Source organism: Misgurnus anguillicaudatus, chromosome 18 (genome assembly GCF_027580225.2).
Source record: "Misgurnus anguillicaudatus chromosome 18, ASM2758022v2, whole genome shotgun sequence".
Classification (NCBI taxonomy): domain Eukaryota; kingdom Metazoa; phylum Chordata; class Actinopteri; order Cypriniformes; family Cobitidae; genus Misgurnus; species Misgurnus anguillicaudatus.
Window position 1 is genome coordinate 26780804 of NC_073354.2, and position 72089 is coordinate 26852892.

General features: G+C 37.2%; 2 protein-coding genes and 2 long non-coding RNA genes across 4 annotated transcripts in view; all 4 read right to left on the bottom strand.

Annotated features, from left to right (window-relative positions):
- Positions 1–16688: 16688 nt before the first annotated feature.
- Positions 16689–17608, bottom strand: LOC141350591 (uncharacterized). Its single transcript, XR_012358687.1, has 3 exons — positions 17144–17608; positions 16877–17064; positions 16689–16785 (listed from the first exon to the last, which is right to left on the bottom strand). It is a non-coding gene; the product is annotated as an uncharacterized lncRNA (long non-coding RNA).
- Positions 17609–23918: 6310 nt separating this feature from the next.
- Positions 23919–35006, bottom strand: LOC129429695 (adhesion G-protein coupled receptor F1-like). The gene is made up of 13 exons (XM_073856231.1): positions 34906–35006; positions 34048–34112; positions 33755–33891; positions 31859–32062; positions 31428–31631; positions 31182–31328; positions 30905–31080; positions 30649–30819; positions 26662–28017; positions 25818–25859; positions 25555–25611; positions 25387–25453; positions 23919–24901 (listed from the first exon to the last, which is right to left on the bottom strand). The coding sequence occupies exons 1-13, from the start codon at positions 34999–35001 to the stop codon at positions 24828–24830; spliced, it is 2796 nt and encodes a 931-aa protein (XP_073712332.1). The 5' UTR covers positions 35002–35006; the 3' UTR covers positions 23919–24827.
- Positions 35007–35253: 247 nt separating this feature from the next.
- On the bottom strand, positions 35254–42024 carry LOC141350592 (uncharacterized). Its single transcript, XR_012358689.1, has 3 exons — positions 41513–42024; positions 40298–40444; positions 35254–35309 (listed from the first exon to the last, which is right to left on the bottom strand). It is a non-coding gene; the product is annotated as an uncharacterized lncRNA (long non-coding RNA).
- Positions 42025–59011: 16987 nt separating this feature from the next.
- The window catches only part of LOC129429184 (adhesion G protein-coupled receptor F4), a 13647-nt gene continuing 569 nt past the window's right edge, over positions 59012–72089 (bottom strand). Inside the window, exons 3-17 of the mRNA XM_073856225.1 lie at positions 71711–71857; positions 70794–71027; positions 66928–67028; positions 66615–66679; positions 66375–66511; positions 66072–66275; positions 65652–65849; positions 63258–63401; positions 62974–63161; positions 62714–62884; positions 60121–61464; positions 59952–59993; positions 59746–59810; positions 59561–59613; positions 59012–59457 (exon numbers count right to left, since the gene is read on the bottom strand). Of these exons, the coding sequence (XP_073712326.1) occupies positions 59369–59457; positions 59561–59613; positions 59746–59810; positions 59952–59993; positions 60121–61464; positions 62714–62884; positions 62974–63161; positions 63258–63401; positions 65652–65849; positions 66072–66275; positions 66375–66511; positions 66615–66679; positions 66928–67028; positions 70794–71027; positions 71711–71857 (3182 nt within the window). The 3' untranslated portion in view covers positions 59012–59368. The remainder of the gene's footprint in view (positions 59458–59560; positions 59614–59745; positions 59811–59951; positions 59994–60120; positions 61465–62713; positions 62885–62973; positions 63162–63257; positions 63402–65651; positions 65850–66071; positions 66276–66374; positions 66512–66614; positions 66680–66927; positions 67029–70793; positions 71028–71710; positions 71858–72089) is intronic.

Here is a 72089-nt window from a genome sequence, read left to right on the forward strand (position 1 = left end):
TTCATTTCGTTCTCCGTGTCTGTCTCGTTATTAACAAAATAAAGTAGACTTTATAACAGAAAGCTTACAAATCTGTCATGATGTGTTGATACGGGTGGCGGAGAAGCACGTTTAATAACACGTGAGCCCTCACTGAGCCAGTGGCCAAATACGGCGCGCCGCGGACAAACCCGGAGATAAAAGGAAAAACTTAAATTCGTCTGCAATCTGCATTGCCAAACAATCAGAAATACATACAAATTAATGTTCATGTATATTTTACATTTAAGTCTGTAAAAGACAGTATAGATAAAGTCAAAAAGCATTAAATAAGTCTTAACCCTTTAGTGACACATTAAAAACAAACAAACATTCGAATAGCATTTTTTAAATTCGAATTATTATTTCCGATCGAATATTCGAATATCCGTGCCCATCCCTAGTATATATGCAGGCTGGGTAACTACCGCCAGCTGGAGCAAAGCAATCACACACACCTGCACTCAGTCAGATCATTAGCGATCAGACACGCACACACTCATGCTTCAGTCACACAGACAAACAAAACACAGAACGTCACGATAGACTTATCCTACCGTGACAGTACCCCTCCCCCAAGGTAGTCACCTGACGTTCTCGGGCTCCTTGACCTGTGATGGAAATCATCAATAAGGGCGTGATCCAATATGTCCCGGGCAGGGACCCAACTTCTCTCCTCCGTACTATAACCTTCCCAATCCACCAAGTACTGAAATCCGCGTCCCCTCCGTCTGGAGTCCAGAATACGATTTATCGAATAAGTTGGTTCCCCATCTACGAGACGAGGGGGGGAGGACCGGGACAGGCGGATTAAGACGAGATTTAAACACGGGTTTAATTTGTGACCAGTCACGGAAAGTAGGGACACAAGTCGGATCTGGGACATTTTGAGTTATTAACAGATCCTGAAAGTGTAGATTCTAAGCTTTCCAACGATGTGTAACACATGGAAATCTGATAAGAATTGGAGAAGTTGTGGCCATTTGAAGGTAGGCACTCCAAAATTCTTAATGCTGAGAAAACGGCTTTTAAAGTTTGTGCCTTTTCAGCCCTCTCAGCTGCTGGGAGGGACAATAGGTCTAATTTACATCTCATTGAGATAAGCCATACCCTCTGTAAAGCCCCCCCCCCATGTAAATTTTGACCAATACCTTTTACTTTTAATTCCCTGTAAAAGTTTGTGGTTAGACCTGGTTTAAGTCTGATTAAAAAAAAAACGTAAAAATATATAAAAAAAGTTTTGACTTATAATGCGCATTTAACGGCTACACATACTTCATAAGTGAGCTAAGTCATTAACATCAGTCAATTCAGCCATTATTCAAATTAATAGCAGATGCTCACATTGCCATCTAAAAGCTCATTATAGTAATGGGGGTAATCAAAACCAAGTCCTGACCAAACAATAACTTCGATGTTTGGCCATCGAAGCTACAGTCCTGAGCTATCTAATAACAATAGGGGTTTTGGCAATCGAAACCAACAGTCCTAAGTTAACAATAACTTTGGGTTTTGGCAATCGAAACCTGAGCTAGCTAATACGTGTTCTTACAATGAACAAAAAACAACAAACTTTAATGTTTATGGAAACTCACCCCATAAGAAACAGAAAACTATTCTTCCAGATCTTGTTCCCTCCAATGAAATAAGTTGTTCGGGCACACCTCTCTTTGTCGGTGTCTTTGTGGATGTTATCATTTCCGAAGTTTGCACTGTGATATCAATGATATCAGATTGAGCCTGTCAGAGTGCTGCTTACGCTGTTCCCTTGGGGGGCGGGTCCATAACTAAAGTATCAAAAGCCGCTGCATGTAAAAAAACACAGACAATGACGCCCCCCAGGCTAGAAATCTCGGGAAAAACAACCCGTTCTCAACAGCAAAATGTAGCACTGTATATGATATTACACTTTAATGAAACCAATCGCTCGTTCCTCCAAAAATTGAAAATATTGATAGACAAAACATGTAGCCAATGATATAACGTATTCAACAATGTCTGTGTGACTTTTTGTGTATGTGTTAGTCTTCGTGTTGTGATGCAAGAACTGACGTCAAAATACCGCGAGAGCGAGTCGAATTAAACTACTCCATAAGATTTCTTAAAGAGCTCTCGCGGTACTTTGACGTCATCCGACTGCGGCGCCGCATAAATTCAGTGACACGGAACCACAGTCACGTAACTTCACGCTCGAGCCGAAAGAGAAGACAATGCTGAATAAAGTTGTAATTCTTGCTATTTTTGGACCAAACTGTATTCTCGATGCTTTAACACATTCTTACTGACCCACTGATGTCACATGGACTACTTTGATGATGTTTATATTGCCTTTCTGGACATGGAAACTGTACATAGATTTTAAATGGAGGAGACATAAAGCTCTCGGACTAAATCTAACGTTAAAACATTCTAAACTGTGTTCCGAAGATGAACGGAGGTCTTTTGAGTTTAGAACGACATAAGGGTAAGTCATTACTTACATTATTTTTATTTTTGGGCAAACTATCCTTATTTAGTAATCACGCTGTTCCCTTTGCGGGCGGGAGTGAAAACCAAGCTGCTTATACAGTATGTAAATACAAACAGACAATGACGCCCCCCGCTGCACGCTAGAATCTCCGGAAAAACAAGCCTATTTCAACCGCAAAATTTACGCTTTTAAATATACAAAAACTGCTGTCTCAAACATGGAGAGGCTTCTTCGTGATCTCAACTAACAGATTCTGCAATAAAACGAAAATCACAAATTTTGAAAATAAACACTTTGTTGCTCATTATCTCGAAACTTGCGCTGCCGACTTGTGTCCCTAGTTTCCGTGACTGGTCACATTTTGGAAATGTGAAAAACCGGATGAATTCGTCTGTACACAGAAGAAAGATTAAGGCGGACTGTTACTGGGTTAATGATCTTAGCAACAGAAAATGGGCCAATAAATTTGGGAGTCAACTTATTCAAGACGGAACCCATCCGAATATTTTGAGTTGAAAGCCACACTTTTTGACCCACGGCGTAAACGGGAGGCTTCGACCGGTGGCGATCAGCCTTAGCCTTGGAGCCCTGTCTCGCTTGGAGTATAGCCTCACGGGCTCTACTCCAAGTGCGACGGCACCTCTGGACGAAAGCGTGTGCAGAGGGGACCGCGACCTCGGATTCCAGACTGGGAAATAAAGGTGGTTGGTACCCTAAGCTACACTTAAACGGAGATAGGCCCGTAGCTGACACTGGTAATGAATTGTGCGTGTACTCAATCATAGAGAGTTGTTGGCTCCAGGAGGAAGGATTCTTGGAAACCAAACATTGCAACACTCTTTCCACGTCCTGATTGGCTTGTTCGGTTTGACCATTGGTTTGGGGATGAAACCCTGAAGACAAACTAACCATAGCCCCTAGCAACCTGCAAAACTCTCGCCAAAATTTGGAAATGAATTGGGGACCCCTATCGGAGACCACGTCTGTCGGGAGGCCATGTAACCGGAATACGTGATCAATGATAGCGACCGCTGTCTCCTTGGCTGAAGGCAATTTGGGCAAAGGAATGAAATGTGCCGCCTTCGAGAATCGGTCCACTACGGTTAAAATCACCGTATTACCCTGGGAGGGTGGTTATAAAGTCTAGCGAAATGTGGGACCAGGGTCTCGAAGGGAAAGGCAGCGGTCTGAGTAACCCATCAGGAGGACGATTAGATGACTTACCCACAGCACAAACCGAACAAGCCAAATACAAAATCATGTGTGTCGCGAGCCATCCCTGGCCACCAGAATCGTTGCTTAACCAAAAATTTGGTTCGACTGACCCCTGGATGGCAAGCTACACTGGAATAATGGCTCCATTTCAGTACCTCTGATCTCAGTCCCTCTGGCACAAATAAACGGTTCGGTGGGCAACGAGCCGGGGGCGTTACCCCTTCTAAGGCTTTAGTCACCTTCGATTCAATCTCCCATGAGAGCGCGGAGATGAATAGAGTCTCTCTGATAAAATGGGCTTGGGAGTGGAAACACGATCGGAACGCTCAAAAATACGGGATAAAGCATCAGGTTTGGTGTTTTTAGAACCTGGACGGTAGGACAATGTGAAATTGAAACGACCGAAAAATAATGCCCACCGAGCCTGCCTAGAGTTCAAACGTTTGGCTGATTTGATGTATTCTAAGCTCTTGTGATCAGTGTAAACTATGAAAGGCATACCCGACACCTCTAGCCAATGACGCCATTCTTCCAGTGCTAGTTTAACTGCCAACAACTCCCGATTACTAATGTCATAATTACGTTCGGCAGGCGATAAGCGATGAGAATAAAACGCGCAGGGATGCCCCTTCCCTTTTGAAGATGTGCGTTGGGATAACACGGCTCCTACCCCCACATCTGATGCATCGACCTCCACTATGAACTGACGTTTACGATCAGGGGCCACGAGAATCTGGGCTGAAACGAAACAACCTTTCAGTTTGGAGAATGCAGCCTGAGCTGCATCCGACCACCTGAACACAGTCCTAGGGGAGGTCAAGGCGGTCAGAGGTGCGGCTAGTTGGCTGAAATTGCGAATAAAACGTCGGTAAAAATTGGCGAACCCCAGAAATCTCTGCAGGTCCTTGCAAGACTCTGGAGATGGCCAATCCACCACAGCCTTAACCTTCTCCGGATCCATACGGACACCCTCAGTCAAAATGATGTGCCCTAGAAAGGAAACAGACTGTGCATGAAATTCGCATTTCTCCGCCTTGACAAAAAGCCCATTCTCTAGCAATCTGAGAAGCACTCGTTGTACGTATTGCACATGTTCCTGGAGAGACGTCGAAAAAATCAGTATGTCATCCAGGTAGACATACAGAAACTGATCTACCATGTCTCGCAACACGTCATTAACGAGTGCTTGCAAAACTGCAGATGAGTTGGATAAACCGAAAGGCATCACGCAATACTCAAAATGGCCTCTAGGGTGTTAAATGCAGTTTTCCATTCATCCCCCTCCCTTATGCGGACCAAATTATAAGCATTACGTAAATCCAATTTTGTGAAGGAGGCTCCTTGCAACCTCTCGAAGGCTGAAGACATTAACGGCAAAGGATACGTATTCTTTACTGTAATGTTATTCAACCCCCGGTAATCAATACAAGGCCGCAAGGATCCATCCTTCTTGCTAACAAAAAAGAACCCCGCCCCCGCTGGAGAAGAGGAAGGATGAATGAACCCCGTTGCTAGAGAATCAGAAATATATTTCTCCATGGCCTCCATCTCAGGAACAGAAACAGAGTAAAGTTTGCCCTTAGGCGGAGACGTACCTGGCAGTAAATCTATCTCACAGTCATAGGGACGATGTGGAGGAAGAGAAGCGGCCTTAGACTTACTGAACACTCCCTTCAAGTCGTGGTACTCTGCGGGCACGTTAGTTAAGTCTATCGTCTCCTCCTGCAACACAGACGCAGAGACAGGTACACAAGCAGAGACAAGACAAGACTTATGACAATCTTCACTCCAACCAGTGATAGTATCCAGTTTCCAGTTGAAAGACGGGTTGTGTTTCAACAGCCAGGGATGTCCAAGTACCACGGGAGCCAGAGGGGAGACCGTCACGTAAAACTGTAAAGTCTCAGAGTGATTGCCAGAAACACATATGGTGACAGGGTCTGTGATATGCGTGATAACAGAAAGTTCACTTCTATTAAGTGCAAAAGGTGAAATGGGTTTGGAAAGTACAGTCAATGGAACTTTGAGCTTACGTGCGAAATGATGGTCGATTTAATTCCACTCGGCTCCCGAATCCAACAGTGCATCACAGGTGAGATGTGTCCTTTGCCACCGTAGCTTCACCGGGAGGAGGGTAGATGTTGCTGAGGTCTTTGTGGTGGAGATTCCACCTGAGAGTAGCCCCAGATTTACTCCCGAGCGTTGCCTTTTACCGGACACCGATGGAGTAGATTTCCAGCCTCCCCGCAGTAGAGGCAAAGACCCAGTGATCTGCGGCGAATCCTCTCCTCCCGGGAAAGCTGAGCTCGACCCACCTGCATGGGCTCCGGATCGGGCATGGAGGAACCGTCCACTTTCTCTCTCACGGGTGACGGTCTTTCCTGAAGACTGGGGAGCATAACCTCATCGTCGTAAGCTGGAATGTTTCTCAAACGGATGTCTGGTCGGATGGCTGCGTCGATCACACCGTTGAGAGATGATGGTAATTCGCCGTGTTGTAATTCGCGTTGAATGCGGCCGGTTAACCCATGCAGGAAAGTATCCCACTGCGCCTCTTCATTCCAGTGAGTGTCGGCTGCCAGCGTGCAAAATTCAATAGCGTAATCCGAGACTGAGCGATTACCCTGCCGGAGATCGGCCAACTTCCTTGCTGCATCTCTTCCCACCGCGGAGCGATCGAACACCCTCTTCATCATGGCGGAGAGAGCCTCGAATGTCTGAGTGCACGGGTCATGATTTTCCCACACCGCTGTTCCCCATAGCGCAGCGTTCCCGGTCAGCAGGGACAAAACAAAACCAACCTTGCTTTCCTCTGTCGTGTAGGTCTGAGGCTGGAGAAAGAAATGCAGAGCACATTGTGATAGAAATGGTCTACAGAACTCAGGATCATCTGCATATTTCTCAGGCGTGGATAACTTCGGTTCCTGATGGGAAATGCTCGCAGGTGGAGTGGGAGGAACAGTCAGTGCGGGTGGCACAGTGGGTAGCGGCAGCCTTTGGATCGCTTGGATGAGCTCGGACACTTTGTCTGTCATATCCTTCATCGCCCGGCTCAGTTCCTCAATCCTGTTGTCCTGTGTGGTGAAACGATGTATGGCTGCGGTGATGAATTAACTAAAATAAACATTAACTAAGCAGATTATGTCGTATATATTCTGTACTTTAATAGCATTTTTGTAATAATATATAGTAGAAAAAAAATCAGCTAAATCAGCAAATTTTTATCAGCATAATATTAGTAATTTTTGAACAATTATTGTATTTATTGTTCACTGGCAATGTCTATAAAAGGTTTTACTGGATGGATGCGTGATTACAGATAATGGGTGCACGTGCGCCACATACACTTTCAGCTCTTGTGCATGTATTGTGGTTTAAACAAATGAAGAGTTTCGATGCAAAATGAGATAAATCAATTTTTTAACATTTTTGACAAAACATGTTTATTATTATTTTATCATGTTATTATTTTGTTTTATGGTGCTACTTAGCTGTATTTTTTAAGTTATGAAGGTTTAAATCAAAAGAAACCAACTGCAGTTGAATTGAAATGAATTGGAATGCACAACAAAAATGAGATTTCCGAACAATTAAAAAAAAGGTGGTTATCTCGTTTTGCAACGAAACTCTTCAAATGTTTTGTAGAGATTTACTGCGTTTGTACCAGTTATAGCAAATCTCTAATTGCACAAATTATGCCGGCCTTCCTGGATTTCATAATAAACATTAAAAAGCCAGTCAAAACAGCACACTCGTGTCCCTTGCAATACTACCATTAGCTTTAGTGGCTCAGCGGAAGTCTTACACAAAGGAGCTCAAAGATGGCGGCACCCACATTTACGTCAAAAATTATTTGTTAAAATGAAAAAAAAAATGAAAATACAGCAAGAGCTGTTGTCATTAGCAATTCCTGGCAAAATTTGAAAAAACTATATTCTGAGGTGTGGCTAAAATAATCAAGAAAAAATGTGACAAAATGTGTGTTTGCTCATATTTCTATTTGAAAATATGTTGGTGGATCCCAGGAAAGATTACATCTATTTGAGTGGGTCACGAAATAAAAAAAGTTTGGGAACTTTCTGGGCTAGTTGCCTTACAACAAGGTAAACTGCCAGTGCTGTAATTAAACGATTTTTAGGCTAACTGGTTTTAGTATCTCTTGGTATGTTTGTGGTCTTATAGAGAATCTGTACAAGTGCACCCACCTCCCATCAAACATTATTATGTGTTATTGTCACAGGGTGACTATTATAGGGCGGAACCAAAAGTGGCGAAGATTGGTTCCGCCCGAAGATGGTTTCCGCCCAGACCGAATTCTTTGAAATTTTTTTGTTTTTTTGTTCGTGCAAGACGTCACACAGAATCAACACAGGCTTCTGCACGGGGAAAACCCAGTTTAACAAAAGCAGAAACTAATAATAGACATTTAACACTTCCTTATAAGAAGTAAGAAAGGTGTGACTTAACATAGGAATTGGAAATATTTTGAACCCTTTGACAGAACAGAGTTTTGCCAGAGAGCTCCAAGACATTTAACTAAACTCATTTCACCTTAACTTTGCAAAGAACACTGCTAAAGAGAATGTCCAGTTTTTTATTAAACTACCGACTATAGTTTGATAAACTTCCCACTGGAAGGGTTTCAGGACAAGCACGGCAGATACAACTCAAGCCATTTTTATTTTTATTCGACATACACGCATGTGACGTTTGTTGCTTAATCACAAGGTGCTATTAGTTGCTAGTTGCTAGGTTGTAAACCTAAAACAAAACACAAAACAAAACACCACAATAAACTAATGCACTAACACAACCATAAGATTTTAATTCTTAACCTTAATTATTGGAAATGACAGTTTACAGAGACTCACCTGCAAGCGTACCAGTCCTGGCTAAAAGCAAACCGAAACTGAAGCCAACGGTGGCGCCTGCGCACTCACTAATTATGCATATACAGGTACATAATAATCAACATATCTGTAACCTGTTATAAAATATATTAAACATAACATAAATGTTCCTGCATTTAAAATAGAAAGTAAAAATACCTATTTCTTAAAATACACAAGAACATAAAATAACAACACTTATAATACACAGTAAAAATACACCTGGTGGAAAGCTCTACAGAGAAAGAGACACAAATGAAAGCACAAAAACAGCTCTGCCGGGCTGGGAGGACCAACTAAGACCACAGTACATCCACATAGCTGGCCAGGCATCCACCCAGACCAGCTTGATCAGTTAAAAAGTGGTCAAAACCTCTGTAAAACCAGCCTGCTACACCAGGTAAAACCAGGCTGGGAGACTAGCTAAAATTATCCAACTTAGGCTACAAACCAAAATGTACAAACTGAAACTTGATTTGCAGGCCATAAACATGACAAATTAACACATGAGGGCTGTATGAAATTGACTCTGCTCAATGGCCAGTATAGTTTGAGATCTCTAAGGGGCCAGTCACACAAAAAGCGTTTATGGCAGTTGCAGGCACCTTTTTTGAATGATATTCTATGGGCAGGGCGCGTTTGCGCGCTGTTTATGCGCGCCGAGCGCCTTGCGGTTTTTTCCGCCTACACTGTAAAAAATCCAATTAATGAAATGTTGGACGGGCAAAAATATATAAGTTTAACCAATTTTTTGGTTTGAGCTAGTTGAGAAGACATATTATTTCAAGTCTAGATAAATCTGTGTTTAAAACATTAAATGAATGGTTATTTTCAAATCCAGGCAACATTCAGAATGGCTATGTTGACTGAACTAATTAAGACAAATCTGGTAAATATGTGGACTTATGACAGCTATGTTTCCTGACAACAAAATGCTCATAATATTACTGTTATTTGGTCACAAAATGTAATTGTAAGAGTTGTTCAGGCGTGAATGTATGTGCTTTAAGTTTAAATATGAGGTCGGTTAATAAAGATAGCGTCTATTTAAAAATGTGCTCGGACACTTTCGGACGGAGATGAGCTCCAGAAAATCACCGTCGCTCAAGCACTCACACCCCGCCCAGCGCAGCCTCTCCTCGGCAAGCCCATCAGAAATCGACGGCTGGCTCTGGTATCTCTGTGGCGTTTAAACGTGATTTAATTCATTTTAATTTCTCATACTAAATAATGAAAGGGTTATGTTTTAAATCATATTTTAGAATTGCACTTAATTGATATCGATGTTGAGTGATGTTTCATATCTTTTACATTTGTTATAACCGGACTGCATGCGAATTTGAACTTCAGAGCTGAAGGAGCGGGTGGAGAAATAGTCCCAATATCATAACAATCTTAAATAAAACTTCTAAATATACCCGTGTGTGTACCCGTGTGTGTACCCGTGTGCGCGCCGCGTGCGCGCGACCGCTCGCGCACGTGTGTGTATGTGCAGTATGTGCGTGAGTTTTTAATTTAAAATGTCTTAACTCGGAAGGATCTGGATCACAGGTCATTTCATCTGAGATCAATCCGCACGCAAACAGCTGGCATCACTCACTGTTTCCCACAACGACACAAGTCATCAGCCGTTTCCTCAAGTTCACGTCAGGTAAGTGTTTGTAAATAAATGTTAATTTTAGACTATATTAATTGGCAAAGACGCAAATACTCGACGTTTTTGTAAAGATATAAGTTATATAAGGGTCCAATGGGAAATGTTCCGCGGTGCAAAAATAAGTGCGATTAAAATGCGTTAAAAATGTTAACGCGTTATTTTTTGTGTAATTAATTAATCTTAATTAACGCGTTAAAGTCCCGGCCCTAGTTTTTTGTGCTATATTGTCATCTGTGTTGAATTTTTTAGTCAGCCCTTAGAAAAAGTAACCATGTCATGCCATGCTTTCTGGTATTTTGGAGATTAATTTAACTCTTATAAGAATGTAGGAAACTTTATATGTGGGTATACTGTATGTGTATTTACAAACCCTTTATACAAAACATCACATGTGCTGCTTCATTCTTTTGTGTCCGTTTTACAGAAAAATGCCAGCGTAAAGCTTTCAGTTTGTCATCCAGGAGTTTTTATTTTGTATATGAGAGATGACACAGCAACAGATGCAAGAAGAGGAGATGAAACGAAGAAGATGATGATGAGACGACAGGAGCCATGGATGTTGAAATCCGTCCGGAGGAGATGTCTTTAAATACACTGTTTGTGCACTGATATAAACTTTATATGTAAATAAAGTACCGCTATTATTACTATGACTGCTTGTCAGTTTATTGAAAATGATTGCTTAATAAGGATCACATCTGAAACACAGAAATGGTAAGATGCAACAAAATGGTAAATATAACCATCATTAACTTAACCACTGTAACATAGCTTTTAAATACTTGTGTATATTCAGAGTTGATTCTTAACGAGTACATTTTCTAATGATTTCTCAAACGTTTTGATTTTTGAGATGCAAGTAAAGTGATTTTCAGTCCTATTCAGCTATTCGAGGCAGTTCTTTATAGACAAAAGTATTTATTGATTGACACATTATTGAAATAGCTATTAGACAGTAACCTTCTGTTTCATGTGATGCTCAACTATTAACGTTTTCATGATTAAAGATATCACACCTCTTATAATGTGTAAGTATGTTTACATCGCCATAGAACTATAATTACAAACGTAACCTTACATATTTAGACACACGTGCATATTTTAAAATAAGATTATTTTACATAAATGTAAAACTAGGACTCGTTATATTCTTTAAAATATTGTGTATATCGTATAATGGCACATTAGGTAGATGAACGCTTTATTTGTAATTATCCTACTTCATAAAGCTTATTGATCTGATATTGTCTCGTCCTGAGATCGCTCGTGTGCAGCCAACATAAACTTCAAGAGTAACACCGCGGATGGAGCAAACATCTCTATCTTCTAATCTTGGCTTTCACCGTGCAAATGTCACAAGGTGACGATCTTTTCAGGGGCGGAACCAAAGTTAGGGAAGTTTGGTTCCGCCCGGAAGGTTTCCCACCGGGCCGCATTTGAGGACGGACCTTCTCACTTCCTGGTTTCCAGGGCAGCAAATCGGGGCTTTATGAGCCACAGGTGCGAGGAGTTAAGCGAGCGAAATGTGATTGGAGGTTGTGAGCGAGGGAGACAAATAAATAGCTCAGCAGGAACACAAAGGAGGGGCGGGCACGAGAAGGGATCGACGCGGGGAAAGCTCCTCTGCCTACGGCAGGAAGTAGATACGCACCTTTTGAAGAGCCCGCAGGCTCTATTGATCCGGGCTGCGCTTGGAGCGCGCGGAGAGAAGACAGGAGCCGCCAGGGGCGAAATAAAGGCGATACGTGGATGGAGTAAAGGAGCATCCCGAAGAGAGCAGTGTATTGTCGTGCTTAGTTCTGCAGTAAACGCTGGAGTAATAGGAAACCCTACGGGTGGAAGAAACATTGGTGTAGGTGACACATTTAGAGGAACAAAGGAGGAAGGAAACGTAACGGTTTTGCAACGTAAACAAAGGCGGACCGCTGTGAGTATTAACTCCTGTATTAATACGGAGTGGAAGACTAACCTGTGAATTTACCGAAGACCTCCAGGAGGAGGAGGGCGGCCCTACCCCTGATCCAGCGTGGTAGGTGGGCCGCAGGAACAGTTTGTCTCAGCAGCCACAGCAGCAGAATTAAATATCCAGGCCATATTGTCATCGCCCCCATCCAACCCAAGCGAAGTGGAGGACGTCGGGCGTCTCTTGTGTACACCTGTAGTGTGGTGGGTGAGTCCATGTATTTTGAAAACCTTTCACGTTGAAGTGGTGCTGTAGGTTGCTGTGCAAGTGCTGTGTGTCTTGTCAGACGTACCCCGCATCATCCAGTTCATTGAGGAAGAGACGGAGAGGCTAACGGTCCTAGGAAATATCATCTATCATACGCTGTGTGCGGTTTTGAGTGAGAAGTGACTGTGTGGGCCTCTGGAAGCCGCCCCCGTCTGTATATCGACAGATTTCGGAGAACGGCGGTGAAGATTTGGAAGCTGGCAGTATGTGTGAGTACAACGACGGGCCTTTTGTATTGATACCTTACCTGTGTATTTTACCTCGTTGCAGAGTTAGAGGCGAAGGAGCTCCGCCGCCCCGTGGTCTCTACCGCCCCTGTCCGGTATTCGATCGCCCTATGGGTAGTGAGGATAGGGCAGCGCTCGACCCGGTGAGACGGTGTGACATTTCGCCCCTCTGCCGACCAGCGAACTAGCCGAGAGGGTCTTGCCCCCGGCGCCTTCTGGGAAATCATCGCCCGTTTGACTTTCTGTGTAAGCCAGCCGTCGTAAGTCCGCCCCTGTTATATTGTCGACCAGAACACCGTACAGCGAGCTGTGGAAAAGCTACACTTACCAGGCACTGTAAACAGCGTAGAGGTGAGAGATAACCAAGCCAGAAATAACCGTGTCTTTGTGTCCCAGTTGCTGCCGGTGAAGAAAGAGTGAACGAGAGTGAACGTCAGGAGAACAAACTGTGGACAATTATACGTACCAAGAGCTGTAAACAGCGTAGAGGTGAGAAACAACCAAGCCAGAAATAACCGTGTCTTTGTGTCCCAGCTGCTGCCTGTGGAGAAAGAGAGAACGAGAGTGAACGTCAGGAGAACGAACTGTGGACAATTATACGTACCAAGAGCTGTAAACAGCGTAAAAGTGAGAAGGATCCCAAGCCCAAATTAACTGTGTCTCTGTGTTCAAGCCGCTACCTGTGGTTAAGGAGAACAGTAGCAAACACCAAAAGAATGAACTGTGTGAAGACTCAGCCTGTGGGGAAGGAAGAGAGCCCGAAGTGGCCGTTATTTTAAGTTCCCCTTTTTCCCTTCCCTATTTATTATTTTAAGTAAATTAAATAAAGTACATTTTAATATTATGCTTACCTTGTGTGTCTGGTCATTGGGGTGGCTTTGGGAACCTCCTCGAGGTGGAGAAAGGGGCGTTACCTTATTAACATCTGGGTCCACCCCTACCTGTGACACAAACAGCCGCCTCAGTTATGTTCTTTGTTTGTTGTATGATGATGCGATCTCACTCCCGTCTCCTGTCAGATTGAAGTGACTTCCTCACAGTAAAACTTGGAGTTGTGTGACGTTACATCCAGGTAGGCGTATTAAGGGCGGGGTTTTCTGAAGCGCTGCGGCGCTATTGGCTTGACAATGCAAACGCGTCGTGATTTTGGCTACACAGCTGGAGGTCTGAGGCTATTGGCTCCATGAGGCCCGTTTGAAGCCCTGGCTCGCACAGGCCCGATAGTGCAAAAGCGGCTATTGTATTTGAATCTCAGTGCTCTGTTATTGTGAAATGACAATCAATTGCTATCTGTGGTAAAATATAAATGACATTTTGACTAGCTATCCAGTATATGATGCAGATTGTAGTGCTCCTTATTAACTGAAATTGTTATTTTCAAAAGCTTTCATTCCAAAATATATTAATACATTTATTTATGTATTACAATATACATATGACATGCTAAAGCACATGAAATGTTTCTTAAATTATATTCTGTAAGGCTTATTGTACTTGTCAAAGGACTGATTGCTAGACATGTATTTAATGTTTTGAATCTTTTCTTTTGCAGAGAAAGCATGGTAGCCAACATTAAAAGGTATGTTGCTGTAACATCATCAAGGAAAAGAAACCTGGAAAGTGAGGAGGCTCCATTAACCTCCAGATAGTAAAAGAAAACTCATGTGAACCTGTGCTTAATTCAAGTTTTTACTACGATAAAATTATTTAACAAATAAATCTTGAAATGAGACTTACTGCTCTCAAATCCTGTTATTTCATTTGGTGCTAAAGGAACTTTTGGCTTTAAGGTTTTAGGCTTATGATAATTTTAATAGACATCAGTGTCTGATTAATTAATGTCCTTCTATTGGTGAGCCAAAAGAGTTTTTTTTTTACATAATTTGAGTTTTGTGACAAAATGATACGGCCATAATAAATCACAGTACTTTTGTACTTTAGTACATTTTGAGGTAAATACTTTTGTACTTTTATTCAAAGCAAAAATTTTAAATTTTAAGCAAGTACTTCTACTTTTACTTGAGTAATATTTTACACTGGGTATCTTTACTTTTATTCAAGTACATGATTTGTGTACTTCGTCCACCACTGTCAGTAATTCACTAAGATAAAGGGGGTCAAACCATTCAGTGATTTATAAACGAGTCGCATAATTTCAAAAACCACTCTAAAACAAACAGGTAACCAGTGTAGCGAGCGTAAAATAGGAGTTATGCTCCCTCTTTTTGACCCCGCACAAGAGTCGAGCCGCAGCATTTTGGATAAGGCTGTTATATAGGCTAAGGGAAGGTTATCAACTGGAACTGGTGACATGAGGATTGAAAAAGAGGTTGTGTGGTTGCATTCACATGTAACCATGTCATACATTAAAAGCTTGACTTTACATCCAGTGGAATCCCAATGGTCGAGATCAAAGTTCCAAAAGATTTTTCAATTATGTATTTTTAGTATGGAAAGCTAATGAAATGTGGTTAATTGTTTTATTAACCCTAACAACAACCACGTCTCCATTGATGTGGTTTTCTGATGTCTTGTTGTCATTATTAGAAGTATTTCGAGTTGGTAAAACATTGTCAAGCTTTGTAAAGACAATGATGGTTATTGGGGTCGATTCAACATTTGGTATCACAATCTGAGTAGTTGAGTTTGGCAGTAAAGACGATCCAATGAATGTGTCTTTAATTGTTGTTCTATTTAACTGAATGGAGGTTTCATTTATCACATAATTATCATCAGAGAGACAATCACTTATAGACTCAATAGCTTGCAGAAGTTCAGAGCTTTTGTTTTCTGTTTTGTTGCCATTGTTTAATTCTGTCCATGGTTTTTTAGATTTATCAGATACAATGATGTCCACTGTTTTAAGAAAATCCTGAAAATAAAAATCATGATTAGAACAATGATGACCAAAACAAACAAGTCAAAAAAGTATATGCAATACAAATGTGGCAGCCCAAGTATTCAATAGAATTTATCAAACAGATCTATTAATATCAGACATTTTGCTTAAGATAATAAGAATGTATAATGCACAATTTGACGGATGATGGAAAAAACAAATATACATTTAATACAATATATTTGCATATAAACCTGAATATAAACTTACCTTCATCACATGTTCACTAATGTTAATATTTTGTGAGATACCAGCAACTGTGTGAAGTATGCCAACAATTGTTTGGATAGTCGAAGCTAGGGATGCTCATATCAGTTAATTTTCCCAACCGACAACCGTAGCTTCTGAACCGAACATTAACCGTTAACTTATAAGATTTTAATATGAAATTGTCATTGAGTAAAAAAACAGTTGACGGTTGTCTGTGAACTAGTAAAAACAAAACATTTAGTTTGAACGTGCAAACAGCAGTGACAGATCAACAACAGAACCAGGATTCATACATTATCAGATATTCACGCAACATTAACTTATTAAAAATCACGCGATCAGTCCAGATGATTAATATCCAAAAAGGGCAGATTGTCTCAGTTTCATCTACCACAGTGGTCATTTCTAAAGCAGGACGCTTTTCAAAAAGTTTAGCTTTAGTCTTTCTCCGTTTGTGCAAAAAAAGAGATGTTTATCATGCAGGGTCAGAGGCCATCAGCAAACGTCTGTACGGATCGGTCCGGATGTGCGCGAGAAATCATTTGTATGCGTGTTTGGAAGCTGAATGGAGACGCGCGCGTGTCCGCGCAAGATGACGCGGTCCGTCTCGCGCGCGTCTCCGTTCAGCTTCCAAACACGCATACAAATGATTTCTGATACAAATAATTACTTTATCAGATCGTCAGGGCAGCAATAATTTGTGTCATTTACAGGACATTCACAAATTAAAGATAGAGAAGTGGCGAAATGTCTGTCATCTCATGACGAAACGCACCATGCATTAACAAATATTTTTTTCTTTTAACTGATAACGTTAATCGGTCATAAATTATTACCTTCGGTTAATGGTTAAACGGTCAATGTGAACATCCCTAGTCGAAGCTGATTGTGTTATTACATTACTATCTCACTGCAGTGTTACTGAGGTTTGTCATGAACACTGGGATATCATATCTTCCACAACTAAAACCTACATTACAAAATAAGAAGAAAATGCTAAAATACTAGACATTTTTATTAGACTTATTTGCATTTGTAAATCAATATAATTAATAGATTACCTTAGCTTTTCTTTCAAGGTCTTTGACAGCTTGAACAACACAATCTCTCTGTATAGGTATCCATTCTTTTGTGCCATTTGTCTTTTGACATTCATAAGTTATGTAGCCTTCCAGGTCTTTGCCACACAGGCCTATAACAGTGTCACCTATTTTTCCAACTCCAAGTATTTCATCTTGACACTCAAAATCTGGAAATTGCAAATATTAAGGTTTAGAAAAAACTGTTTAGTAATTTATTTATAACATAAACAGAGATTTAATGCTCACCGTTGACTGTCTGAACTTGGACTGTCTTCTTGCTATATGCAAATCTAAATAATTCTGGCATGTCCTTTAATTGGCATGTGAAGACTTTATCAGGCTCACAACTTGTGCTGAAGATTTTATATGGGAATGTAAAACAGCCAGGTTCTGATGATGCATAAAACAGGCAAATACAAAAGAATAATTAACACATACATGGGGTAAATTTGGTTTAAAGGATTCCAACAGTGAAAATTATTTTCCACAACTTTCCACAAATTATAATCAGATCATTATAACACACCTGACTCCCAACACAAGTAGGGCTGCAACTAACTAACAACATTACTATTTTTATGTAAACCCCAACAACAATTAAACAAATAGAAACTCACTTATATTAAAGGAAATTAAACCTTTATTAACCAGCATTCGTAAGTAAAAGTGAGCTTGCGTGTATTAACTTTATTAGGTACACGTGTCCAACTGCGCATTAATGCAAATCAGCCAATCACATGGCAGCAACTCAATGCATTTAAGCATGTAGACATGTTCAAGACGTTCTGCTGCAGTTCAAACTGAGCGTCAGAATGGTGAAGAAAGGTGATTTAAGTGACTTTAAAAGTGCCATGGTTGTTGGTGCCAGATGGGCTGGTCTGAGTATTTCAGAAACTATTGATCTACTGGGATTCTCACACACGACCATCTCAAGAGTTTACAGAGAATGGTCCGAAAAAGATAAAATATCCAGTGAGTAGCAGTTCTGTGGGCGCAAATGCCTTGTTGATGCCAAAGGTCAGAAAAGAATGGCCAGCCTGGTTCGAGCAAAATTGGACAATAGAAGTTGGAAAAACGTTGCCTGGTCTGCTGCGACATTCAGATGGTAGAGTCAGAATTTGGCATCAACAACATGAAAGCATGGATCCATCCTGTCTTGTATCAACGGTTCAAGCTGGTGGTGGTGGTGTAATGGTGTGGGGGATGTTTTCTTGGCACACTTTGGCTCCATTAGTACCAATTGAGCATCGTGTATTGTTTCTGACCATGTTCATCCCTTTATGACCACAGTGTACCCATCCTCTGATGGCTACTTCTAGCAAGATAATGCACCATGTCATAAAGCGCAAATAATCTCAGACTGGTTTCTTGAACATGACAATGAGTTCGCTTTACTCAAATGGCCTCCACAGTCACCAGATCTCAACCCAATGGAGCATCTTTGGGATATGGTGGAACGGGAGCTTCGTGCCCTGGATGTGCAGCCGACAAATCTGCAGCAACTGCGTGATGTTATGTCAAGATAGACCAAAATCTCTAAGGAATGTTTCCAGTACCTTGTTGAATCTTTGACACAAAGGATTAAAGCAGTTCTGAAGGCAAAAGTGGGTCCAATCCGGTACGAGTAAGGTATACCTAATAAAGTGGCCGGTGAGTGTATAAGCGCACAGCTCGGCTGTATGAAGAAAAAGGCTGTTGCTCAATATGTGTTCTTCAGCAATCTTGCGTCCTTGTGTTCTTGCTCTACGTCATCATTAACCATCGAAGTTCAATTCCAATTCTCAAGAACGCAAGTACAGAGGACGCATAAAAATACCCGGATGTGTTTTTGATATTGAGGATGCATCGAGTGCAGACTTGCGCGCCGAAATTGCGTTACGCCCCAGAAGTCATTGCGGCAAAGCAATGGCGGAGGTCAGAATATTAATTACGTCATGTTGCCGATGGGTCTCGGTTTCATGGACTTACAAACGTTTGCTGCATTGCTTCATTGTATGTTGCCGTTGTTAAAAGATTATATTCTGGCCAGCACAACTGTAACTCATTTATTTTATGATACCTGCATTAAATAAGTTATGAATGATGCATGACAAGTGTGTGTTAACCCAAATGAGGCTTAGGCTATTTATGCACATACTCCTTACACACGCGCGAGTGAGCGTTTTGCACACGCACACACACACGCACACACACGCACACACACACACACACACGCACACACGCACGCGCGCGCACGCACGCACGCACGCACACACACACACACACACACACCAAATTAATGTGTAATAATAAAAATATTAATGATAACACATGGTTGTATTTGTTAACCTTAACAAATGCATTAACATTTATTTGTCTTTGTAAATGTCAGTTAATGTCAATACAATTGTTCATTAGTTCATTGTGCATCAACTCATGTTAACAGTTACAACTTTTGATTTTATTACAGTAACATGAACTAAGACTGATAAATGCTGTAGTGTTGTTCATAGCTGATGTAACTAAGGCATAAACTAAACATAACAAAAATATCCTTATTGTAAAATGTTAAAATAATAATAATTATAACAATAATAATATGCAGATCATGCATATTGTTTGTATTATTAAGGCTTTTATGAGTATTATTATTATTATTATTATTATTATTATCTTATAAGACCGTTTCAGCAGTAACAACATAAACAAGCGGCTGCACGTAACTTCCGGTAAACTCCGCTAATAATAAATAACAACAAAGTCCTTTAAAAGTAGTTTATTTTTATAACAAGCAAAAAAAATAGATTACCTAGGAAACCAAAACATTTGTTATTTTCGACGAGGCATTTGTTCAAGAGATCAGTTTAGCAACTAGTCAGACCTTAAAAAAATGAAACCGGAAGTAAAGTTAGGATCCAGACGTGTATCACATGCGTCCGATGAAACCGTCTATAAAATTATAAAATCTCAACTGTCTGACTCCATTTTAGAAAAGGTTCATAAAGGAACCTTCACAACAGGCCAGGATCTAAAATGAACCCTTTGGCCACAAGAAAGGTTCTAAAAAGAACTGCTCAAATAACCAGGGGATATTATAGAACCCGTAAGTTCAACTTCGAACCTTTATAATTACTATAAGTTCATATTTGAACTTTTAAGTTCTTTTTTTTAACTTTAAAGGTTCAATGTCTTCTAAAAGTGTACTTCAGTAAAGGAATAACTACCCTTGTTTTTTATTGGCTTGATTATCATTTGTATAATCGTTTTACCTAAATAGTTAATTTGCCTAGACTGTTCATCTTTTAAATAACCATGTTTATTTTTTGTTTTGTAGTAAAATACAATAAAGGGACTAGTGTAATGCAGAAATTACCATAATGTTTTCCTTTTATCAAATCAAAGATTTAATAAGATGAATATACATCCACAATAATATATTTTATTTTTATTTATTTAAATTTGTTTGGAAATTTTAATGAACTTTCACTGTAACTTACTATTCCTTATGTTTATGGTAAATTATTAGGCAATTGATTGAACAAAACAAGAATACCTTGGCACCATTTCAGTAAACAAAATTCTAAACACCAAAACGGCATGCATTGTTGTTGTTGTGTTTCAGGAAACAATCATTTCTGGACGTAAAAGCACATACCATAAAAGGTAGGGAACAGATATGTTTCTTTGAGATACCAGTATGAATCTTTAATGTACTAATACGCACTCCTTAGGTACAGATGTGTAACGTTTGAAATGTTACTGCCCCAGTTACAGCTTTTGGACTGAGTGTACATCTGTGTTGTATTTCACTTCTTATTTTCTTATCTGTACATGTATTTACTACCTTCACTTGTTATTACAAATCACAACACTATACAAATCACAACACATAAAATGTTGGCATTATTTTGTCACTGGCTCCAGCATACTGCTCTCAATAATTCCCTTCCAGTCTTTGTGCTAAGCTAGCGGGGGCTGCGTCAGACAGAGTTACAGCACGCATGGAGACTTGAACAAGGGCAGTCACATGAAGGTATTGTTATGATTCAGTCATAACCATTCTCACTGGAAGTTCTGACCATTAACAAAAAACAAGTTTTATTTGGTTACTTGCAGTTGAATTTTTTCATGTTTTTTGTTGTTGTTAGGTTTGCACTTCACCACCATTGCAAAGTCTGCAGTCAGCAGGATCCGGTATTATGTATCCAGACCATATCATGGACCTGTTCCAGAGACAACAGCTATATCCCAGCAAAGACCATGATATCAATCAAGGCCTTGAAACAGATGTACTGCAAGACCCTGTCAATTAAACAGCCCTAAATTACAGATCCAAGAGGAGTACAGAGGTACGGAGGAGTTGACCTCCAAGTCCTTGAACAAGCATTGAGAATATTATGAAATGTACTTCCAAAATAATCGTATTATTATTTATCTTTATATAGTATTGCTATAGCTAGGGACACTCTTAACGGCTTGACGTGTACTTTTTTCTCAAACGGCACATAAAAAAATGTTTAGGGACACAATGAAAATGTATCAAGAGACATCTGCAAATCTTCATTTGTTCTCTTTTTATCAGCTCTCAAATATGGGTAGGTTTCTTCAAAAAATTCAAAATTTTTATAGATAGATAATTGCGTTTTTGTAAAGGACTTTTGATAGAGAACAGATTCAGATCGATGATCAAAACCTACATAGTTTGAACTGTTTGCCCTAAAGGGCTCATTATAGATGTGCGTAGGGTCTATGGCATAGTCGTGATCCCGTAGATTATGCATCGGTTTTCATTTATACTTTTCATACCCGCCCGTTTGAAAAAGACTGACCGGCTGCACCGCAAATCGCAAAGTAAGTAGAGATGTTTAAAGATCTTTAGGCAGAACATGGACAGAAATAAGCACAGGGCCATGATTGGACAAAATATAAGACTATCATTTAATGTGAAACTTAAGGGTCGGCAGATTGACAGCTGAGTGGTCTGGGCTAGGCTACTTTTAAATTCGTTTTGTTCATTTGCAAATTATTTAAGTGAAACACATTTCGTGTAGGCTTATTTATTTTATTTTTTTTTCACCAAAGAAATACGTAATCATGTTCTATTGATTTTAACTCTATTTGCGCACTAAACCCTTGGGGGAAATTATTTATAAATGAGTCAACAACGCAAATCAGGGAATGAACTTATTTCTCTATTTAAGACAGTCTGGCAGGGCGGTAATAGCGAGCGATACAGCAAACACCGAAAAGTTTATGGGATTAGATTTGGAAGTAAGATTATGATGAAAACAGCGGTCCTGGCTTTTTTTCTGTAAATTGGGCGCACGCGACATCATTACTGTTCGTGTTTATGTTTAAATAATTTTTCTTCATAAGAATTATGCTCTGGCTCGGACTCAATTGTAAGAGGCTCATTACCTGATGCCGTCTTTGGACCAGGGCTCATTTGACGGGAGGTTGATGTCAGAGCATTGGTTATGATATTCGGATGGACAGGCCTTAACTTAACATTCTTAACGAAAAAGTTGCCAATCGTTTTTTCCTCTTTTCTTATCATCCGTGGCACAGAGTATTGTACTTGTAGCCTAATCTCTAAATCCCCCCTTTAAAAAAAAGACAAAAAACATCCACTATGAAATGTCAGAAAAATATGGTCACAAGCTGTTACTGGGTCAGTAGATCAACCATGTTCTGAGTCTCCTATCCAGAAAGGCAAGAACCGGTACAGACGCCTGCACAAGACCTCCATTTGTTTTTATTTTTATGAAAGATTACACTATCCTTGCTATAAGAGGTCTTAAGGAAAACACTCAAAACTTGTGTGATGCTATTTTGTTAGCTTTAATTTCTTGTGGCTTGTTCTTAGTAATTTGCCTTTAAAGTTTTTCTTGAGACTAAAAAATCAGATTAACAGTGCCCTCTTCTGGCCAAATCACGACATTGCAAAAAAATTGAACGAAATGGTGACTTAGCCTGTGAATAATAATTTTTGACTTATTTTTATTCACAAAATCATCCAACATGAAAATCATTTTATGTAAGTATAAACTCAATATCTTTGGTGTTGGGCCAACAAACCTTTTTACAGTTTAATCTATATTGTAAAATTGCAATGCTTTCGTTACTCTGTTTGTGAAACACGCTATAAATACATTTAAATTGAATTAAATTAACATTAGAGGTTAAAATTAATAGGAAATCAGTGATTAAAATTAAACTTTATGGGGCAGTTTCCCGGACAGGGATTAGACTAGTCCTAGACTTTTAACACTTTTAAGAGCTCTCTAAACTGAAAACAACTTGCACTGACATATCTTAAAATACATCAGGGCCCTTTGTTTTACCTCAAAATGCACACAGGCAATGTTTTTAGTAAGGCATGTTTGTTAAAACTAGTTATATTTCCTAATTATACTAAGGCCTAGTCCTGGATTAAGCTAATCCTGGTCCGGGAAACCGCCCCTATGAGACGTTAGCCTGGATTTCACAGACAGCATTACACATATAAAAATTGTAGAGTAATATGATTAATTTATCCATGTATTGTGACAGTCACATACATTATATTTAGCTTAAAATCAAAGCTCTGCAAGTGAGCAAATTCAGGAATTAATATATTTTGTGTCTAATAGCATGGTGCAAAAGACAACACTAGGCACTAACAACATTAAATAATAAAAATAATAATAATAATAAAACAATAATAATAATAATAATTTAATAATAAATGTTGATTTAATTAATTATTTTGAATCTATTAATATTAATAGTATATATTAATATTATTATTCTTATAAAATAATAATGAAATAGTAATGAATAAAAAGTCTCATATCGTATTATGAGATTAGGAGCATCAAAGTTTGATCTCAATGATTAATTTTAATCTTTGACATGACCTTAGGCAGTCATTGTTAAAGATATCAAGGTTACATTTTCACACATTTTTTTTACATTATGTAAGAAGATTTAGCTGGGTTTCACAGACTGGATCACATTTTAGCTGGTATCTTAAAGGTTCGGTACTTATGAATGTTGATATTTCCTCAAGCACACTGACAGGTCTTCTATAAAGTATACAGATCTATAGTTTTAAATCGCTGTTTTAAGACTGTTTCAAACTATTGTTAAACAATAAGGTTATATGAAGAGACATGACACTATTAGTTAAGTGATAACATTAACATGCAAAACTTTATATTTTATTATATATTAAACTATATTTGAAGAACAAAGGGAAACAAATTAAGATGGACAACAAAATGGTAATGATTTTAACAAAATATAATTGGTATAGTTTATTCAAGTATCATAGATGCAGTAAAACATACCACCAATTTTCAATTTTCTTTCACACAATACATTACATTGTAACCCTATTTTAACTCATTCCCCGCCAGCCTTTCTTAAAAATTGCCCGCCAGCATTTATTATTGTTATTTTTTTATTTTCACAAAAGTTTCACAAAATGCCTTTCAGGAAAATTTTCTTCTAAAAATATATAGGCATACAAATATTTCAAATGAATGAACAGACCCTCTGCTTTCAAAAAAAAAACAAAAACAAAAAACAGGAAAAACCGTTTCATCCTATGTATATTTTTTCTCTGCTTATAAACTCTTAAAAATTGGTATTTTTCATCAATTATTTTTAACAAAAATCTGAAATAATTGCATTTGTGATAGAAATCAGATTCAGAACGATTATCAAAACATACACAGAGTATAAAATTAATAAATATATTTTTTTAATAAATTGGGTAATCTAGTGGATAAACGAGGTATTAAAGATAAGCATGAAACCTCATCAGGAACATGCAAATGTTCATGCAAATGTTTTCTCTTAATTGAGGAGATAACTCGTCAATGGCAGGGAAAGGAATTAAAGCAATTATTCCTGAAACTTTTGTAAGCCAAACTCAGTAACAGAACATCCAGTAGGATATAGCTTATTAACTTGATGAGACTCCTGTCTTGTTTACTGGTGGTGTTGAGAAATGTTTGGGATCAGATACGTGGTAAACATCTGAAAATGATAATTTATACTGTATGTTATTCACTCTATTACTATTATTTGTTGGCAGTACTGACAGTCTATTCAACCGTTTACCTAAATACAGTAATACAGGGATCACAATTTCACTATTGCAGTGACAAATGCTGTCACTCTCTTAAAAAAAACTTAACTTAGAATATCTAACCTTAATATATTATCAACAATGCGAATAATTAAGATTATGCAGCATAAACATTTCATTTTTCTCAGTATTTTTTATTTAAAAAATATGAAAAATTACAATGACCATGTGAACTATTATAGCATAGTATTTTAACAGAGTGTGTTAATTAATTTGTATTTAGGGGGTTAACATTAAACTTTACATCATGTTTTACAAACTATTTTTAAAAAATATATATATTTTATTTTTACTTTGATTTCAAATGTATATGTAAAATTGCAGTATAATCTTTGTAGTATATTCCTACACAGGTTTAAACATTTTTACTTACATTTACGCCGCATCCATCCAAAGCAACCCAGTTTGACTGCAGATGATGGTCCTGTAGAAGTAGTGCTCTGTAATTCAGAAATATTAGATATAAGATGTACTAATAATCGGCCAACATGAGAGAAAATATGACTAATATTGAGCTCATGAGTGACGCATTGCATTTTACCTTGGTACGGTCAGAACTAAGTTTTGATTTCAACTTTCCTGCCAATGACTTTCGGACCTGCAACCACAGACAATTTGTTTAATTCTTAAGAGTCTTTCTTTTTAGGAATAGGATTAACTTCATTAAAAGATAATACAACAAATGAAAAACTGTACATGTGATTAATATGATTTAGTACTTGAATCTAATACTAAAATAAATATTTGTGCCAATATTTTAGATTAAAGCCTATCATGGCATTTAAAAATAAACTTTCAATATACCTTGCTGTCCAGAAGTGTTCCAAACACTAAAACAAAGAAACCCTGTAGCAAAAGAAAATTGTTTTGAATTATGAAACATTATTAATGCATTATAATCAGTCCCTCCAAATTATGCGATCGCATGATTTAACATCGGTATTTATGCGCACTTTCACAGCATTAATTGCAGATTTGTCCACAAAATATGCAGGGCTTGCATGCTTTCGTAGCAAAAATCACATCTTAGCAGAAAGTTGAAAATGTTGCATTTACCCCACACAAGCGCAGCCATGTCTCTTTTTGCCATGGGAACGTTATGAAGTAACGAGATTATCTGAAGTGAACATCATTAAAAAGCTGCATTGTAAAAATACTTTGCTGCCTTAAAATTTTTTTGTTAAATCAACTCAGATCCACAAGTCACGTCAACAAAGATGAGTTGTCACAACTTATAAAATACAGCTGAGAAAAGTCAGCTTAATTTTATAAGTTATAACAACTCACCTGTAGTTATAACAACTCATCTCTAGTCAAGATAAATAATAGAAAGTTGAAATGACTTGTGGGTCCGAGTTGATTCAACAAAAAAAGTATTTTTTGCAGTGTGCAAAAGCTAAAAACAGTTTTTTGCAAGTTCCCGCAATTTTTGCAAGTTCACACAATTTCATCGCATAAAATTGCTTAATGTCCCTCATATTCCATCGCATTTTTAAGAAAACATGCTGCCCGAAACAATCACAAAAAAAAAAGAGTTTTTCTGGAAGGACTATATAATGGATAATACTTAAAACTGTATACACTTTACTTATAAAGGACACATACTGTAACTTTATAATAAAACATAAGCTGAAACAATAAATGTTACCTGAAATGAATTGAGGATGGCAAACACCACATGAAGGCCATACACATCTGACACCATGGTTCCCACTCCAAATCCCCATGTTAGGCCAAAAGTAGGAGTCAGAAAGGCCACACATCGGACAATGACAAGAAGGGCGTTTTTCTCATCTGTTTGAGTTGCAGCATTGTCATTTCTCCTAACTATTTTATATAAAACCACAATCAAAACCACAATCAAAACCATGAGGTTTAAGGCAACAATGGTCAGAGCTGGAATCACAAATGCCAGCAGGGCCTTAGATTCAGACCAGTTCAGCCAACATTCATCTCTCATCCAAATATATCTACCAGCTCCAGCTGTGGATGCGACAGTAATAACTGCTATGAGCAAAGGTGCACAATAGCCAACCATGAAGGCAATGAACATCATTTTAGCCCTTGACATCTGAGAAAAGACCATGGCAATGCGGTAAAGGAGAAAAAGGGCTGAAGTTAACATCCAGAAGAAAAGAGCCAGGTAAAAAAAGTGAATGAAGAAAACCGCTGCACTGCAGGGATTCACCGGTGTAGACTCTCCTGGTTTAGCAATTGCAGCTCCGATGATAAACCAGATGTCTGCGATCAGCAGCGACACAGCGATGTTAACTACAAAGACATGACGCATGTACGCAGTGTCATTTCCTGTCACTGACTTCCATACGATTATCTCAATAATGAGACATAAAACCAAGCTGGCCATTGAAATAGCTACACCAATGTATGTGATATAGGACAATGCTTTATCATCCCTATAATTCTTTGACATGAGCATTGAAAAAGAGGTTGTGTGGTTGCATTCACATGTAACTGTTTCATTGCCGGAGTGCTTGACTTTACATCCATCAGAATCCCATCGGTCCAGATCAAAGTTCCAAAAGACACATTGAGGATTTCCCAGTAGCTCATTCGTAATGTCAAAAGTAAGAGAAATATTATTAACCGTTTGGTTAACCTTTATCACAACCACGTCGCCAATGATCCGGTTTTTGAATGTACCGATGTCATTTTTAGAAGTATAACGAGTTGGTAGAACATTGTCAAGATTTGAGAAGATTATAAGAGTTACGAAGGTCGGTTCAGGAACGTCTGAAAACATGATCTGGGTAGTTGAGTTTGGTTGTTGTGAAGTTAAATTGAATGAGTTTTGAATTAAAGTTTTTTCCAGCTGAATGGAGGATTCATTTAAAGTAAAATTCACATCTGACAGACGATCGCTTGTTACCTCAATGGCAAACAAAAGTACAGTGCTGGTATTTGATGGTGTGTTCCCATTGTTTAATTCTCCCCATATGTTATTAGTTTGATTTGATACAATAACATCCACTGTTTTGAGATATGTCTGCAAATACAGAAAAATACAGTTAGTAAATCAGATTATGTATACTGCACTGATACATTGTCTGAAATAAAAAAAATTCACATTGCACACACCGTGCAAATATTATGTTTGTCTACAATTACAATGACTTTGAATTTATGAGTTTAAGGGGACATTTCACAAGACTTTTTAAAGATGTCAAATAAACCTTTGGTGTCCTCAGAGTACTTATAAGAAGTTCTAGCTCAAAATACCATATAGATAATTTATTATAGCATGTTAAAATTGACACTTTGTAGGTGTGAACAAAAATGTGCCATTTTGGGTGTGTCCTTTAAAATGCAAATGAGCTGATATCTGCACTAAATGTCAGTGCCGTGGTTGGATAGTGCAGATTAAGGGGCAGTATAATCCCCTTATGACATCACAAGGGGAGCCGAATTTCAATGACCTATGTTTCACATGCTTGGCCACAATAATTTACCAAAACTAAGTTACTGGGTTGATCTTTTTCACATTTTCTAGATTGATAAAAGCAATGGGGACCCAATTATAGCACTTAAACATGGAAAAGTCAGATTTTTATGATATGGCCCCTTTAAAGTGTTTTTTTACAGTACATGTACAGTAGAGAATAAAACTAAATTAATAGAGCAAACATAAAGGGCAGTTTCCTGGACAAAGATTTCCTAGTCCCAGACTAAAATGCATGTTTGAGCTGTCTTAATTTTAAAGCATCTTGCACTGACATGTCTTAACATATATAGCGGGAAATTGACACATCAGCATTTTTATCAGCAAGGGGATTTCCAAGTGGGCAACCGACACACAACCTCCACCAGACGCTGCCAGCAAACCAAATTGAATTCATACAAAGAAACCAGAACATTTAAGTATACAAGCTGAGTCACAACACACAAAGTGAAATGAAACAGGGAGTAAGTATTGAACACACTTTATTTAATACTTTGTAGAAACACCTTTGTTGGTGATTACAGCTTCTAGATGCCTCTTGTGAGAACAGTCATCTGCATTGCTCAGGAGTGATTCTGGCCCATTCTTCCACACAAATGGTCTTTACATCTTGAAGGTTCCTTCTTTTATGAACTTTGATCTTCAGTTCTCTAACTGGGCCATTCAAGCAATTGATTTTCTTTCTTTGGAACCACTTTATTGTTTCCTTGGGCTTGTGTTTGGGATCATTGTCTTGCTGAAATATCCACCCTCTTTTAATTTTTAGCTTTCTGGTAGATGGCAGCAGATTTTTATCCAAAATGTCCCAGTAGTTTCTCCAGTCTGCCAGTACCCCTTGCTGATAAGCAGCCCCAAACCATGATGCTTCCACCCCCAAACTTACCTGTTGGTATTGTGTTCTTGGGGTGGTGGGCAGTGCTATTTCTTCTCCAAACATTGTGTGTAGAATGACTGACAAACGTTCAAATTTACTTTCATATGGCCATACTATAGTCTTCCAATAATCCAAATGCTCTTTTGCAAAGGTAAACCGAGCCTCAACATGCTTTTTGTTCAGCAATGGAGTCTTGCGCGGTGAGCGTGCATGGATGCCATGGCGTTTCAGTGCATTGCTTATAGTTATCTTTGAAACAACAGCACGTGCTGATGCAAGGTCTTCTTGAAGTTCTGCCCGAGTGGTTCTTGGCTCTTGGAGAACTCTCCTGATTATTCTTTAGAGTCCTCGGACAGGGATCTTACGTGAAGCATCTGATTGTGGCCGGTTTATGGTGAAGTGATGCTATTTCCATTTCCGGATAATGGCCCCCACAGTGCTCATAGGAACATTCAGGATTCTGGAAATGCGCCTAGAACCATTCCCATCAGAATACTTTTCAATGATAAGATTACGAAAATCTTGAGAGAGTTCTTTGCTTTAACCCAATGGGAAGCCTTTATAGGCCATCAATTAGGCTAAAGCAGTGAATATCAATTCATACTGATGGGGGCAGGGTTTCTCTCACTTAATACTGACAGATTTCATGTGATCTCCTGGATTTCTGTGCCATTTTGCACCTTGTTCTCTTCATGTGTTCAATACTTAGTCCCTGTGTCATTTCACTTTTTTATTATGACTCAACTTGTATACTTAAATGTTTTGATTTCTTTGTATGAATTCAATATCCGGCCTGATGGCCACATCTGATGGAAATGTTTGTGTCAATAGCCCACCCAGAAATCCCCCCACTGATAAAAATGCCGATGTGTCAAATACGTATTTTCCCCGCTGTATCAGTGGCATTGTTTTGTCTCAAGATGCACACCGTTTTTTTGTTGTTGTTGTTGTTGTTAAAGACAGCCTGTCTTCACAAGAATTTATACATATTTTATGAGATGGCTAATTTGTATGAATGAGTTCGATGTTAATTGTGCAAAAACATATGATTATCATAAAAACAATAACAAAACCCCACCCCTAACCCTAATGTCACAGGGGTCCAGGGAAATCGTACAAAAATGTATGAATATAGTCGTACAAATTAGCCACCTCGTAAAATACATACGAACTGGCATGAGATAGCATTAGTAAAAACTGATTATAATTAAGTCCTGAAATAATCTAAATCCTGTCAGTAAAACCGCCCATATATGAATAAAAAAATACAGGTATTTGTAAATTGCAGAAGAAAAATCAATTACATTCATCACAGTCTTATCAATGGTCATGCTTGTTGAGATGATAGTCAATTGATGGAGCATATCAACAATTGCTTTGACATCCGAGGCAGACTGTGAAATGTCGATGCTGTTCTTCACAGTGGCATCACTGAGGCTTTTCAGAAACCCTGGAATTTTTTCCTCAGTCAAGACCTACATTACCATATTAAAAATGTGCATATATTATACATTTTAAAATGAAAAGTCTTCTTCTAACAAATACATAATTAATCAAGACCTGAACTTCACTTTGAAGGGATGCAAGAATAGGAAGTACACATTCGATCTGTATCATGCTCCAGCCACCTAATTGACATTGATAAGTTATGAAGCCTATCCTGCCATTTTCACACGGTCCATTTACTTTATCACCTATTTGTCCAATTCCAAGTGTTTCACTTGTACAGTCAATTCCTGGAGTTAAAAATATAATGTTTCTTGTTAATTCAGTAAACATCATCCGAAGCAACAATAACACAAGAGATGATCTGAAGACTAAGAAACTAAAAGCTTACTTTTGTCACTTGTTTTAATGGTGACGCTTTTCCTGCTGTAACTGTAACCTTGTAGCTCTTTCAGGTCTTTGAGTTGACATGTAAAGGTTTCCACACTCCCACAATTTATTTTCAGGAGTTTATGTTGTAATATGATGCAGTTAGTTTCTGGTTGGGTAAACAGAGAATACAATGATTGATAAGTGTTTTTATAATGTTTTGATAAGTAAGTAAAAAATATTTATATTGACTGTTTGCATGTACAACCTGAATTTTCCAGTTGATCACCATCAGGAATCCGGTCCCACTCAATACTGTAGAGCGCAGCACAACATTTAATTTGGACAGTCTGATCCTTGCACTCAAATACTCGATCAGCGTCAACTTCAATTTTGGGACGTTGTTCAATAACAATGTCTTGCCACTGAATATAAGGTATAGGGCTCCTATTTATGATACATGAGTATCTACCTATTAGTGGATAAATGTTATATTAATATTATGTTTCCCCGTCCATATATCTATCTATCTATTCAAGAATTTTCAATCAGTTTTTTGCTTACAGTATAAAGTTTTTAAACTTGAAGCAAAAGAAACTATAACTGATTTTTATACCAATAAACGCATATAAAACTGCTGTGCTAAAATCAGCCATTATCTGTTATATTGTCATGAAATATATTATAGACAGGACTCACCACTGTCAATTTCACTTGCGTTCTTCACAGTGAGAGTGCTAACTGTGTCACTGTCAATAATTGAGTATCTCGGATCTAGTGCAGGATTAATCTTATTCACGGTCCATGTTATTGCTCCCGCAACAGACGCTGGGCGTGTACATCTCAGATCCAGCCTTTGCATTGGATACATTTTATTTGTGGTGTTGAAGAGGAGTGCTGGCACTAAAAGAAAAATGAACACAGCTATAGAGGGTATGCATGTGACGTCACCTTCAGCCAAAGTGACTGCGGTTACGCCCACTGAGTGGCAAAAGTCATCAGAAATCATGGGGAAAACGCGTCTAAATGGGAAAAAGTTGTTGTGCGATAGACTGTACTAACAGATTAACAAGAATTCGGAGCTATTGTTTTACAGACTGTCAAAAAACACCAAAAGGAGAAGTTAATTAATCGTTCATGCCAGTGTTCACAGACCACAGGTTGGTTGACAAGTTGCTATCAAGCAGAGGTTTTACTTTCTACTTAAAAGTATTTTTTCAAGTATTTGTATTTTAGGAGTGTTTTTCCTTTGGAAAACATACATTCCAAAGCATATTATTATAATTTTTACTCTATTCAGTCCCTCCAGAAAAACGTGATTGTGCAATCGCGCGTTATATTGCATAATCAGCCAAAGTCTGCATATTTATGCGGGGCTGCATTTTTTCCAAATACGACACACTTTCGCCGCATTAATTACATATTTCCGCTCACAAAATATGCGGGGCTTGCATGATTTCATAATCTCCGCATTTTCGTAGCAAAAAGTCACATATATATTAGCAGAAAGTTGAAAAATGTTGCATTTACTTCCCAAAAGCGCAGCCGTGTCCTCTATTGCCATGGGAACGTTATGAAGTGACGTGATTATGTGACGTGAACATCATTGCAGCTTTTGCAAGTTTCCGCAGTTTTTTCAAGTTCCGCAATTTTCGCAAATTCACGCAATTCCATTGCATAAATTGCATAAATATCCCGCATATTCCAACGCATTTTTTAAGAAAATGTGCCGCAAAATCGAGGATTTTTAACCCGCAACAATCACAAAAAAAGGAAGGACTGTCTATTACATTTCATAAATGCAAGTTTTTGTTTTACATTCAATATTTAAGTACATTAACGTATTTTTACACGTCAAAAAATTATTTTTAAGAAGAAAAAAAATCTTTGCCAATGGGGTAAACATAAAATCTTGAAAATGTTTCTTAAACACTAAATTCAAGAATAATTCAATTTGCAGATTATTTTGCTTGTTTTATGCACAAAATCACTTAAATTTGATATTTTTGGTCTAAAAACTAGACTTATTTTCTTGGGTTGTTTTGCTCATCAAGAAAAAGCATCTTAATTTAAGAATATTTTTATATTTCTACTGAAAACAAGAAAAAAAATACTAAGAAAGAATTTTTGCAGTGTAAACCATGTGCACCATGCGTCTTGTCAAAATATGTGCCTGCTGCACACACTTTGAAAGGATCTATGATAAAAAAAAGATGCTCATGTTCACAAAATACAAGACACTCACTTAACACTAAACTCTGATTACACATGAGATTAGGTGAGTATTTGGCAAACATGAGCGTCTTTTTTATCATAAACCCTTTGAAGCAGGCATTTATTTTGATGCACATGGTTCAAATTACGCGCAGAACACATATTTTAAAATGACGAACCGCACATGACGTGCTTAATACATTTTGTGACGAGCTTCGCATAGCCCCCGAAAAAGAAGTCACCGACGGCCACTGGTGCCATCTGTGGAACGTCAAAAATAAAAAGCAATCTTTGATACATAACAGCACAAAAACTATAAATGAATCAACTAGATCATACAGTAGTAGCATAATAGCTGAATTAAAAAATCACTGCCCTTACCACTTTCAGCGAAAGAATTGGGATCCACAGGGAGTCCTGCCTGCTTTAGACTGTTGGCAAGCTGTGTGTTTGCAGATGTAAAATCAGAGCTGCTAGATGTTGCATTAAATGTGTAGTCTACTATAATGCTACCAGACCTATGAAAAACACACATTCATTAGAAATCACTATGTCAACAAGTTTTACCAAAAAAATTGCACATATAAAAACGTATGTGACTCTTTCAAGAGTCACTCACAAAAACTGACTTTAGCTGTGTTTTTACTGACTGCATCACATATTGTAGATCTCACCTGAAATTATTGACTTTTGCAGACCCAGAAATGTAGTCAGGTACAGTTTTGTAACATTGGTCAATCTGTAACCAAAAGTATATACTTAAGGAAATGCACTACAGTACTCATAGGTATAATGGAAGAACTTTGGGAAATAAAGAACCTTGCATTGTAAGAAATATGATGCCTTAAACTTTGTAGGGCAGTTTCCCGGACAGGGGAGCTGTCCAAACTGAGAACAACTTGCACTGACATAATTATCTTAAAATACACAAGGGCCCTTTTTTTGCTTCAAAATGCAAAACAAAAAGTAATAATTTTAGTAAGGCATGTTGGTTAAGCTCTGGAATGATTTACCGAAAAATGTTTGAGAATCAGCTGACATTGGCTTAGCTTTGCACCCTCTTCTACATTACATTATTACCACCCTCGCTACGGTCTAATCTTAGCCAATGTATTCTGCTGCTTATGTTGTCCATCCATTTTTTTTGTTTTCTCCTGCATCTATTAATGTAAAGTTGCTATGAAACAATTAACAATTGTGAAAAGCACTATATAAATAAAATTAAATTGACTTAAAACTAGTTATATTTCCTAATTAAACTAAGGCCTAGTCCTGGTTTAAAATAATACCTGTCCAAGAAACCACCCAAAAAAGGTACAAGGTTCTTTCAAATGATTGTACTTCCACTTATCAAATTAAACACTTATCAAATGTAACTTATTTTTATAAGTTAAAGCAAAATTTGATTTTACCTAAAAACTTAGTTTGTTGAAGTGAATGGAAAATTAATAATAAGTACCCCATAAATAAAAAATCCCACAGAAGCTTATATTTATGTGTACACTGTTATAATAATTTCCATGCATACTTACAATTGGTTGAATTTTATTTAAAAGAGTTCTCTTCTCTTCAGTATCAGCGGCAAGACTGGTATCAAATACTTGAGCTATTGTCATTGACATTGACATTTTAATTACTGCAAGAAAAAAAGTTATTAAGTATGATCTATGCTTTGTTGTGTAGTTGTATACTTTATTTTCCAAATCCTGGTGTCCATGTAGCAAGACTGATCTGTTGTTTATGTGTGGGTCTGTACTTTGTTTTACTAAACAGTAAGACATTCATATTATAACTTTGCACTTACTAAAACATATTTTTGACTGGATTTAAAAAGGTAAACATTACCCTTACACGATTTACTAATTGTATGGTTTACCTGATTGTGTTGTTGTTGGTGGTGGTGGTGGTGGTGTTGGTGTTGCTGTTCCATTTAAGGCTGAAAAAAAATAAAGGCCTTACAGTTCATATGAATGTGTGGTCCATGTTTTGGGCAACACTTTATCCAGCCACATGTTATTGCAATGTAAACCTAGACGGCATAATTAGACACTAAATAGCGTTTTGAAATATTTCATTAGCTTATTTAACACTTTTAACATATATGTTAAAACATATATATCATATAACATATAAATCTTTCATAATTATGAAATTAATACATTAAAAGTATTAACACTTAATTTCATTTTAATGACACATTATATTTGTACTACTGTAGTTGAGGTCAAGAAAAATATTTATAACGCTGTTATAAAATTATATGACAGAGTACTAACCGAGGGGCAACCTTCCGATCTCTCTGATGAAGCCAATATAGAAGTGATTTAAAATGCAATTCATCGATTGGCCACTAAAGGCTGGCTCCAAAAGGGAGTCACACAGACCTCCATGTTAAAATGGCCAACTTTAATGTAGAAAATAATATGTTTACAGCCTGGTACAATTTTTTTTAGATCTGTAAAGCTAATTTTGCCCTTTATGACAACGGTGAGGGTGTCAGGAACCTGCCAAGGAGTCTTGTTTTGTATTTATATCTAGTCATGATGGCAGGGTTCTGGCAGTCCCATGCTCTATGTGGAGGTTCATGGCCTTGTTTATTGGGTCATGTGCCTCCGGTGTCTTGTCTCTTGTCCCCGCCCCCTCATTCTCCTGCTTATTAGTATTCATTGGTTTTCTCCAATCACCTGTTCCCCCTCGTTACCTTGTTTGTTTTTATCTATATAATGTCATTGTGTCCTTGGTATTGCTAACTGACCGGATCCTAATGATCGGAGTAATCTGTTGGGTTTATATTCAATTAGCATATCTGGCATGTATTTGGGTCCTAAGCCATTAAGTGATTTATAAACAAGTAGCAATACTTTAAAATCTATTCTAAATGTAACAGGAAGCCAGTGTAAGGAACTGAGGACTGGAGTGATGTGCTCAGATTTTTTGGTTCTGGTCAGAATTCTGGCAGCAGCGTTTTGTATAAGCTGCAGCTGTCTAATGGTCTTTTTGGGGATCCCAGTAAAGTGTCCATTGCAGTATTACACCCTGCTTGTGATGAAAGCATGAACAAGTTTCTCTAAGTCCTGTCTTGAGACGAAACAACTAATTCTGGCAATATTTCTGAGATGGTAGTAAGCTGATTTGCTTATCGCTTTCACGTGACTACTGAAATTAAGGTCAGACTCCAAAATTACACCAAGATTTCTGACTTTATTTTGTGTCTTTATACCCCTAGAATCAAGGTATGTGTTAACCTTGAGAGTTTTATCTTTATTTCCAAATACAATGACTTTTTTGAGTTTTGTCTTTGTTTAAGTGGAGAAAGTTTTGACGCATCCAACTGTTAATTTCATCAATGCATTTACATAGAGAGTCAATGGGGCTGTAGTCATTGGGTGACAGGGCTAAGTATATCTTGGTGTCATCTGCATAGCTGTGATAAGAAATTTGGTTCTTTTTCATTATTTGACCAAATGGGAGCATATACAAATTTAACAGAAGTGGTGCAAGAATTGAACCCTGTGGGACTCCACATGTCGTGGATGTCCACTGAGATTTATGGTTACCTATGCTCACATAGTAACCTCTCACTTTTAGGTATGATTTAAACCATTTGAGGACCATCCCAGAGAGCCCTACTCGTTTTTCCATCCTATGTAAGAGTATGGTGTGATCTACTGTGTCAAAGGCAGCACTAAGATTTAGTAGCACCAGCAATGATATTTTACCTGAATCAGAATTGAATCGAATATCATTTATTATCTTTATCAGCATTGTATCTGTGCTGTGATGCTGACAGAAGCCAGATTGAAAATTGTCCAGATAGCCATTGGAGTATAAGAATTTGTTCAGCTGATTAAAAACAACCTTTTCAATGATCTTGCCTATAAATGGAAGATTTGAGATTGGTCTGTATTTGCCAAGTATGGCTTTGTCTAGGTTACTCTTTTTTAGGAGAGGCTTTACAACTGCTGTTTTAATGACTCTGGAAAAGCCTTTGATCAGAGAGGTATTTACTATTTTTAATAGGTCAGTGTCTAAGCAGTTAAGTTCCTTTTTGAGAAAAGATGTGGGGAGCGTGTCAAGGCTGGAAGTTGATGCTTTAAGATGTTGTACTGTTTCTTCCAAGGTTTTTATATCAATTGTGTCAAATTCTGAGAGAATGACTAATTTCTGAGGTTGTTGTAATGATATCTGACTGACCACAGTACAATATGGGGCTGTACTGATCACCATTCTGATCTTACTGATCTCAGAGAAAAAGGTTGCAAACTCATTGCATTTGTTGTCAGAGAGCATTTCACTAGGAACTTGATTTGGGGGGTTTGTAAGTCTCTCTACAGTAGCAAAAAGAGTGCGAGTGTTGTTTATGTTGTTGTTTATAATGTTGAAGAAGAAGGTCTGTCTAGCTGTGCCTAGTTCTAATTAAAAGCACGAAGACTGTCCTTATAGATGCTACAATGTATTTCAAGTTTTGTTTTCCGCCATATACGTTCAGCTTTTCTGCATGTTCTTTTCATGCGCTGTACTGCTGTTGTGTTTCTCCAGGGTGCTTTACGTCTGCCAGTGATCATCCTGACCTTTACTGGAGCTATAACATCAATGGCATCTTTAACTTTTATGTTAAAGTTTTCAAGGAGAACATCAACAGAGTCTGCCGATATGTTTGGCAACATTGATATAGGATTCATAAATACCTCACTGGTGTTCTCATTTATGAACCTTTTTTTGACATAGACAGATCTAGCATCAGTGGCAGGACAGATCAATAAATCAAAGTAAACACAGAAATGGTCAGATAATGCTTAATCCTTGATTCCAGTGGATGAAATGTTTAGACCCTTGCTAATGAGCAGATTAAGAGTGTGTCCCCTATTGTGTGTAGGACCTTGCATGTGCTGGGTCAAATGTGTTTAAAACATTTAAAACACTTAGACAGTTCAATAGCAGTATTGTCTATATGAATATTGAAATCTCCAGCAATAATAAAATAATCAAATTCAGAGGAAATTGTTGATAAAAATTCTGTGAATTCATCAACAAATGCTGAGGTGTATTTGGGAGGCATATAAATAAACAGAATGTGTGGTGTAGCTTTTAGAGTAATACACAAATATTCAAAAGACTGGTAATCACCATGTAACGCCCAAAGGCTTTGGTGGTTGAGGAGCCCGCCGTTTATTGTTTGATATTTGGGGACTCACAGCAATAAAGTGGGAGAGCTTTGTTCCAGCAAATACCAGTTTCTCAATTTTCTCTGAAAAGCACAGAAGTGGTGATGTTGGAGAGAGAGTGTGAAGACATCAGCTGTGATTCTCTTGTTCCTGAAGGCTGGGGAGTGTTATCATGCCTTCCCTGGTCTTTATTCACAGAAGCGTCCTTGGGTGTTGATTCAAAATCAGCTGTAGCAAGGTCTGTGGGCAGGACTCAGTCTGAACTTTGTCTGTGAACAGTAGTTGTTGTGACTGCAGAGTTTAATCCTTGTCATCTGAATGTCCATCCAGGTGCTGGTGTAGGAAAACAGTATGTACGGGGGTAGCCTTGCTTTCAGTGTTTCTTAAATTGAGTCACCCACTATCAGCATGCTTGGCTTGGCTGCTGTATGAGCGGAGCACCGCTGCCTGTATGATATTGAGCGTCTGTTAGCTCTGCAAGCTACTGGCTGATGTGATCTGTGTCCATTAACATTTGGGGATTCTTCACCCAAACTCATTAGTGCTTCAAATCTATTTTCAAGCTGTATAGGGGGTGGTAAAATACCAATATTGGCTACTCGAGTTGTACCCATTTCTGGGGTAGATGATGCTGGAGCAATTTGTGACACTCGTGACAGTCTAATGTCTTGAGCACTTTTGGGTCTCGCACCCTGTTTATGCTATCGATTTGTGTCCTCAATTACTTTAGGTTTCTCTGAGCTCACTGTGACCTGTTTAAAAGTATTAGGTTTACAGGACTCACCAGCATTATGTTGAGGGGGACCACGATGATGCTCTGCTGTATGTTTTGGCAGGGTTGGCAGCACCACAAGTACCTTTGTTTCGAGAACTGCAATCTTTTGTAAAAGTCTGTGGCAGTTTGAGCAGCAGGTGGATTGAGATCCAAAAGAAGGCATTTTTTTTCTGTTTGATTGTGTGCAGCTGTGTTGTCCTGTTTTAGGATTGTCAACTGACGGCAATAGCAGAGTGGTAAACCGCTATGACAGATTCTCCAAGATGTTGAACATTCCAAATATCAATAAAGTTTTAGTAGGAATTTGTAGTTTTAAAGTGAGTGCCCATTGTTTAGTTTGAGCACTGTGCTGAACTGCTGGTAGTTGAGTCAAAAGATAAAAGCGAAAAAGCAAAAGCGCCCAGCACAGAGCGCAAGTTAAAGCGTCCGAACAGTAGCAAAGCAGGAAGCAGGAGTACAGCCCTAGTTACAGTTTACTACATTTTCAGGCAGTATAGACGATTTCAGGCTTTTGTGGACTAAATGCAACTTCCGATACTTCTACAGAGAATCAATGACAACAGAGTCCTTTTACAGTAGTTTTTTTCTTATAAGGGAAATAAATGACAAGTAAATTACCTTTGTTCATATATCATATCTAAAACGTATAAACTACTACACTAAGCTAATGTTACTGTGAAAAATTCATATTTACAATGTTAACTGATCCTTAAATTCTTGCCTAGCTGCCAAACTTCTCTGCTTAGGTGTAATTCATGCTCGTCGTCTCCCCTCATCTTTAGCAAACCAAAACATTTTGTTTTTGCCAAGGTATTTGTTTCAGAAATCTTTGTTATAAGAAATTTAGCCACCAGTCAGACTGATAAATAAATACAAGACCAGAAGTTCACTTTGATTCAGGCACGTAACCGCAACAAAGTGCTTGCATCCAATTAAACCATTTATAAAAGATAACCTGTTCAGCATGTCAGGTGTCAATCATACCTCTGCATGGGTTACTGATGTTTATAGGGAGGTTCAGGTCTGTTGCATTATATCCAATCATACACCAACAATTGTAACTCCCAGCAGTGTTGCTGCAGATTGAGTTTGGACCACAAACCGCAGGAATCTTAACACATTCATCCACATCTTTAAAACAAATAAAACAATAATAGATAAATGGTTTTCTTTTGGCGCCTACAGAATATACAACACACTAGCATAATTCACAAACAGTTCACAAAATTGCTCAAAAATTATGTTAGAATATTCTCCCTAAAAAAAACACGAATACTCGAACTATTCGAATATCTGGTTTCCCATTTTTTCAATGACAGGCATTACGTCATTAACAGGACAAATTAATACAAAGAGACATAACTACTTGTATAGGTAGTCTATTTAAGTTTAAACATATTTGACAACGTATATTACATACACAAAAACAAGTAAATCAAGAGACATCAAAGGGATATGGTATCGGTCTCATGTCCTTACAAATGAACGAAATTAATTTCAACCAATTTCATATATAATCTCTAAGAATGATAAGAAATGACGAGTATGCAAACGTCACGCTATATGGCTTGTTCAAGTAATTTATATTCAACCTTCCAGGTAAGTTCTGTATGCTATGGTTTATCGTTTTAAAAACTGATTATTGATGATTTATTCAGCCTGCTGTTCTGTGCTATTGTTTAGTTGAATAACTTGCCTTTCCAGATTAAATGTCTGTTCTTCAGCTTGGAGTTTGTGAAATAATTTTCTAAATAAACGCAACGTATAGTCCACTTTGACTTATATATGTTATTTCATCTTAATGATGCATTTTAAAATGATGCGGCTTATACTTTATAGTCCGAAAAGTACGGTAAAGTATATGGAGAAATCACAAAGGTCTGAATTTAAAACAAAAAAGAATAAAGACAGCTACAGATGTGCAGTTTTATACATTCATAGGAACTATCAAAACAGTAGCAAATAATTGCCATATTCTGTTCAAATTTGCATTAATTCCATCATCACTAAGTCATATAAAACAAAATATAAGCGACTTGTTTCTAACTTTCTCTGGTAATTACACATAAAACAGTGCACTGGAAATCAATCCATGTACAGTATAAAGCAAGGCGTCTGCTAAATGCCTACATGTATTTAAATGTAGGTTTATTCTTTGTGATTAGAGAACAAGCAAACAGATGTGAAGCCAGATCTCACCTGTGCATGTGTTATTGATGCTGATTTTAAGATTTGGGGTTGTTGCATTAAATCCTTTCAAACACGAGCAATTATAACTTCCATTTACATTTGTGCAGTTTGAATTTGGCCCACAAACAGATGGATTCAGCTGACATTCATTCACATCTGTAACAGGAATGACACATAAAATTAAAAACAAGTATTCGAAAACATTTCCTAACAGAAAACCCCTCTGACACCTTTAATCAAATATTCAATAAATTACCAGCGAACATTGATAAATGATTTAAACACGTACCAGTGCATGGGTTATTGTTGTTGACAGATTCATTCATCTTTGAAACATTATATCCACTCCAACAAGAGCAGGAGTAGTTTCCACTGGTATTGTAACAATATGCATTTGGCCCACAAACCAAAGACGAGTTGAGACACCCATAGCTAACTGAAAGCAATTAAAAGAAACTTTACAGTTAATACAACTAAAGAGTTTAAATGTGTTTTTGCAAGATGTATTTCCTTGTGGAGGACACAAGCATTTCACTTCATTTTTGTTCAGCCAACCCAAAGATTTGGCTTAAATCTTTGTATTTGATATATAATGAAACATAACTGACTATTTGTGTTTGTACACTGTAAAAAGTAAAAAAAAAACTGTAATGCTTCAGTGAAAAATTTAAGTTGAAAATGTTTAAATATTTTATTTTTGTTACCTTAAGTTTATAAAACAACGTTTTTTATGTGTTACCACTTAAAGTAGGCTAAGTTATAGTATAGAGCAGCTTTCACTTTTTACAGTGTGAGGACACATCTAATTTTGCTAAATAGTACACACTTGTTGGTGCTGTCATAAATATGTTAAGGATCTTTACATTTTTAAGATTTTACGTAAGATTTTCCTCTGATGTTGACTTGTTCTCGGTGACCTAATTAAAAAATGTCTTACTGCCTGTGCAACATTGTGTTTAATATTTTTCAGAGGCGGACACTACTTGAGTATTTAAGTAAAATTTTCAAGCATCTGTGCTTTATCAGAGTGTTTGTGTTGGGAAAAAAATTACTTTACTAAAAATGTTCACTAAATTCTAAAGCATACAATCATACTGTGTTCTTAATTATGTTGCATATTAAAATTAATTTAATACCAAATTACATTAAAATTGTGTACTTTTACTCAAGAAAAGTAAAAGTACACAATTTTTATGTAATTAGGTATAATACATTTTAATATGCAATATAATTGAACACACAGTTTGATGAAAAGTGCTTTTCACTTAAGTAAAAATAAAAACAATACTTGGTGTTTAATTTACTTTAATATTAAATATAAACCAAAAACTTGAAATTATGAAATGTGGTGGAGTGAAAATGGTGATGCTTTGGAATGTATGTTTTCCAAAGAAAAACACTGATAAAATACGAATACTTAAAAATTTACTTTTATGTAGAGGGTAAAAATACTTAAGTAGTGTCCGCCTCTGATATTTTTTACATTGTTAGTTTCTCTGAATTTAAAGGATACATACAGTCTTAGTCATTAAACTAAAAAAAAAAAACACAATGCAAATATACTGTAAGTTCATTCAGAGTGGAGTGATGTAGTGCATGAGTTTTGTTTGGTTTCTGAAAATGATATAAAAAAATATTCTGCACCTGTTGTGATTTCATAAAGTGAATAATCTCAAAATATTATTCAAGACAGTTTGTATAAGTAGAGATCAAAACAGACCTGCACGTTTGTTAAGCGTCAGTGGTTCACTTCTGGTGTTTAACTGGAATAAAATAAAAAATAAGTTTATTATTTCAATAAAATAATAGACGGAATTTATTATTCACAAAGACACTATTATAATTATTATGATGAATATATAACAATTTAGCATGTAAATTTAGACTACTGTACTCTATGTTTATGTGTGTTATAAATGATAAAACATTATACTCAATCTTACGTAGACAAGCAGGATTATGGAGAATCTCAGTAAACCTAATATTATGCGCGTTTCTGAGAAATGAAGACATTGTTACAATCAAATCATTTTAGACAAAGAAAATATTTGCTCTGATAAAAAAAATATGTAGCTGTCTACAAACATGAGTCACATGTGAAAAGGCAATTCCTATATTAAGGCTACTGAAAAACTTATTTCTCTTTATGTGGGTTTAATCTACTGTAGGTCAAAGAGTAACAAAAATGATTCTGAGCCAATTTTTCTTCAGATAAAGTAGACAAGGATGTTCCCTATACTGTATCACTGGATAATACCGGAAATCATATAGAAAAATGTCCAAAAACTGACCAAAGACTTGTGCCTAAAAATTGCTGCAGAATTTATACAGAATTAAACATACAGCAACATGCAATATAGAAATACTGTACCTCCACCAGCCATGTTTTTTTTTTTTTGTTAAAGTGTGGAGACAGGATTTCTTTAGTGTACTTCTATATATGTATCCGTATTCACTGTATCTGTAAATAGGAAAAGTCTTACATTAATTATAAACGAAAATAAAATGGCTTTTTTGTGAAATATACATAAATAGGCATAAACAGCATGACCCTAATATACAGTAATAAGAGGTTATTTACAGTTATCATTACAGCAAAGAGACCAATTATGCTTCTATGTTGTTTTTTATGTAAATAATAAACACAGTTTTGCATAATAAAGCTGTATTCATTATCAAAGTAAAGTTTTTTTGTAAAGCAGTGGTCATGTACAGTATATAAACTAAAATGCAAATGCATGTTTTACAGCAAACATTACCAAACAAAGTGTCATAATTTTGGCCAAATAATTAACAGTATGCACATCCAACCAAGTTTAAAGTACAATTAGGAATTTCTATGTACTTTACAGCACAATTCATAGACAAAACCAATTCATTGGCGGTCTTACCGTGCCTCTGGTAAATATTCATCTGTCATCTAGTTTCTCACTGACCAACATTTGCTTCTTATCGCAACCATCCTAAAGTTCATTTATGTCTGACAAATCAAACGCACGACTAGTATTATTATCTCCTTTCTTCCTTGTTTCGTAACCACCATGTGTGACCCGGTGTTTATTCTTGCTCGAGAACTTGACTGTGATAGTAGCATCCCCTTTTGAGAGAGTTCACGTGATTTTAAATGATTATGTGTGCGTTTCTTGAGCATGTTTGTAACAATTGGATCTCGAAAAACTTGTTTTTTTTAAGCATGTAAAACTTACTGCCAGTAACAACACAAAGAGCAGGGTTGAGCCTTAGTTCAAAAATTATTGGTTTCACATTCTTTCTTACCTTTTTCGTAACATGTACTTATGCACGAGACATTTACAGATGAACATGATAGCAGTTTTAAAGATGATTTTAAAGATAACGTTTCCAGATGAATGTTTCTGGCTGTTTCTCTGATCATAATAGAATAACCGTAGTGCTTGGTTTTCACCTCAGTGTTTTAAAGGTGAAGCTATAATTTATCCATCTGCACATTGACAAAAATGTTCAGTTGTTACTTTAAGGAGCTAGAGAGCTTTTACCGAACCTGACTTAAAAAAATAATAAGCTAAAGGCAGACCAGTGATTTAATAGATGTGGTAAACACACTTTGTTTCTCTATCAATGCAGCCAGACAGCAACATTCCTTCATGTCTAAGATAAAGCCAAAACTATTGGCAAGGGATATGTAACAACAAATAATAATGATAAATCATAATAATACTCTTACTTACTTAATACTATTAAAATGATGTTATTTGCAAGTAAGCTCTGGGATCAATTCCAAGGGGATCGCATCCCATTTGAAAATAAAGGCAAAAAGCATCCGCTCTGAACTGTCAGAAAAATATGACAAAAAATGGTCACAAGCTGATACTGGGTCTCCTATCCAGAAAGGCAAAAACCGACACCTGCACAAGCCCTCTATTTATTCTTACTTTTATGAACGAATGATGAGTTAAGGCATGTAATAATCACAAACTAATAAAGTCATCATCATTAACTACAGTACAATGTGATTTACTGTATATGAAGTCATACATGAAAAATTTCCACCTTACACTCTTAGATATAAAGGTGCTTAAAAGGTTCCCCACAGCGATGCCATTGAACCATTTTTGGTTTCTCACAAAACCATTCAATCAAAGGTTCATTAAAGAACCTTGTCTTTCATATATTTGTAATATCTAAATAACATTTTCCACACACCCACAAAGAACCTTTTGTAAAAAAATATTTACTCCTAAGATTCACTTTAAACAGATAAACAAACGTGAACAACACAATTGCAAAATATACAGTACTGCGCAAAAGTCTAATGCTGCGTTTACACCAACCGCGGTAGAAGCATGAAGTGTGAGTGATTTCAATGTTAAGTCAATGTGAAGACGCGTTGACGCGCGTCCGGAGGTCCCGCGGTGCGAATGAGGCGTTTGGCGCGACGCGGAAGATGCGTTTCCGCCTCATTCGCACATCTAGCTCATGCGAAAGGCGCGAATTTACACGGATTTAATTACACCAACTGCGTTTCAGCCGTCAAAATCTGAAACGTCTACTCCGCCTAGTTTTCCGCTTGAACAGTTGGAATGCATTCGAGCATCTAGAACGAAGTAGATGCGTGGAAAAAGCAAGCATTTGACGCGCATCAGAGGCAAAATCCGCTTCTTGTGGGAGGGGCAAGTGCTATGCAGTTGTCTGATTGCAAGATGACTGATGTTGATTACTGGCAACCAGCTTCCTGTAACTTACTGTAGATTTTACATTTATGTTATTTACTGGCAACAGTTTGTTCAAAGTTAAATGAACATTAAACATTTTTAGTCTTTATCTTCTACAGTAAGTTACTGGCAACCAGCTGCATAATTACAGCAATTTTTTTACAGTGATATAAAAGAAAAAGTAATGGTCCAAGAATACTGCCTTGAGGAACACCTGTATCACAGGCTAAAGATTGAGATTTTACATGGTTAATGAAGAAAAAAGCATTTCTATCACAGATGAGGACAAATTAAATAAGTAAAGTTTGTGATTCACTGTGTCAAAGGCTTTACGAAAGTCAATAAAACAGCTCCAGTTATGTGACCTTTATTAGGTGCATTACGTATTTGTTCTGTAAAAAATAGTATGTCGACACAGATCGCTTCGCACGGAAAGCATGTTGACAGTCGTTGAGACAGTTATACATTTCTAAATAAGAAATTAACTGGTTATGCAGGGTTTTTTCAAGCAACTTCAACATTGCTGGAAGTATTCCTATAGGTCTATAGTTTGACACAAGAGTAGGATCATAATATATAACTATTTCTCAGTCTCTTTATTAGAATACAACCAGAAAATACAGGAAATGTGTATGTAGTATTAAAAACAGTATACAAGTATAAGCTGAAGTGTCAAGTATTTAGGGTAAACTCACCTTCCACTTGAGCAATAGCAGGAAACTGCAGGATCTCTTAAACCTAAATGAAATTAAATCCTAAATTCTAATTCTAATCGAATGACTTCAGGAGTTCAGTCTCCTCAAAAAAGCTCAAGATGTGTTTTATGCCGATAGAGGTCACACTAAATACTGACTGATGCTGGAAAACTTTTTTTTTTTTAAATTTTGTGTACACATTTCCTCTATGTTCTGTTTTATTTTAATAAAAAATGGTGAAAAGTAAGGATGGACATTAAAACTTTGCCAAAACAACAATGGTGGCATAAGACTTTTGCACAGTACTATATATATATGCAAAATTAAAACAAACAATCAAACAAACAAAATCTCTATTAAATCATTGCTTCATTGAGTAGGTTCAGAAATGTACATGTTTAATATTTAATAGCATTGTACAAAGAACAATTTTTTTTAAATAATAATATAATAATGAAAAAATAAATTACACACCGGTTGTTTTATCAAGGCTAGTTTGAACAGTTAATTTTAATTTTGCTTATATCTTAAATACTGTAGGTTGGCACACTTTCCCTAACATGTATTCTCTTAGTTTTAAATGATAGATTAAAGACAAAGTTTCAATTAATTTTTTACAATTATCTAAAAGTTAATGAACACACAAAACATCTGACATTTTATATTAAAAACTAAAGAATAAAGAGGCAGACAGAGGCAGCGGATCCAATTGTAGCATTTATTAGAACAAAAGCATGAAACAAGGTAATAAAACATTTTATAAAATAAAACATTGGTTTGATTTCTGTCTAATCACACCAACAAAGACTGACAAAGGAAAACTGAAACACTAGGGCTATACAGGTATATACACAAGGTTGAACAGGATAACAAGACTCGGGAGACAATTAATCGGGAACCAATGAACAAAAGAACTACAAAGATCTACAGACATGGCAAAGACATGAATTTAAAATAAAAAGACAAGGACTGGGGGTTTATACATTACTCAGTCTACTACTATTATTTATTGGCAGTACCGACATTCTAATAAACATTTTATAAATCATAATCGGTCCTCATTTAACAATTTCAACAATGCGCCCGAACACACCACATTTTCAGACCATAACGCCCATGGCCGCAACATTGACCGCAAATGCATTTGCTATTTAAACAACTTGCCGCTAAACGTGAAAATTATATTAGCAAAATTCATTTGCGTTGTGCATTGCGCTGCATTTCACTGAACTGCACCAGGTGTATGATATTTTATAAAGGCCCATAATATTCACTGCCATAACAACAGTAAAAACGAGTTAAAGTTATGTTTTCCTTTGTTAAACTAAAATCAGTTGTTTCATGTTTACTCTTATGCGATGATGTACTTTGGTATTTTTGCATTACAGAAAATATAACAGTATTAGATGAATGATTTTAAAGGCTGATTGATTAATGGTTCTGTCTCTCTGACCTTGATAGATTATAGTTTATCTATCTTAACTTTGTTTCAGTAATGTCTCTAGAGGACGTGTAAATGAGCATTTTTTTATCAGACTCCTAAAGGGCGATTTATAGTCGTGTGTAGGTTCCCCGTAGGTTATCCGTAGCCTGTGCGTAGCCTGACGCGCACCTCGCAAAATTGTTAACAGCGCGTCAGTTCTACGCGGACCGCAAACGCTGTGATTGGTCCACCAGAACCCCTCCCGTCAGGTAAAAAAAACTGCGTCATAGGTATTTCCGTTTGCGACGGTGAAAACAAAGAATGGCCAAGTTGAGGAGTGATTTAACTTAAACTGCAACAAAAGTTGCTGTTTATTTACATCCATCATTGCTGGTCTTCTCAAATTATACACAACAAGTTGCTGTTTTTTCTTAGTTTGTGGCTTAACTTGCAAAGCTTCTTCTTCTTCTTTTGCGTTCGCGCTGCTACTCTGGTTACACGCGTGGTTACTGCCTACCAGCGGCCTGCGCGCATGTTTGCAATAGCGCGTTACATTCTTAGCTGACGTAATGGTGCAATAGGTTACGAGACACAATAGAGCCAAGGATATTTCACAATCAAAAAATGAGTTATCATTGTTTCTTCTGGCAGCAATTTTTAAACGAGTACATCACATATTTAAAGTGGATTATCATCATTTTTGCATCTTTTCTTCATATAAATCAATATTTTATCAATATTTTAAGTACTTTTTGAAAAAAGTTTTGTATGCTGTGTTTTATATCATGTTATAATAAAAATGGGTAAGATATTTGCAGTGGCAGCTGGTGAGTGCTCATCCGGCCACCAATGGTTATACACTAAATAGTGCACTGAAAAAAAATGATTCATTGAATTTAATCATTTTTTCCGAGGGAAGTGTTTGCAATCAATTTATTTAAGCTACCTTTAAACAAAAGTTTTATATTTTACTTTACTAATCTTTTTTGTTTAAATGTAGCTTAAATAAATAGATTGCAACCACTTACCTTAAAAAAATTGATTAAATCCAACAAGTCATTTTTTTCAGTGTAGTAAACACATCTGTTGGTTGTATTTGGGGGAATTGGCAAATGACCAAAACAACGCATGGGTTGGAGAATAGGTTTACTGTGTGTGTACTCAGTAAACACATCAATTTAAGTGACCGTAGGTCTAGAGTGGTGGTGCTTGTCAAAAGGTTAAATCATAGAAGTACCCCATTTGTCAGAACTTCCCAATACCACTATTGTGTATTATTGCCTTTATGGGAGCATCTTTATTCAGAACTTCCCAAACTATTACTGTGTGTCTTGCCAGGTATGACTAATTTTTATAGAAGCACTGCACGAAGGACAGAACACAAGATCCCGTCACTGGAATCCATCATTGGGCCGGTGTGTGGTCCTTACAATACTCTCGTTTCTAAGGAAATTTTGCTCTACTCACTTGTTTCTCCTCTAGCACACCTTGTTCTTGGTGTGGCCTACTACATTTATGCATGCATGGGACTTTTAGTTATCTCTTCCTCATACCTAGCTTTCTCTTTGACACGTTTGATTGACTAATAATAATGTCTGAGATTCATGTGTTACTTGACAACTGCCTGTATCTCCTTACAGAATAGACAGGAAGAATTCCTGCTAATTCTGTGTCACTCTTGCCTGCAGTGACAGAGAAAAGACATCCATTCTCCCGGCACGGAAGTAAGGCTGAATTCCGGGACATGGACATGGATAAAATTACCTTTTACCTGAGTTTTAATCACCGTCACCTGCCCTTCATCACTCACCAAGCACTATTTAAGTAACTGGTAATCCAAAAATACTTTTAAATCCTGCTCCTAGTGCATCACTAGAAATTTCTAGAAATTAGACTTGAGTGAACAGTTTTTGAATCATTTTACACAAAAAATCAAGTGTATCAGATCTAATATTCCATCTCAAAATTCTCTTCCTCTATAAATGTTTTTGCAACGGAGCTCAATATTAAGTTTTCATCTCATGTCTCCTTCACAGCTTCATAAAATAACTCTTGAAGCCCTCCTCCTGTCACTCTGATGTTTTGCCTTCTCATATGTTTAAGAAGTTTTTCCAGCTTTGAGTTCAGTTGTTACTTCTATCAATAGCTCCTTAACAAATGGAATTGTACCAGCTTCTTTTAAACATGCTATAGTCCAACCATTGTTAAAAAACATCATCTCAATCAGTATGTGCTGGATAATTACAGACCTATATCAAAAGGTTTAAAGGTTTTGGTAAAAGTTGTGTATTTGCAGGTCCCCTCTTTCGCGAGCCCCTAAGGTGACACTGGAGTAAAAAATCTAAAGGTTAGGTTACGTGAAACTTCCATGTGCTCACACGAAACCTTCATACAGTATGCAGATTTTTAAAACTTTATTTAATTTTTGCTCCATGTCCCATTAGGGGCCCTGTACCTCTTACCTAAATACTTGTAACATTTTTGACATATTTCAGTCTGAGTTAAGGGAAGCTCACAGTACTGAGACTGCCCTATTGAAGGTTACCAGTGATATTTTATTGTCACTTGACTCTGGTTCTTGCTGTATTTTAATCATGCTCGATCTTAGTGCAGCATTCGACACAATAGATCATGATATCCTTCTACAAAGACTTTTCCAAGTAGCTGATTTTCAGGGATCTGTGCTGAACTGGTTTGCTTCCTATCTGAAGGACAGATCTTTTTCTGTGAATTTGGGAAATTGTTTTTCATCTAGAACTCAAATCTCATATGGTGTTCCCCAGGGCTCTATCTTGGGTCCTTAACTTTTCTCATTGTGTATGCCTCCACTCTTATATCTTTCAGAAACATAATTTATCATAGCATCTCTACGCTGACGACACTCAATTTTATCTTCCTGTTAAAAACAATAACTGCTCTATGTCCACTCTGTTTGCATGTCCTCAGGACATTAAGTGCTGGCTGGATCTAAATTTTTACAGTTAAACAATGACAAAACTAAAATAATAGTTTTTGGTCTAACAACAGTTTCTTCTGGTCTGATGAAGCAGCTTGGCCCTGTGTCTGCAAATGTACGTGATCATATTAAAAACCTTGGTGTTGTCTTTGATTCTATGTTGTCCTTTGTTAAACAGTTTGGCCCTGTTGTGAAAAGCAGATTTTTTTCAGTTAAGATGCTTTTTATGCTTTCCTTCAAACCATAATTCATGCTTTTATAACTTCAAGATTGTTTTAAATGTACTTTATAAATAAATAAACTGAACTAAACCTGACAAATGGCTCTTTACTGCCCTGCATTACTACAGTAAAAGTTTGATTTTAAGTTTGTTTGCGCCCCCCCCAAAATTTTTTAGCACCAGCCCCCACTGCATACCAGTATATTTACAATGGAAAAATCAGTCGAGTGTTCGTACATGGAATTTACAAAGACTTTGTGTTAATAGCTTTTCAGGGGATGGTTTAAAATGTCACAACTGTCCCTCTGGTGTGAGTTTTTTAAAACAGCAATTTTTAATAGACATGTTTGAGTTTTATGGCGACACATCATGCTTCACGCAATCTGAAAGTCGGCAGCAGTATCTTTCTCATTCAACCCATTGAAAGTTATTTGAACAAACCATAAAAACATATTAAACTACTATTACATGTATTCAGTATTGTTTTCATTTTATGAAAATATTATTTTGCAGTATAACCTTATGAAGCTTATAAAATGTTTTCATTTAAAACATAACAAAAGTAAGCGCAAACACATTCAGAACTATTATAAACATTAACTAATAAGTTTATGTCATAAAAATTCTGTACTGTAATTGCATTTTTGTAATACTATATAGTAGCAGAATAAATAAATCAGCTAAATCAGCTAATTTTTATCTGCATAATATTAGTTGTTTTTGAACAATTATTGTATTTATTGTTCATTGGCAGTGTCTATAAAAGGTTTTACTGGATGGATGCGTGAATACAGATAATGGATGCACGTGCGCCACATACACATTTGGCTCTTGTGCATGTATTATGTTTAAAACTTAACTGCGTTTGTACCAGTAGTAATAGCAATTCCTAAATGCAAGAATTTAGGGATTTGTGCATTTAGGGACGAATCCCTAAATTCGTCCCTAAATGCACGATCGGTCTTCCTGGATTTCATAATAAACATTAAAAAGCCAGTCAAAACAGCACACTTGTGTCCCTCACAATAGATTACCATTAGTTTAGTGGCTCAGCGGAAGTCTTACACAAAGGAGCTCAAAAATGGCGACGCCCACATTTACGTCAAAAATAATTTGTTAAAAATATTTTTATTTAAAGGGCAAAATAAGAAAAAAAATTGTTTCTTTGAAAATACAGCAAGAGCTGTTATCATTAGCAATTCCTGTTAAAATTGGAAAAACTATATTCTGAGGTGTGGCTAAAAAATCAAGAAAATTTAGTTTTTTTGTTCGTGCAAGATGGTTACATAGAATCAACACAGGCTTCTGCACGGGGAAAACCCAGTTTAACAAAAGCATAAACAAATTATAGACATTTAACACTTCCTTATGAGAGGTGTAAGTTAACATAGGAATTGGAAATATTTTGAACTCTTGACAGAATAGTGTTTTGCCAGAGAGCTCCAAGACATTTGACTAAACTCATATCACCTTAACTTTGCAGAGAACAATGCTAAAGAGAAAGACACACAAATGAAATCACAATAAAAAACAGCGCTGCCAGGCTGGGAGGACCAACTAAGACCACAGTACATCCACATAGTTGGCCAAGCATCCACCCTGATCAGCTAAGACCAGCTTGATCAGTTAAAAAGTCGTCAAAACCCCTGTAAAACCAGCCTGCTACACCAGGTAAAACCAGGCTGGGAGACTAGCTAAAATTATCCAACTTAGGCTGGTTTAGCTGTTTTTAGTAGAGTTGGACTACAGCTGCACTTTACTTTGGTTTTGTAGGCCTTAAACATAGCACACTGATATTAAAAATAACAAACCAAAATGTACAAAGTGGAACTTGATTTGCAGGCCATATATAAACATAACAAATTAACACATGAGGGCCGTATGGAATTGTCTCTGCTCAATGGCCAGTATAGTTTGAGATCCCTAAGTCAGTGGAAATTGAAAATCTTTTTGACCTATTCTTCCTCCTCTTTCTTCTTTGTATGACCCCCAGCCCCACTGCTTTCCTGATGACCAGCTCTTGTTTTTTCTCGTCTAAACTGTCCAAATAATCCACAGTGTTGTTTTTCCGTGCTCACATTTTACAGGACAAGTAGCAGATGGTGGCATTTGGAGCTTTCTTCTTCAGCGCACTCAATATCCTCATCAGCTCTTCAACATCCATGTTATGTAATCTTGCCGAGGCTGTTTCTTCTTTTAGTTTCTCCGTCACTGTCCATGTATCAACAAAGTTGTTGATACTGTCTTTCAAGTACTAAAATGACTGCTCGTAGACAGCTTTCCATCATTTGAGTGAACATGACTGTGTCTTTTGGTGGTTGTTGCAATTTCTCAAGGATTTTGTCTGCAGCATTCAACTGTTTCCAAAGAAGTCTGTTGTGCGAGTTAGGAATTCAGCAGGTTGATCTTTCAGGTCTCTTTGATAATTTCAATGCATGTATTGTATTCATTTTGGTCATCTGCACAAGTGTAGAATTTGGTCATCCAGGGTCCAGTCAGAAATTTCCCAAGCAAACCCAGAACTTGCATTTCAACCTGGCTGTAGAGTTGAAGTCTTCCAGTATGCTAGCACGCAGGCCGCCACAGGATGTTCCTCCAGAGAGATATGAGTTTAGTGCTGCATGACGACTTGAGAATATCCCACATATATGGAAGAGAATGTGGAGTCTATTACCTCTGTAGCATGGTATGAGGCCTAGAGGGAGATTGTTGTGATCCAGAAAGACCTTAAAGCCACGAGGGTCACCCTTGCCATCCATGTACCTCAGTGTTCCCCAAATCTTACCCTGGAGGGCCGGAGCACTACAGAGTTTAGGTCCAACCCTAATCAAACTTACCCACCTGTGATTTTCTAGTGATCATGAAGAGCTTGATTAGCTTGCTCAGGTGTGTTTGATCAGGGTTGGAGCTAAACTCTGCAGTGCTCTGGCCCTCCAGGGTAAGATTTGGGGAACACTGATGTACCTCATCTTATTTATTTGAACCACAATGTTTGCCCCAATGCAGTCTCTCCCCTTGATTTTCTCAGTAATCCCCATGGATTTCTTGATCTCCTTCAGAGCACTCTTTGTCTTTGAAGCGATTGTTTCCAGAGGATGCAGGTTGCAATTCAGCTCATTCAGGGCCTTGTTCCAAGATGCACAGACTAAACGAATGGCTGAATGATTGGCAGCACAGCGGTCAGTGAGCGTGTTTGATATATTCCCTATCATTTTTTTGAGAATGTTTTCGTAGTCTGCCTCAAAAAATGTCAGTACACATTGGCAAGGTTACTGATGGAGTCACAAATATGGATCTGGTAATCCTCAGCAGAGCCTCCTGGAAGTTCATCTACAGCAACAACATAACAGTTCTCTTTGGTGGTGAAATGTATGCTGTTCAATTGGATTCCCTTCTGTGCGGTTGCATCAAAACCCAGGGTAGTTTGTGTGTTTGCTAAAAGTGCTTCAGCAGTCTGGAGGTCACTTATTGCCCCCAATTCTCTGGTCATGGCTTCCACAGTAGCTCTTTTTGGCACATCACTTAAACTAATGCTGAAGCGCAGCCCAAACTTTGTAATCAAATTCTGAATATTAGCAGTAGGCAGCTGATTGGATATTGCATCAAAGACCATCAAACACATTTTATTCAAGTATAACTTTGCGTCTGTTTTAATAAGTTTTTTCACTTAGGTTTTTGAACTGAAGATCATGAATCTCATGAATTGAAATACTTCTTTCTTCTAAGTTGCAGCATCTTTGATCCAGATCATCAGCAGAATTTGACTTGACCTCTTGTCTCATGTGTGTAAGGGATTTCTTCATGTGCATATGACTTCTTGCTTTCACTTTGTATTGTTTTTTTAATTTAACAAAAGTTTCAGTGTGTGATTTCAACAGTTTCTTCAAGTCGGATATTTGCTTTTCTTTCCTTTTCAGTTTCTGATGAAGTATCCTTATTGCTCCCTTCTTTTTCTGCCGTGCTACAAGTGTCTTAATTGCCAGGTACTTGCTTCTCTGTATCTGCAGAAGTCTCTGCCTCATGTTTTTCAGAGACTCCTTATATTTGGTACAAGAAGGACATTTAGCTCTAGCAACCTGTCTTGTCTTTAAAGGACTAAGTTTTGAAACTTGTTGTTCAACAGAAGGAGACTTTGCGCAGGGAGCTGTGGTGGAAGTGGAGTTTAGTTTTCTGTATTTTGTTAAAGTTTTTTGAACAAGTAGCTTTATTTTTTGCCTGCTCTTCAGTCATTTCTGGTATGTATCTGATTATTTATTTTGCAGTTGCAGCTCTGCTGGAGTTTGCTGTGACATAAAGAAAGAGAATGTGTCCATTTTGGATTAAATGAGGAGATGGTACTATTACACTATTATATGTCAGGGAAACCATGAGATACATATTAAATACATAGTATCAATAACACTGAGAATGAGTTAAAATCGTTAAGTTTTTTTTCCAGAATTTTTAGAACAATGGCTGCAGTTATAATGTTCTGACAGGACGTTGGCTAATCTACCACCACAGACGAGACTACCAAATTTCCGCGATTTATTTAAATGCATTCTCCTCCACAGGTTTCGATGACATTTCCTCAGTACCAAGATAAAAAATATATATTTCGGTCCACCTACCTTTCATTACCAGAGTTTAGTGGAAGCACACTGTCCGGTTGAATGTGACACAAATTTTCAAATCCCTGCTGTAAAGCGAAAACACGTCAGGACGGAAAGCTCAAAATATCAAACGCTTCTGGTGGTTCTTCTTCACGTATTTATTGTAGAATTTCGTAAAAACATACTACAACCATGCGGCGAGAAGTAGATATTGCATGAAGCGCATTGTAAAGTCCTGCGCGGGTGGAAACAGAATTTATACCTCAGAGTTTCGATGCGCGTGCCTGCTGCTTGTGGTGCTACATGAACTGACAAGCGGATGACATCAAAGTACAGCAAGAGCATTTCGAAAGCAGTCTCTTTTGTATGATTTCTCAAATCGCTCTTGCAGGACTTTGATATTATCTGCCGCTCGGTTCTTGTGACGCCGCATGAAGTCGAACAAGCCTGTTGTATCAGTCACTGGTTAGATCAGCGTAGCAGTCAAAAAACGGGACACCAGATATCCCGTACGGGACAAAAAAATTAGGCTCAAAATACGGGACATCCCTAACAGTAACGTAATTAACCACGTCACCAAAGAGCGCGTGTGTTGAATCTATTTACAACAAAATGGCTGTCGCTGTAGAATTCAGATGTGTGGATTCTGACATTGAGTCTGTTCTAGATATATCGACAGAGCATTGATTTTAAAAGAGGAACAGTATAAGTACCCATTACTTCTTTTTAAAAACAGTAAGATAAAAGAAAAATCTTGGAAACCCTCAATTTGTTCTTCCCGTTTTCTCAAACGTGATTGGATTGTGCAGGCGCCACTGACTGTGACAGCCTATCAAAAAAACGTCAGCTTTACGCCAAAGTGACCATGGTCAGTTTTTTAGATAAGACGAAACAATGGATGAAGATGCAGCAGGTCCATCCCGGGAATGTACCAACCCATGGCCCCACCTCGCCAGACTATTTCAATTTAGTTAGTTAAAGTTAATGATAGTTTTCGCTTTAAGTGTTTGCTGTGTTTACCAAAACAAAACTTCATCACAACCCTTTGAGCGGCAGGGATCACTGATCTGGACAAACTCAGCATCACAAGACAGGTTTAAGACTCCAGCTTCGATATTTGACCACTGTTTATGATTAAACTGGTTTGCAGTGAAATTAATTTCTTAATTTATGCCAGGAGTGCAAAATAATTAATCTGTAACGTTCATTATTTTTAATAGAAATGGTTTATTTGTGTTCAAATACATAAAATATACAGAATCTGCCAGGGCTATTAGTACAATGGTGCGCATATTTGGAGAAAAAATGATTAATTATCACATAGTAAAATATTTAGTCATACAGAATAAAATTTTCATTCATTTTGCGATCTAAAGAGCTCAAAGAGCGAACGGAGCAAGATGTGGGTCTCCTCTTCTTGATTTGCATCAGATTTGACTTTCAGAGCTCTATCATTTACTGTACAGCTGTCAATCATCTTACGTGGTTCAACGTGAACTCTGGCAGTAGTAATGCAATATTTAGAAAATGTACTCTTAATACTCAAGTACTTTTAAAAACAAGTAATTCCTTACTTTTACTTAAGTAGACATCTGACTGCAGTACTTTAGTAAAATTTAGCAAGAGCGAACTGTACTTTTACTCAAGTAATGAATGATGTGTACTCTGTCTGCCTCCGGTAGCGAGCATAACATAGGAGTTATATGCTCCCTCTTTTTGACCCCACACAAGAGTCGAGCCGCAGCATTTTGGACAAGCTGCAAGCGGGATAAAGCTGTCTGGCTAATCTAAATATAAAGTGAGTTACAGTAGTCCAGCCTAGATGAAATTAAAACATTAAAGGGGCCATGGCATAAAAATCTGACTTTTTCCATGTTTAAGTGCTATGATTGGGTCCCCAGTGCTTCTATCAACCTAGAAAATGTGAAAAAGATCAACCCAGTAACTTAGTTTTGGTACACCATTCTCCAAGAAGCCAAGATTTTTACCCAAGATTTCGGACACATAGACATATCTCCAAAATCCAGTTTCGGTGAATTTGAAGATTCAGATGGACTAAAAACTAAACGGTTTTCTTTTCATTCAAAATTAAACAATTTAAGGAAAGCCAAGCCCTTACATCAGCCAGACATGCCATAAGAGACTCAAGACCAACAGAATTTAGTTTGACAGGCAAATAAACCTGAGTGTCATCCGCATAGCAGTGGAATGACATACAGTATTTTCTAAAAATTGAGCCAAGAGGGAGCATATAGAGAGAAAAAAGGGGCCAAGATGGAACCCTGAGGGACTTCACATGGCAACAAAGCATTACTCGAGTTATGTTCACCCAGATTTACATAAGAATGAGGAAACATTACTGTTTGAGGCTCATGATATGTCATTACCATATACACAGCTCTAATAATTCAGCTATGACAAGGTAAATACAGTTTAACATTCTTGCTCACCTTCAAAGGGGACATTTCACAAGATTTTTTTTCAGATTTCAAATAAATCTTTGGTGTCCCCAGAGTTTGTATCTGAAGTTAGCTCAAAATACCATATAGATAATTTTTTTACAAAATGTTAAAATTACCACGTTGTAGCTGTGAGCAAAAATGTGTCGTTTTTGGGTGCGTCCTTTAAAATGCAAATGAGTTGATCTCGGCACTAAATGTCAGTGTCGTGGTTGGATAGTGCAGATTAAGAGGTGGTATTATCCCCTTCTGACATCACAAGGGGAGCCACATTTCAATAACCTATTTTTTCACATGCTTGCAGAGAATGGTTTACCAAAACTAAGTGCTTACTGGGTTGATCTTTTCACATCTAGATTGATAGAAGCACTGGGGACCCAATTATAGCACTTAAACATGGAAAAAGTCAGATTATCATGATATGCCTTTTTTTAAAAGATAATACGAGTAAATACAAAATAAAAAGACACTATTATCTATTATAACATTTAAAATTTTATTATTGGTGATTGTTTGAAAACAAGACAGTGTAGGTAAGACAGTTATATCTTGTTAAAAGGTCAATTTAAAATTCATTTATTAATAATTACCAATTAATTAACTATGATTACTGGCATGATTTGACTTTAATTTATGACAGAAAGATGATACAGTATGAATAATATACTTCTACAATAGTTACACAGCTTTGTTTGTATTTTGAAAAACGAAATACCCAATAGCACCCCATACACTTTTTTTGTATTTATCATGAAAGATGAAAGCAGGTAACAGACACAGAAAGGAAACAGGTTTTGTAAAGGTCTTCTGGCATTAGATCATGAAGTAGTTAAGGATTAAATGAATTATATGCATCACTGGAGCTGTTTGAAGACGTAGCTCCCGAGGAAGCATTTGCTACAGATACGTTGTACACATCTGTAAATCAAATTTTTATGTTACTTCATGTATTCAAGTCTACTTGTATTAATAATGGCTTATTTAATCCATCGCAATTCCACACACACAAACATTTACTTACTTCTTCTCCTTCTGAAAAAATCCAGTGCACTTGAAGATGGTCCTGCAGTAGTGCTCTGTAATATAGACATATCAGATGTGAACTACAGTAAATACATTTTTAATGTGGCAACAAAGCTGAGACCATTAAAGCACATAACACTGATGTTAAGGAGAACTGATGGGTGTGTAGTGCTTTGACATTTACTCCTGGTACGGTTGGAGCTGGTAAGGTTCCTCAGTGACAACTTTCCTGCCAATATCTCACGGATCTGCAATTATAGAATGACAAAATGATATTCAGTTTGTTGATACAACTGTGTGTCATTAAATTAAAATTTTTACCGCTTATTCATGAATCTTATATTTGAACTATGACCACAATCATATACACTGCAACAAAAAACTCATACCTTGCTGTCTAGAAGCACTCCAAACACCAAAATAAAGAATCCCTAAGGGAAAATTAAATATTGTTGTGTATGATTATTGCAGTAATATTATTTGTAAAGAAAACACAACGCACACACAATGTTAATTTACAATAAAGTAAAAAAAATGCAGACAGAAGGTTGAGGTTACCTGCAGTGAATTGAGGAGCGCAAACACCACATGAATGCCTAATTCACGCGTAACCATGGTTCCAATGCCAAATCCCCATGTTAGACCAAAGAGAGGAGTCAGAATGGCCACACATCGGGCAATAACCGAAAGAGTGTGTTTTTCATCAGCATGAGTTGTAGCACCAACTCCTCTTCTTATCATCTTACACACAACCACAATCAAAACCAGGAGGTTAAAGGCAAGAATGGTCAGAGCTGGAATCACAAATGCCAGCAGGGCTTTAGATTCAAACCAGTTCAGCCAACATGCATTTTCTTTTGTGACATAGTGTTGAGGTCCAGCTGTGGATGCGACAGTAATAACCGCTATGAGCAAAGGTGCACAATAGCCAACCATGAAGGCAATGACCATCATAATAGTTCTTGACATCTGAGAAAAGACCATGACGGTGCGGTAAAGGAGCAAAAGTGCTGAAATGAACATCCAGAAGAAAACAGCCAGGTAAAAAAAGTGCATGAAGAAAACTACTGGACTGCAGCGACCCACTGAGGTTGGTTGTTCTTGTTCTGCAATTGCAGCTGCGATGATAAAACAGATGTTTGCGATCAGCAGCGACACAGCGACGTTGACTATTGAGACGTGACGCATGTACGACGTGTCATTTCTTGTTGCTGACTTCCACACAATTATCTCAATGATGAGGCACAGAATCAAGCTGGCTATTGAAATAGCTACACCAATGTATGTGATATAGGCTAAGGCAGGGCTATCATTTGCAAACGGTGACATCAGGATTGAAAAAGAGGTTGTGTGGTCGCATTCACATGTAACCATGTTATTCTCTGAGCGCTTGAGTTTACATCCAGAGGAATCCCATCGATCCAGAGAAAAGTTCCAGAAGACACACTGAGGATTTTTCAATGATGTATTTGTGGTATCGAAAGCAAATGAAATGTTGCTAATTGCGTTATTAACTCTAACAACAACCACGTCTCCATTGATTTGGTTTTCTGATGTCTTGTTGTCATTATTAGAAGTATTTCGAGTTGGTAAAACATTATCAAGTTTTGTGAAGATAATAGTGGTTATGAGGGTCGGTTTAAGAACCTTTGGTATCACAATCTGAGTAGTTGAGTTTGGCAGTGAAGATGATCCAGTGAATGAGTTTGTAATTAGTGCTCTATTTAGCTGAATGGAGGTTTCATTTATTGTAAAATTATTATTTGAGAGACGATCACTTATAGTCTCAATAGCTTGAAGAAGTTCAGTGCTTTTGTTTTCTGTTTTGTTGTTATTGTTCAATTCTGTCCATGTGTTTTTAGATGCATCTGATACAATGATGTCCACTGTTTTAAGAAAATTCTGGAAATGAATATCATGATTAGTACAATGATGAACAAAACACAAGCAGAAATGCTCAAAAAATGTATGCAATACAAATGTGGCAGCCCAAGAATTAAATTAAATCTATCAAACAGATCTTTTCAATTAAGACATTTTGTTTCAAGATAATCACAATAAGTTGTTTCATCAGAGTATATGATGTGCAATATGACTGTAGATAGATGATTGGAAAAGCTTTAAAGGTAGGGTATCACATTTTGAAAAATGCTAATGGTAGCCGTCTAGCAATGAAATCATGATCCCAACTTCCAGTCAAATCGCCATCCAAAGTCACGCCTCTTTCAAAACACATGAACACGCACAGATCAGACGGTCGCATCTCATGTCTCATTCACCAGTGAGAAAACTTTGCAGTACAAAGTGAATAACATTTCCAAAATAACCAACATAAACAACTGGTTTACATCAGAAATAGTTAAAGCACACTTTCGGTTGTGTAGACGTAGTAGCTATATCGTTACGCTAATCCGTAAACGAACACAAATTTCATAAGCAACACAATGTTTCATCAAAGTAGAATATCTGAATCCATCTCAATAGAAAAAATCGCGTACCTACCTTACCAAAATAAACAGTGCAACGACCTTTTCAGACCCTTTGCCTCCTGCAGCTGTTTGAATCTCGTGGTAAAGCAGTAAAGTTACCGATGTTCATTTGGGTTTTTGTTCTTTGCTGATCCAGACAGTTTTTGCTGTTGTTGTTATAAAAGATGTCTTTTGTTTTGAGGCTCCTGAGCAGGTTGTCAATTCAGCAGAAACGTTTGCCATTCTCACTGTTTACAGACAGTAGCGCTACGTCCCAAACCGCCTACTTCCATACTACACAGTAGGCAAAGAGCATGAGAAGTAGTGCTTTTCGCCTACTTCATAGTATGGAAGCAGGCGGTCCGGGACGCAGAGTAGGTGAGCGCACGTGAACGGGCCGACGACGTATGGTGTCTGCGTGGACTAGCTGCGCGGTGGGCATTCAAATTACGCTTACGTCCGTTCGGACCGAAATCTATGATTGGTTGAACATTTTTTGGTCCTATGCCTTTCACAGATGAGATACATTTCTACAAATACATTTAAACAACTTAACACAGTGATTGCTATCAGGATGTGAAAAGACTTTTAACCAGCATAACTAAAAATGTTTTAGGATCAAATGTGTTACCCTACCTTTAATACTGTACAATATATTTGCATATAAACCTAAATACACATACCTCCATCACAGGTTGACTGATGGTAATAGTTTGTGAGATACCAGCAATTGTGTGAAGTATGCCAACAATGGTTTGGACAGTGTCAGGAGATTGTGTTATTGCAGTATTATTCTGCACTGCAGTGTTACTGAGATCTGTCATAAACACTGGGATATCATTTACACCTAAAACCTTCATTACAAAATAAGAAGAAATGTTAATACTAGAAATATGTATTATTAAAAATTTTCATGTGTAAATCAATGTGATTAATCGATTACCTCAGATCTCCTCTTAAGGTCTTTGACAGCTTTAACAACACAATCTCTCTGTACTTCTGTCCATTCATTTGTGACATTTTTCTGTTGACATTCATAAGTAATGAGGCCTTCCAGGCCATTTTCACACAGGCCCGTAACAATGTCACCTATTTTTCCAACTCCAAGCGTGTTATTTATACAGTCAAACTCTGTAAAACAAAGAAAGTATTTTAGTCATTTATTTATAATATAATCAGAAAAACAAACTTGATACTTCATGTAGAGTAAAGAGATTTAATGCTCACCACTGACTGTCTGAACTTGGACTGTCCTGTTGCTATAAACGAATGTTTGTAATTCTGGCATGTCCTTTAGTCGGCATGTGAGTTTTTCTTTAGACCCACACTTTGTGTTTAAGATTTCATGATTTAATGTGATGCAGCTAGATCCTAATTGCAGAAACCAGGCAAATACAAATGTTTAAGTAACACATACAGTAAAATGGGGTTGAAAGGAAAGCACCAATGAAAATCATCTTCTATTTCATCTCTTCCACAAACTTTGACAAAATGTTATCAGATAACACACCTTTCTCCCAACACAGGTGATTAATGACTGACTTTACCACATTTCTTTACCTAAATCTTTTCTACAGTAATTTCTTAAAGCTACACTGTATTTTTTTTAGTTAATTCTTAGGAAAAACCCATGTGTTCTTTCAAAAATATGTGCTCATTCATGTGTAATTACTTCCACCTACTAATCAAAGTATTCTCGTAAATGTAGAATCTGCTTTTTAGAATACATACAAGCGAGTCGCTCGAATGGCTGAATCCCTGTTGTGCCTCCATCTTTGAAATACATTCGCCGACGAGGGACATTCCTGAAATTCAAGCCTTTCGCGCTTTCAGACTACACTCACGCTGGCCGCTTCTCAACTGAAGCTGAAGCCTCCCAAGCTTGCATTTGTAGGCAGCATATGCCATCAAGACAGTCTTATTTCAGAATATTAACAATTATAAAGCTGACAGTTATTCTTAGTTAATTGTAAATTGATATAATATGCTTATTACTTGTGAATGTAATGCTCAGTTTACTTAAATAAACCAGGCTTGATGATGTATGCAGCCTGCATATGCGACCTGCGTAGACTGAAAGCCTTCGGATTGAGAAACAGCCGCACCGCGAGGAACCCGTGACCTAATGCTTTGATTTGAGGCAGATTTGAAAGCCTGTTGAAGACCTGTTCTCGAGGACATTAAAACAAGTCACCAAGGAAGCGAAAAAGAGAATTAAAACGACAACGCAACAGGAAAAACAACAAGACCAAATATCGGAGTAACGTTAATCTTAGTTTTCAAGATCATGAGGCTCAAGGGATGCCAAAGTTGCCTGCTTTTTATCTTCTCCACAGCCAATTTCACTATATTCGTTTAAATCTATACAGTCTTTGGTGTAAACTCAAAGTTTTATAGTTCCTTGGCAAACTATAGCTAACTGTAACACTGTAACAATGTCTTGTTAGTGTAAATGCACATGTGTTCGAACAGCCACACGCCGTCTCTCCGCCCATTTATGTAATCTGAGGTACTGAGATCAATGTTTTACATCTTTTCTGACCTCTAGCACGAACACATGTACAGCGCTATTTTTAGCCTTTCATTGATAAAACTAAAGTGGCTGATCTGCACGTCTTTCATTAGTTTCATTTTACAAGAGTGTGAAAGCTGCGCAATCTTATTTCAGCAATATCAGAGAAAGCTCTTACATATACACAGAGAAAACATTGTGTAACATGTTTGCTTATAACACAAGCAGTGGACTCTGACATAATATGCGTCCATTTAAACCCGTCATTACCCCCGCTCATGTTTAAATGACAGGAGAGGGACTCGTCCACAGACCATCCCCTCAGTAATCTGGAGAGAAGCGGTCGAAAGTGGATAAAAGAGACGGATTTAAATACCAGATGTAAACGTAATGTGTCTCTCTCGTCCACTTCATATAATATTTTTCCTTGCGTCGATGAAAAAGAAGTGTGTAAGCTTCATTTATGGTTGCTTTTTGTCTGTGATTTAAAGCGGACATATCATGAAAATCTGACTTTTTCCATGTTTAACTTAAATCTGCTATGACGAATCACAGCCAAATGACACTGTAAATTGTAATTATTTTTCATTGCTTTTGCTTTGTACTGGAAGTCATGTTAACCTTGGCATGAAGCGGCCACTGTAGTAGTTAAAACGTGCTCCGAATGTGTGGGGTAGGGTAGAAAGTAATATTCAGTCGGTTGTCATATAGAATTTCACCAATAGATGGGAGTAGATCCTACAAATTGTAGTTTTAAAGCTGCAATCCATAACTTCTTTGGTTTTAAATAAGCAAAAATCTGTCACTGAGCAGTGAGCAGTTTCCACAGCGTACTGCAATTTGCAATATGCTTATTATAATAATTTATAAGTTGGACTGATTTCACAGGCAACGTCATTTTGACCTTTAACTTATGTAAAGATATACATAAGTAACATGCAATTCTATACAGGTTTAAAGATACAGATATATTTAAATTTTATTCTCAAATATACGTTTGATTTTGAATCCTAAAGTTTCAATTTGGACTCTTGAAACCAAATGCATTAGAATTGGCACTAATAACAGCAGATGAAAAGCTTTTATAAAAATATAATTGTCCGCCCAACCTGAATCCTTTGTGGCACCACTAGAAATCCACTCAACTGTGTAACCATCTGCACAGCATTTCAGTTGGACAGTCTGGTCTTTACACTGAAGCTTTATATCAGTTTTGTCCACTATAATATTAGGAAGTGGTTTAATAGTAACGGTTTGCCACTGAATGTAAGGTATTGTGGACCTTTCTATGATACATGAGTATCTACCTGCAAGTGAACAAAGACAACAATACATATGTGTTATTTATCAGTCAATTCTAGTCCGTTTGGTTAATTTAAGAATTTTCCAATGTGCAACTAGGCAGTTAGACTATAGCAGCTTCATAATGTTATACTGAGATAAAACTTTGGTAAACTTTTATTTCTTTTCAGCAGTAGGGAGGCTTTATAAGACTATACTGACAGACAAAGACAAATCACATAACTCACCACTGTCACTTTCAGTTGCATTTTTTACAATGAGAGTGCTACCATTGTCGTCACTTGTAATGGTGTATTTTGCACTGTTTCCTGCAAGATCTTTTTCATTCACACTCCATTTTATTGCTCCCACAACAGAATTTGGACGCGTACACCTCAGTTCCACATTTTGCTGAGGAAAAAACTTATCTCTGTTTGTCAGACCAGTTTCCACTGAAAGTAAAAGCAATACAGCTCATCTCACCTTCAGTAATTTTTAAATGCTCATAATAACATAACATTCAGAAATATGAATATTTTATGATTTCATACCATTTTCAGAAAAAGCATCCTGAGCTAAGGGGATTCCTTGAGCTGCTAGAGTGTCTGAAACCTGTGTGTTTACTGATGAAACATCCAGATTATTGTTGGTTGCATTAATCGTGTAGTCTGCTATTATGCTACCAGACCTATGGAGAAAAACACAAACCATGGCAATAAGATGACACTGGATTAACACAAGAATTAAAGACAACATCACCTTTCAAGTGATGTACAAGTACACTGTCATACCTGAAGCCAATGACTATTACTGAACCTTTAATGAAGTTGGGCAGATTCTTGTAACTATTTTCAATCTGTAAAAAACAAAAGGAATTAATGTACATTAAGGTATGTGTAGAGTACTAACAACAATAAAGCAAAATATTCAAATAAAGTGAAATGTATGTAGACATAAAATCATTGAGACAAAATTGAATTTCTCTGGGCTGCTTTAGTGAAATGACCGTAAACAGGATAAATCTTGTTATTTTTATAATCTTAAAGCGATCAAAAAATACACAAAACAGTTAATATATTAGTATATGAAACATGTAATACTCACTGCGGATGTAATGAGTTGTACATATAATATGTACTTTGGATCAGCTTTGTTGGTGAGACTGGTGTCAAAAATTAGATTTATTCTCATTGCCATTTTAATAACTAAAAAACAAAAATAAATAAATAAATTAATAAATGAATAAAATGTGTGGATAGTATCAACAGACTTGAACAAAAATCCTCACTAGTAAAACTAAACATCTTCATACTGTACTTTAAAGTGCATTTGAAACCCATTTGAGAAAAATCAAGAACATCATTAAAAAAGTTATAATCAATGTAAAATGTCATGTTTTATTGTTTTTACCCAGTTACAAGTTTCTAGTATTTTTTAAATTTTCTTTCCTGAACTTTAGTTATTTTAAATGGATAGTTCACCCAAATGAAAAAAAATGTGTCATAATTTTCTCATCCTCATGTTGTTCTAAACCTGAATTTAATTTCTTTTTTCTGATGAACACAAATTAAGATATTTTGATAAATTATGGTATGCACACAGCTGGTTGTAACCATTGACTTCCATATTATAGGAAAAACAAATATTATCAGAAAAAGAAATATTAATAGTATAATAGTGTGACTTTTAAAAATTAAATCATTAGAATTCATTAACATTAAGGACCAGACTGATCTCACAGAAAGTCGTGTTATAGGCACGCAAAATTTGATACATTTATTTGTGTCTATTGCACGAAATTAAGCTTTTTTTCGTGCCTTGAGCACAAATGTCTTTTGCGTTACACTCGGACTAATTTCTATAAAGAATTTTGTGCTATGGACACAAATACATTGCTAAAATTTTGCATGATTATAACACAACTTTCCAAGAGATCATGTTGTTTAGGACACTTTTAAACATATAGTATGGTGAATATTCAACACCATCAAATATATATTTTACTTGTTTGCCTGTGCATTCAGGTCTTAATGATTAATGGTAAACAAACTTGTCTTGCTGTCCTTGAAGAGAGCTCTGCACCAGAGCTGCCTGGGGCTCCTGTGGGAGCAAGGGTGAATCTCTACCAGGGGCGTCATGCACCAATTTTTTTTTAAGGGGGCACAGTGTCAACAGCTCACAGAAATTTGTGCATACACAGACATCAAACGAAATATTATAGAGCTTTCAGTCTTTTCCATGGCACTTACATTTCTAACAATCTGAAAACCCCTGCTTTCATGCAAAAACCTCCAAAATAAGAGTGATGACTAACTTTAATATCAAATACTATTCAATCGGAATGATGACACATTTGCATCATATTTACATCTGAAACGGCATGTTTTTTTAAGTCTTAATGGCTTGTTTAATTGTGTCATTAATGCATTTTGCACAACAACTGCATTATCATATAAAATGTATGTAATTTTAAATCCATAAAGTATATAAACAACGAAAATGACATAAGCTATAGCCACGTGATTGATTTTAATGTTCAATAATGATTTAAAAAAATATGTTTAGATAAAATTATTAGAGGAACGGATTTTTGCATTAAATTTTACCTCATGTGAGCATGTGAGATTCCGCTCCTGCGTGAACTCTGGTGAACTTTGGCGTTGTGCCAAGAAGATGAATCTCTACTAATATAACGTTGAGACGGTCACATTTAAAACCATAAATTTTCTACACAGAGGAGGTTAACTGCACATTACCGTACTGGGGTTTGGAAATGTTGTGAGCGTTTCTAACATGTTTTAATTCCTCAGATAGCCAAACGCAGCAGCAAGCCAGCAACAGCAGAGAGCTCGTGAGCGCGCCCAGAAGCTGATGACGTCTGCGACTGCGCTGACTGCAGCGCCAGCTGCCGCCAGAATAAAAGTAATGTAACATGATCAAAACACTATCAAAACGGCGAAAATCTCCGAAAAGTGACAAGGATGCAGCACAGAATGTATAATATTGTGCATATTAAACAGATTAAAAGTCAAATAACAGATTAATGGACGCTTATTTGATTTTGAGGTTGGATGCAAAATCAAATAAGCAGGTGCCCCCTAAGTTTGAATGGGCATGACGCCTCTGATCTCTACTGTGGTAGTGTGAGCGGGATAAGATCGCTACTTAAGTATGGAGAAAAAGCAACGGCGACTGTTAAATGAGAGAGCAATCAGCTGGGATCACTACTGCATTAGTATGAGCGTGACAAAATTACTGCTGAAATCAATGTGCATGTGCGAAAGTTTGTTAGAGGCTTATCAATAACTAGCTAACATATTCATTAGATTTTTGTTGACAAATAAGCCGCACAAGAACAAACGCACATTGAAAACGCGATCACAAACACAATTTTGGAAAAAAAGATTTTTATATTTATTTATGATACATTTCTATAAGAGAAAAACGCTATATGAGAGCATCTTGTGACTATTTCCTAGGCTTATCTGCTTACTGTAGATGACTGTGTTAAAAGATTGGGACACGGTGGGTCCAGCGGAACCCAACTCAGACTTTGCAAGAGCATGCAGCTTACCTTTGCTGCTGGTGGGCAGGTAAAGAAAGGCTAATGATCCCAGGGTTTCTTGTCAAAATAAATGTTAACAAATGAATAAAAAGATTAAAACTGGAACAGAATGGCCTTGCAGAACTTTTTAATGACATATGCATCTGTGGTCAGTCAATTTAAGGCAGAAATAAATGCAGAGTTTCTCGGTTGTTATAAATCGTAAGTTGTGAGGTCGAAGTCCAAAGACTTGATTCACTTGGCTTTGCAGCTAGCACGGCACTGTTTGTGTTTGAAATAGCGCCTCTGAACACCCAGGCAGGAGCTCTGCCAAAGCATATAATGCAGATCAGCTAAATTTATTACACAATTGACTGTGCCCTCGGTTTGCGAGCGCAAGGCACATCAGTAACTCTCTCTTGTCCAATTGCCAAAAAAGAGAAAGAGAAAATTACTTGTGAGAACCGATCACAAAACGAAGATTAATTGATCACGAGTAAAAATGCAATTGGCTTAAGAAAGTCAGTAAGCAGAGCCAGAAGTTTATGAAATAAAGCCAGTTTATGAAATAAAGCTCAATGTTTGAGCTTCAGGAAATCATTTTTCTGGTGACACATTTCGGCATGTCATAATACCTATACATATGGATGAGTTTGCTGGAGTGGGCGATAATGATCAACAGGCTGGGTTACCATCCAAACATAAAGCAAATCTTTCAAAATTCACAGAAAACTGAGAAACAGATGTGAATTAGGTGCGTTTCTATCAAGTTGGTCGAGCGAAAGACGGTATTGGTGACTAGAACCCAACACTAAATAAAATAAGGCATGCTTGGGAAATGGAAACATGACTGCATGTAGTCAAGATGGGGCAAGTTATTTATTTATTTGCAGCTTTATATAGCCAAACTGAATGCTGTGCACAGAAACAAGAAATGCACAATTTTTTCATGCATGCACTAGCAGCAAGGACATTAAGATGACGCCAAGCCCATATGGTAAAGACAACATTAGCGGGAACAGCAGACGGTCAGTGCCGTGGGTTTAATGTTCGCTACATTGCAATTTATTTGGCAGTTGCATTTCCATCTACCATGATTCGCATGAGTCCAAAACCACCTCAAGCGAGCATTAAAACTTGCGAATTAAGGGATTTTTATTAAAAATTTGGCATTTCCATAACTCGTTTTTAATGTGATACTTCAAAAAGCACATAAAACCATGAAGATGAGAACATGAAGCAGGTTGGGAAAACAGCCAGAGCAGGGCTCTGCCAGAAAAATTGCAGCTGGACCATTTGCGCAGGCCTGAATGCTGTATACGCCCATGATGATGATTAACAGTCCTGAATTTTTAGGCTCCTCCCGAACCTATGTTAAGAACTACATTTGTGGTGTCTCTCATTATTTTTATAGTACTGTACATACCTGTTGGTGGTTTGACTGTAGGTGATGGTGGCTTTAATGTAGCTGGTGGTGGTGGTTTCACTGTAGTTGCAGCTGGTGATTTCAATGTAGTTGATGGTTTCACTGTAGTTGGTGGTTTCACTGTAGTTGGAGGTTTCACTGTAGTTGATGCTGGTGATTTCAATGTAGTTGATGGTTTCACTGTAGTTGGTGGTTTCACTGTAGTTGGAGGTTTCACTGTAGATTTTGATTCTTCTTTGCATTAGATATTAGTGAAATCTCAAGTTCTTAAGTACTGCTCATTCTGTTATATGTAATAATATTAAATTGGGCACAGTATGCGCTTTAAAGCAAAACCATTGTCCTTTAACACTTTAATCGCATCTACCTATACCGCACTAAATGGAGTGCACATGTATTATTATAACGCACCTTAAGGGCAAATTCATTTAAAACTTGACATTAGGAAGTTTTCCCTGAACTCTGTCAACTCAACTTGCTGTCAGCAGTCTGCCTTCATCCGCGCAAAGTTCTAGTTCTTTTATTTGAAGCAAGACCGTGACAGCAGCATTTTAAACCATTATAGGTATTGTAAAAATATTTCTGTTTCCTTTGAGGCACTGAATAATGAAATATGTCCATAGGAACGTGTTTGTCATTGAATGTAAGTGGCCAGTAACACACCTGTATGTGAGTTCATAATTTGTGCTCTGCATTAGGCTATGTGTTAATAATAAGCACAATATTTAGCAAATAATTAGAATATAAAAATTGCATGTAAACAGAAGTGAAGTGGTTTGGAATGCAGAAGTGCTGCATTTATTTAAACATCTTTCTGCGATTAAGTCATTACTCTGATTATTGGAAATAATCGCATCATTGGTGTACATGTAAACGTAGTCATTGATTTATTGTGTACAGTAAGCAATCAATCATACCTTTGCATGGGTTACTGATGTTTATAGGGAGGTTCAGGTCAGTTACATTATATCCAGTCATACACCAGCAATTGTAACTCCCAGCAGTGTTGTTGCAGATTGAGTTTGGACCACAGACCTCAGAAATCTCAACACATTCATTCACATCTTTAAACCAAATGTAAAAATAGAAAAAAATTACAGACAATTTACAATTATGCAACAACCTTAAGATGACAAGTTTAAAAATCGATGTCTATGCCAGAAAATCATGAAACTAGAAAAGTCCAGAGCCGGTCACAAACATTGGTATCATGGGGATAGAGGAATTTTTTTAAACAGATCAGAATTGGCTGCATGTGTGGACCTGATCACCGTTTTTTTATAAATGCAGAGTGCA

Coding starts and splice junctions, on each gene's coding strand:
- LOC129429695 (XM_073856231.1), bottom strand. CDS start 35,001: ATGTCAATGTCAATGACAATAGCTCAAGTATTTGATACCAGTCTTGCC. Junction 31,632..31,858: donor CGCAAGTGAAATTGACAGTG/GTGAGTCCTGTC, acceptor ATCCACTAATAG/GTAGATACTCATGTATCATA. Junction 31,329..31,427: donor TGATCAACTGGAAAATTCAG/GTTGTACATGCA, acceptor TTACCCAACCAG/AAACTAACTGCATCATATTA.